General features: G+C 37.4%; 4 protein-coding genes and 1 long non-coding RNA gene across 9 annotated transcripts; 3 read left to right on the top strand and 2 right to left on the bottom strand.

The window, feature by feature from the left end:
* Positions 1–28,017: 28,017 nt before the first annotated feature.
* Positions 28,018–29,796, top strand: LOC116192653. 3 transcript variants are annotated; one of them, XR_004154123.1, is made up of 3 exons: positions 28,018–28,444; positions 28,681–28,825; positions 29,331–29,784. XR_004154123.1 is itself a non-coding variant. In XM_031521253.1 (2 exons), the coding sequence occupies exons 1-2, from the start codon at positions 28,817–28,819 to the stop codon at positions 29,662–29,664; spliced, it is 339 nt and encodes a 112-aa protein (XP_031377113.1). In that variant the 5' UTR covers positions 28,451–28,816; the 3' UTR covers positions 29,665–29,796. The 3 variants fall into 3 exon arrangements, 1 of the variants encoding a protein (XP_031377113.1); XR_004154122.1 differs by having other exon boundaries at positions 28,019–28,825; XM_031521253.1 differs by lacking the exon at positions 28,018–28,444 and having other exon boundaries at positions 28,451–28,825; positions 29,335–29,796.
* A 4,250-nt stretch (positions 29,797–34,046) lies between these two features.
* Positions 34,047–36,319, bottom strand: LOC116192239. Its single transcript, XR_004154031.1, has 3 exons — positions 35,335–36,319; positions 35,122–35,265; positions 34,047–35,041 (listed from the first exon to the last, which is right to left on the bottom strand). It is a non-coding gene; the product is annotated as an uncharacterized LOC116192239 (long non-coding RNA).
* Positions 36,320–40,338: 4,019 nt separating this feature from the next.
* LOC116215165 (26S proteasome non-ATPase regulatory subunit 13 homolog B-like) lies at positions 40,339–45,984 on the top strand. The gene is made up of 6 exons (XM_031550774.1): positions 40,339–40,554; positions 41,998–42,441; positions 42,709–42,789; positions 44,681–44,877; positions 44,978–45,077; positions 45,386–45,984. The coding sequence occupies exons 1-6, from the start codon at positions 40,351–40,353 to the stop codon at positions 45,569–45,571; spliced, it is 1,212 nt and encodes a 403-aa protein (XP_031406634.1). The 5' UTR covers positions 40,339–40,350; the 3' UTR covers positions 45,572–45,984.
* Positions 45,985–46,482: 498 nt separating this feature from the next.
* LOC116193243 (protein AE7) lies at positions 46,483–49,998 on the bottom strand. Of its 2 annotated transcripts, none has more exons than XM_031522051.1 (6): positions 49,641–49,998; positions 49,282–49,447; positions 48,310–48,415; positions 48,132–48,231; positions 47,357–47,402; positions 46,483–46,894 (listed from the first exon to the last, which is right to left on the bottom strand). In XM_031522051.1, the coding sequence occupies exons 2-6, from the start codon at positions 49,403–49,405 to the stop codon at positions 46,785–46,787; spliced, it is 486 nt and encodes a 161-aa protein (XP_031377911.1). In that variant the 5' UTR covers positions 49,406–49,447; positions 49,641–49,998; the 3' UTR covers positions 46,483–46,784. The 2 variants fall into 2 exon arrangements, with proteins under 2 accessions (XP_031377911.1, XP_031377910.1); XM_031522050.1 differs by having other exon boundaries at positions 49,542–49,650.
* A 9,480-nt stretch (positions 49,999–59,478) lies between these two features.
* Positions 59,479–61,809, top strand: LOC116193300 (anaphase-promoting complex subunit 10). 2 transcript variants are annotated; one of them, XM_031522117.1, is made up of 6 exons: positions 59,479–59,781; positions 59,898–59,958; positions 60,296–60,388; positions 60,496–60,566; positions 61,134–61,238; positions 61,377–61,809. In XM_031522117.1, exons 1-6 carry the CDS (start codon positions 59,603–59,605, stop codon positions 61,456–61,458), a joined length of 591 nt encoding a protein of 196 aa, XP_031377977.1. In that variant the 5' UTR covers positions 59,479–59,602; the 3' UTR covers positions 61,459–61,809. The 2 variants fall into 2 exon arrangements, with proteins under 2 accessions (XP_031377977.1, XP_031377978.1); XM_031522118.1 differs by having other exon boundaries at positions 59,482–59,781; positions 61,389–61,809.
* The last annotated feature ends 10,280 nt before the right edge of the window (positions 61,810–72,089 follow it).

The raw sequence follows: 72,089 nt of genomic DNA, 5'->3' as shown, positions 1-72,089 counted from the left end.
AAAATTACTATTTTAACGTTATTTATTTTGTGGGTTACAACTTTATATATATATATATATATATGCATAGATGAATTAATTCAATGTGATTTTCTAGTCAAAAAGCAGTTCGGTTAATGAATAATTATATTTAATTTGGTTAGCTATGGTTCATTCAAATCGAACTACCTTAATTAAAATAATTAAGATAACCTAACCTTTTAATTTATAGCTCAACTCGTAAGGATTGTGCCTAATTTACGGTTCTTCCAATGGAGCCCAACGCACGGGATTCACTAAACCCATTAGTCGTTATCGTAAATTTCTTTATTGTACTTTTACTATCCATAATTACATCCGCGTGACTTTTTCGTAATAAAAAAAATTAATAAGTATTGCAGTAAAATATGGTAAAAATATAATATAATTTTTTAGTAAAATAGGTGTTGCCCGTTATATATGGGAAGGTGAGAGAGAGAGAGAGAAAAGTGAGAGAGAGGAGAGGGTGGAGAGTGAAAATTGGAAAAGTGGGCAGTTATTTGTCATTCATTTATAATTATGCCGTTAAAGTAGTGATCTATATTAATTAGAGATATAATTCTAAAGGTAATTTGGTAAAAGCGAGACGGAAGGTAGTTTATCCTCTAACAAAAACTTATCGACCATTTTAACAGAACGAGTTCGGTTGGTTTCCCCACTCAAAGAACCCCCCTTCTATTTGTTTTCTAATTTTCCTCCAATAACTTAACCCCATTAAACTTTTTTTCCCGTGTGCATCACTTGGTATTTGGAAAGTTCAGTCCGATTAATCTAAGCTCAGATGAAGTCAGAGCACTAAGTCTGTTGAGCATGACTTGGTATTCGGAATTTCAACGGTACGATTGATCTAGGTTCGAGCGACGTCAACCCACTAAGGAATAAAACTCTCACAATCATATATTTTTTCACAAGACTTGCATATGAGACCTTGCTTTAGGGATGGCGAATCACCTAAAACCAACCTGCATTGTCGAAAAATGCCCATTTCAATTTATCACCAATTTAAGTAGTTTCATTTTATTTGTTACAATAAAAAAAAGTTCTTGTTTTCAGTGAAACGCAAAATTAAGCCAGTATGTTCACTAAGACAATGTTCACTTAAAAATTCAAATTAAGATTATTGGGGAGAAAAAATTAGACTTTTTACTATCAATTAAGATCTCATAAGTTTTAAATATAAGTACTTTTATGATTAGTTTCAATTATATACATTAATTATTGTACATATTACTATAATAAACCAAAAATTAATGAAAAGTTTTTTCCCCTGCGGCGACGCACGAGTTTTCTCTCGTAGTTTATATGAAACGACCAACATGCTCAAAAAAAAATTCTTTAATTTCAGAAAAATATAGATTTTGGAAATTATTAAAAATTAAAAACAAAGAAGCCCGACAAAGGCCCTAACGGAGGGAGGGTGGGAGAGGGCCGCGTCTGATTGCTTACTTCTACCAGCCCATTTGACTAAGAATTGGTGACTAAGGGGAATTCCAATTACCGAGACGATTTGCTTTCTAGATGTGATTTTATGAGTAGGTTTTGCTTCCACTCACTTAGTAGAGTACTCCATCGCTACAATTAAAAATTTAGGGAAAAATACAAAAATTCCTTGTGATTTGGAATCATGACAAACTATACCATATTATTTTATTTGAGATAATTAATCCCCTGTGATTTACTCCGTAAGATATAGGGGATTACGGCGTTAATTTTTTCTTCATTTTCAGTCCTTAATCTTTAGTCTTTTAATCATTTTGGTTCTAAATCTTTTTCTTTTATCATTTCTATCCTCAACCTTTTATTTTGTTTCATTTTAGTCCTATAAAGAAAATCGAAAGGGAATGAGGGGTCGGGATTGTCAATCGGCGACCTTGACTCCTCCACTGAGATCGCCGATACCCACAGAGGACACCAGCGACCTCAGTGAAGGGGTAGGGGTCACCGATTGGTTGCCTCAACCCCGAATCTACCGAGGACTCTGAGTCAGAGGTCCCTGGTCGATTTAGGGTCGGGGCCGCCAATCGGCGACCCCGACCCCTCCACCGAGATCTCTGGCGTCTTCTGTGGGTACCGGCGACCTCGGTGGAGGGGTCGGGGTTGCCGATTGGCGGCCCCAACCCCCCATTCCATTTCGATTTTTTTATAAGACTAAAATGAAACAAAATGAAAAGTTGAGGATAATAATGATAAAAAAAGATTTAGAACCAAAATGCTTAAAATGTTAAAGATTGTGGACAGAAAATGAAAAAAAATTAACGCCGTAACCCCCTATGTCTAACAAAGCAAACCACATAAGGGCTAATTGTCCCAAATAAAAGAACATGATTCGATTTATCCCGACCCTGAACCACAATGGGGTTTTTTTCTTTTTTCCAAAAATTTATCTAGCCCTTTGCCTTGTGGAAATGGACCTCAACAAATTGATCCCGTTGTTCGAAACTCTGAGGTCTTGATATTTATTTTCGTTCGGTAGGAGCAAGTAGGGGAGATATTTGCATGTTTCACTATTGAAGCTGCATTTGTTCAGACAATCGGCTAATATAACCTCGTCGCATGGTCTCAGTCGCGGGAGTGCTTTGGATGCTTTCATGTGCCATGGAAATGCCTTCATGAATCGCTCTCAAGATATACTCGTCTTCTTCTTCATCCAGGCATCTTAGCAGGGGGAGGAAATACTCTTTTTTACAAAAGCCCAATATATAATCAGTGTATAACGTGCACTTCGGAGAAACTATCTGCTATTCTGCTTTGCATCCAGTCGAACCCGTAGACAATGATGACCCTCAAATAGCTGATCAACGGCGTCATCCAGTTTTCAGAGTTATTCACTCGCCATACTTCCCGAGGTGTGAAAACCCTGACTTCCAAATGGGACCATCCTCGCTCGTTCATTTTCTTTATGCAAGGTCAGAAATTGGAAGCATCACATATCATTCGTTTTGTCCAATCTGCTAGAGAGAAAGGCATGGAGAGAGAGGCGATAGTAGACGCGACAGCTGCACCATGACCAACGGAAATGGTTTGGCTCGTCGTGCAGGGATTTCTCGACCTAAGGAGCACTGTATTCGTTCATCATGGTGAGTTTTAGCACTGTATACGTTCATCATGTCGTTTTCTGCCCTATTTTGTCGGTTTTGTATTGTTGACATGGGTGGTTTACTTAGAAAGAGAAAGCTCGACTCTTCGTTAATGGCAGCTTGTTGCTGAGAGGATTTCTGGTCTAATTACTTACATGGATAGACTCCTCAGATCACAAGGAACCCATGGGATTTTACGGAATCGGATTTCATTACATAGTTTGAAAGTTATTGCGATTTGAAATTTCTGAAAATCATGACAAACTTGCAAATTCGACCTGCATTTTCGGACTGATTTTCTCATCTTTTGACGTCCCTTTTATTTCTAGGATATTGTCCTCAATATGAGGTTTTCGTAGATATCAAGAACACCGCATTTGGAGGTCTGTAGAGAGAGAACTGAACTCCCGAAGTTGGACTGCCGATTGCTGTTGAAAAGTAATTTGCAATTGGAATACAATTACTTCATGGTCTTCATCTATAAGTTTTGCCACCTCCATTGAGAAAAGTAGTTCAAGTTGAACTCTATCATATCAAGTTGTTATCCAAGTGGATTGAAAAGAAATCTAACTTGAACTCTAAGATGCTTAGTTGGCATCCAAGTTAATAAAAAGAGAAATTCAATTTGAACGCTTAAATTGCAAGTTGTCATATCAGAGAAATGAAGATAAATCCAAATTGAACTAGTTATGCAAGTTGTCATTTTATGCTAGACAACTAAGATCTTATCTGTTTCACGTCCATAGGATATATATATATATAGGAATGTCATTTGCTTGTTAAGGATATGCTAGAAATGCCAGAGAATCCTAGAGAATACTAGAGGGTACGTGTGTAACACCTCCGTAAATGCATATATGTGAATGTTCTTTTAAGAGCATGCATTACTACTTCTTCTATCCTCCAAATAATTTCTTATTGCCTCAATCAATTCAATAAATACACACCATCTACTGGCACCCAAATTTCCAACATCTTGGTATCAGAGCAATGTTCCCCCTTTGAAGGCTCCAACAAAGGCCATGTTTTTTTATGTCATTAATCCCAGATTATTTTAGAATTAATCTAAAATAATTATTTTGGAGATTAGACAGAAATCATGCTATAGGCATGGAAGTTTTAATTTTGGATTTGTCTCAGTAAAAAAAAAATATGAGTAGCAATTGATAGGCTTTGTTTTCTGTTTGACTCGGTCTAGCACTTAGCGGCTGGTCGCGCCTGAAAAATATATGTCTGAAATTGGGGCGAGACAGTTGCTATTTTGGATAGGGTACCGACTGCTACATTTTCTTCTGTAGGCACCAATATCACTTTACAATTGGAGAACTCAAATAAAAATTGTTTTGCTCTTCCCATTTATACCTGCATCTTTTGCTTCTTAGCCCAATACTCTCCGCTAACTTGCCCTACTGCCAATTGTGAATCACATTTAACTTGCAGATATTCAACTCTGGCAGCTTTTTCAATCGCGAGTTCTTGCTAGAAATGTAAGGACCATCGCATACTTCAATTTGACCCTATAGAGAAATGAGTAAACGTCTTGCGCCGCGGCACCTTTCCCCATAGAACCACCATATATCATGAGAGTCATTGTTCGCTTTCAAGTTCACAGCAAGGTTCGTTCCTCTTCTAGAGTGATAATAGGGATTCTTCTATCTGTGTATGGGTCAATTTCTTGTACAAAGGATAATAGGAGCTGTTACATTACAGGTGCATACTTGGAGTTAGTGCGAGCTCTCGTGTTTGAGTATGTGACATATGATTATGTTCCGCTACATGCAAATCCTTATTTGTGTGAGAACCTCGACTATCGATCATTGTGCTTGATTGAGGGCGTGACACGGCTCAAAGCCATCACAGGAGCTAAAAATTCCGCTGCAATCAAAATTTAGATTTCAACCTCTTGATAGTAACGACAATATTAACATATTGGCCTTCCTAGTCGAGTAAATTGCCTGAAACATGCAGACCCTATTACCCAAATATAGGAATAAAGAGTCGACCTGATAAAATATCCTTATTCTTATCTATGTCTCGATGTATTTTTTTTTTTCTAGTTTTGGATCTGCAGATCCAACATTGATGGACCCTCTCGAGGAAAGAGTTCTAAAACATGGATTGCGGACATTTGTGAGCATAAGGGCAATATAGACATTTCAGGCCATCTCGGTTAACTACTTGAACAAATTGATCTTTTTTTCTTTCGGTATGAACCTTGGTATCTAGACTAATCTAGTAGAGCCGGATCAGCCCACGAAGGAGTAAACCTCTCCCGGCGTGAATTTTCTCAATTCACAAGACTCAAACTCAAGACCTTGATTAAGGAAATAAGCGTCGAACCACTCAAACCAACTAATATTGATCCTTTACCTTTGGCTACTTTTCTATTTTCATCCTTTTTCTTTTTCTTTATTATTTCGTTATGTATCTTATATTCCTTTTCTGCTTTCATCATACCGGTAATTTTTCCGTTAAGTGGATTGAGTGGGATCCCCATAGACGGTCTATGTTAGGAAAAATTGCCATACCTACATCTTCCTCTTCGTTGGGTTTACTATAACTAGACGAAAAATCCGCACGTATATGCCTAGGCTAGAATTATTAAGATAACAAAACAATGACTATTATTGTAAATGACGATTACTATCGTAAACGATGCGTACGCAGCTTAATCTGACTACGTTATGTAAAAACAAATTGAAATTTTCATCACACCAGTTGATCTGCTTAGTAGGTTGTTCAACCTATAGAATATTATATTTTATTTAAGTATATGATTAATAATTAGAAATTAACTAAACTACAAATGAAGTGGGAATAAACATATGATAATATAACTATGCATAGGGTATATATAACAATTTCTTCAATCACATAATTATTATTTGGTAAACTAGTAAAGTATTTTAACTCAATAAGACTATCAATACCCCATACTAAATCGCATCAAAATAGCATAAACTCAAAAACAAAAATTTAAAAACAATAACAACAAAATCCACTGTCATTTAAACATATACCAGCAATAGAGGTTGACAAGCAATGAAATTAGGAAAATATATCACAACCTTGTTAATTTAAAATTCAAGAAAGAATACTAGGTTATGCTCGAAAATATAATATAAAGCTTGATTAACAACTAAGTTGTTTGGTATCAAAAGTAGTAGAAATTTTAGAAAATAAATCCCCGGCAACGACGCCAAAAACTTGTTTGAGGTTTTTAAACCCTACAGGTGCACGGGCTGTGACAAGTAATAAAGTGAAAAGTAGAGTATCGTTCCCACGAGGACTTGACCTCTACTAGCAATCAAAATTCACAACTTAATCGAAGTCAAGCAAATCAAATATCGATTGATTAAAATAAAATAAAATAAAATAGAACAAATTAAGAACAATCAACGATCAATTGGTAGAGATGGCCTAGAATTACAATTTCCCCCAACAAATAGCTTATTCGAGCTATTCCCTTTATCCCTAATTCGTTTAAAATCCTATCCACTAACCTACTGTTCTTAACTTTTTTTAAAGGTTATTTCAAATCACTTAAGAAAATACTTACAATAACCAATCCCCTATATTTCTATGGTTACCGAATTAATGCAAGTTCATTATGTACCAACCATGCGGCTACCTAAGGTGAATAAGTATTGATGTGGTAGAAGACATGACAAATCAGTACCTTGAGAACAACAGGTTCTGACGACCCTGTTTCGAGGGAAACGGTCTCCGGAGCACAACTCACTCTTTTAGTAGTGAAAATGTGAGATTTAGACCGAATTCTATCGTTTAAGGCCTCAAACGGACATTTTTATGTTATTTGGACATTTTTACAATTTTAGAAAAAATTTATGTCTTTCGTGTAATTTAAGCTTTTTAATTCATATTTAAGCTTTGTAAAACCCTAGGGCTGAACGTTTTGTCCTTTGATCAATTAATAAAATTTGAAGCTTTCGTGCTCTTTGCCCATTCTCGGATTCGATTCGAATTGGATGCCAATTTCCTAGGAATTCGAAAAATCAATAGGGATTGAAAGTCATAGTTCCGGTATTCTACGGAATCAACGGATCTGTGACGGGTTCTTTGCTTGTACGCTGCGTCAGTTGGTATAAGAGCTGCGTTCGTTCTTGAATCAACGATGCCGCCTCGAAAAGTAGTTAATCAACGTCGTGCTGCAGAGGAGGACGAGTTAGATCGGAGGATCGAGTAGATCATGGATACTCGGCTGGGGGTGGTGTTGGAGCGTAGACTGGACGTGGTTGTGGATCGCTTAGCCGAAAGGATGGGAGCGCTGATGGAGGCTCGGCAGGCGGTCGACCTGAGTTGCGGCCGAGTCCCTAATCCGACTGCAGACTTGGAGGATGATGATGATGATTCCTATTCTGAAGGGAACGAAACTGAGTATGATAGAGGGAATCGTAGGAGAGGTTGATTGCTGACTGCTAAAATATACCAGAGGCGATGGGAGACAGGCTTAAGGACCGATATCCCTGAATTCCAAGGGGGCTTGCAGCCAGAGAAGTTTCTAGATTGGCTAGCAACGGTGGAAGAGGTCCTGGAGTTCAAGGGGGTTCCTAATGATAAGCGAGTACAGCTTGTGGTGACTCGACTGCATGGTAGGGCGACGGCTTGGTGGCAGCGGGTGAAGCTTACCCGTAGCAGAATAGGAAAACCTAAGATAACGTTGTGGGAGAAGATGAAGAAAAATTTGAGGGCTGCCTTTCTACTTTATAATTTTCAACAGATCATGTACCAACGCTTGCAGAACTTGAGGCAGGCAGTAGGTCAGTGGACAAATACACCAGCAAGTTTTACCAATTGATTGCTCGTAACGAGCTTCAGGAGACCGAGGATCAACTGGTGGCAAGATATATTGGCGAACTGAGAGTGCAACTACAGGACACGATCAACTTGTTCGACCCTGTTAGTGTGTCTTCCGCTCATCAGAGAGCCTTGATTATCGAGAGGCAACTGAAGCGAGCGGGCAGCGGGGTGACTAATGGAGGTGTCGCCGTTGCAGGAACTGGTAGGGTCATCCGAGCTGGCAGTGGTAGTACTATTCTTGTGCATCCATCGAAACCTGCTAACATTGGGCCAAGCAGTAGCGGAGCGAAGTGCTTCAAGTGTGAAGAACCCAGACATAAGCAGTCTGAGTGCAGAAAAGGGGAAAAGGGGGCGATGTTTATCGAAGAGGATCAGTCTGATGAAGCAGCTTTTGTAGCGAGAGGCGATGGAGATCCCGAATTCGACGAGGAGGAAGAGATCGTGATAGGAGATGGGGTGCCCAATCTGATGGTAAGGAGGTCTTGTATGACCCCGAGAGCTGCGGACGAAGACTGGCTGCGTAACAACATCTTCCAAATCACCTGCACCATCGAGAATAAGGTTTGTCGTTTCATGATAGACTCAGGCAGCTGCGAGAACATTGTATCTGCTAAGGCCGTGCAGAAGTTGGGCCTACATACAGAACAACATCCCAAATCGTATAAGCTGGCGTGGCTGAAGAAATGAGGTGAAGTAAGTGTGTCGAAGCGTGCTCCGGTTACGTTCTCTATCGGCTCTCGATATAAGGATTTTGTTTGGTGTGATGTTGTTATTATGGATGCGTGTCATTTGCTGTTGGGGAGACCCTGACAGTTTGATAGGAGTGTGAGCCATGATGGGAGGACCAACAAATATAACTTCATGTATAAGGGGTTGAAGATTGTACTAGTGCCAAATAGGGACAGGGACGCCATCGAGCCCCGACTTGCGGATCCGGTTACCAGAATCAACATGCTGTTGTTAGAAAACCGAGCACATGCGCAGCAGAAAAGTTAATTACGATAAAAATCAAATTTTTATCGCGTGCTCGTTTAATCGAAAACTTCAAGATCATATCTTGACATAAGAATCGTCTTCTAACCGAATAGACAACATCACATATCGAATCTACAAGAAAAGTTTAGACTTTTATACTAACCTTGTTGATTCGAATCAATCGAACTAACCGTTCAAGTGTCCGGTCTCTAGTTCGACCACATGAGCACATCTCCATCGAGATTAGACTCATCTCGACCCGTACACTCCGATCTAGGTCACCGATCTCGAACGGAATCGTCACGGAATGAAATGATATCTTCAAGGACGTCAAGGACAATACCGAAACGCCGAGCCAGAGCCAAAAAGAACTTCGATTGGCCTTGGGATTTGTGCGGCTGAGTTGTTGTTATTGCCTCAGTCGAAACCTTCTCTCTTTATCTTTAATATTGGTTGATGATCGATTGTGTTGTGTGATTATCTGTAAGAACATATCTATATATATCTTTACCATAGGGACTAAAATGCAATTATTAATTAATCCACATTAATTAGTAAATCACAAATGAGTCCTCATACTTAAGTCATTCAATGACTTGTCCTTGTTATAAGAAAGAAATATCAAACAAGTCCTTGACACAAGTTTCCATCAATAGACAATCTATTTATAGAAACTCTCCAAATAAGAAAACTATCGTATTTCCTTAATTAGATTTATCTTTGGTATTGAACTCGGCTTCAGGATGTGCTAGTACCCTTGCAACCACATTGCAAGCCTCATTCGATAATTAATTCATAATTAACTTTCTTAATTAGAATTAATTCTTTTCTTCGTTTAAACACGTTCATTGTGTGTGACTAACTACGTTAATCATCAAATGGCAATGGGATTATAGTATCAACTCATTTGACACTACCAGAAACTCTTTTTGTAACCAAAAGCATAATTCCCAAAATGCCATTGGTTCCCAAAATTCACGAGTGACACCTAGCAGCATATCGTGACAATCCAAATGATGACGAATGTATAATTGAAACATTCTGATGAACCTTTGATTGTATATGACATGCATTGAATCCCTTCACTACAAGATCCCGATCTAGCCAGAGCCATTTCATTAAATGGACCACATACATCGCTATGTATGAGTTCTAAAACTTCTTCAGCCCTCTTCATTTGTCCTACAAATGGAGTCCTAGTCATTTTGCCTTGAAGACAAGACTCGTAAGTCGGATTGGGTTCTGAACCCAATGGAACTATAAGTCTCATCTTCTCCAACTTACTTATCCTATCATCTGCAACATGCCCTAGTCTAAGGTGCCAAAGTTGCTTTAGACTTGGAGTAGATTCGAACACGGTATTAATCTCAATCGTATTCGAAAGCATTTCATTTCTAGCTCTAAGATAATAAAGGTCATCGTTTAAATAACCAACACCAATAAGTTTATTACCATAATAAATGTCGTAAACATCATGCTTGAAATCAAACAAATAACCACTCCTAGTCAAACTAGAAATACAAATAATGTTCCGATAGGCGTTTGGTAAAACTAAAACACGATCTAGAAATAAAACATATCCATCCAGATGTAATGAAGTCAACCCCACAGCTTTGGCCGCAACACTTGCTCCATTGTCGATCTTTAGGCAGACCTCATTCCTTTCGAGGACCCTACTGCTTGCTAGTTCATGTATAAAAGTACCAATTTCTCAAACTTGCACTTATATCAAAAACCCATATAGTAGATGAGCTAAACGGACTATTACAACAGGCAAGAGATGGATTTACCTTCCAAAAGCTTGTCCTTTTTCCCTTGGTTCGCTTTCAATCACTCCAAGTATTGAGAGCATTTCCTATTCTAATATCCATACTTGCTACAACCGGAAACAATTTCCTTTGTTTACAACTACCTCTATCCTTTGTCTTTCTCTTGAATACAAGACACTTATCTTCCATGATGTCTTCACTAAGAGCCATGGATGAAAGAGTCAATTAAACATATCCTATACGCTCTAAGTTTCAGACAATATCAAGGTGCTGTAACTAGTCCTTTTAGGCCCAGTAGAGCTATTCGTGTTAAGTATGCTAACGAACGGATTAGAGATATCATATCAAGTAATGCAGAAAGTAACAAGATTCCAATTAGTGAATTTATGTATATTGACCATAATGATCATGGACTTTCAATCAAAATGGTCTTCCACTATCTTTTCAAATCCTACACTTCCAAAATAGGAAACGAAAATCCTAATCGGGAAAGACTCCTAGCGGGCGATTGAATTCCCATGAAATGCTCATTCCTCAGGTGCTTGCCATTATTGGAAACAAGCAATCTACAAGCGAACAACTCCTTGTTCAATACATCTCTATGTACTGCTCAATCAATTCGGCTCCTAGTACTATGGACCTCAGGTGTCTGCCGTTATTGGTCCATCAGACATAGTTAAGTCTGACCCACCAAACCCTAGATGTCAGCTGCCTCAGGTGCCTGCCGTTATTGGCAACCGAAAATCTAAAACATCACATGTTTAACATTCATTCAAAAAGATCTCTTAGTCTGTCTTGTGCCCCCGTGTGTCCACGACCGACAGCGAAACAAACTAAAACTCTTTGGAGAATGCTTTGGTGGAGAGCCATGACAGAGGTTCGCAACCTCATGCCATTCTTGACTTAATTATTTTAATTTGGAAGATTTTCTTTTAGGTGACCTAATTACTATTTGGTTTCACTTTGCACATTATCCGTATTCACACATCACATGCATAAATATGTACTCGGAATCGATAAAAGCGTGATCATGGACTTACTATTAGCCTAATCCTAGAGCCACAAGAAATAAGCAAAATTTCCTAAAGTCCATAATCACACACCATGCTCGAAATTTATAGAAGGAAATAAATTTCGTGCCAATTTTGTAACTCTTTACAAAATATTCAAATATCTCATATTAAGAAATTTCCAATTTTGAAAAATATACAAGATATCATATATCTAGTGTATTTTCAAAATTCCTTTTTGATATCAAATATCAAATCTCTAATCTCATTAGAATAGGATATCAAATATCCAATTTCATAAAATCAAATTTTTTGAAAAAAAAATTTGGTAATTAATTGTTTCGAAAATCTTATTTCCGAAAATATCGAAATTTACTCGTTACGCGACGAGCGCCGGTTCTGGACAGCCATGTCCAGTCTCGCACTTCACAGTCTCGCCCAGTCGCGAATAGTCGCGTCCCTTAGCGAACAGTCGCGTCCCTTTGCGAGTAGTCGCGCCCAGTCGCGAACAGTCGTGTCCCTTCACGAACAGTCGCGAACAGGACATCAGCGATTACTGCAACCTTTTCAGCCTCTGTGGCCATCTAGCAGCCACTTGTTGTGGCTGTTCCTGGCCACGTAAAGGCCATCTCACGACTGACCTTTTACCCAAGAGTGATCACCGGTTCAGTGATCTAAACCCGGTTACAAGAAACGGTTTCTCGTACCTTGTTCGATACCGATTTATCAAACACTTTAATAAATCATAATCAACCACCAAATTAGGCACAAAACATGTATCTAATCGATTAGAAGGGTGGCTCTGATACCACTGTTAGAAAACCGAGCACGTGCGCAGCGGAAAAGTTAATTACGGTAAAAATCAAAATTTATCGCATGCTCGTTTAATCGAAAACTTCAAGATCATATCTTGACATAAGAATCACATTCTAAACGAATAGACAACATCACATATCAAATCTACAAGAAAGTTTAGACTTTTATACTAACCTTGTTGATTCGAGTCAATCGAACTAACCGTTCAAGTGTTCGGTCTCTAATTCGTCCACACGAGCATGTTTCCATCGAGATTAGACTCCTTTCGACCCATACACTCTGATCTAGGTTACTGATCTCGAACGGAATCGTCACGGAATGAAAGGATATCTTCAAGGACGTCAAGAACAATACCGAAACACCGAACCGGAGCCAAAAAGAACTCCGACGGGCCTTGGGATTTGTGCGGCTGAGTTGCTGTTATTGCCTCAGTCGAAACCTTCTCTCTTTCTCTCTAATATTGGTTGATGATCGATTGTGTTGTGTGGTTATCTGTAAGAACATATCTATATATATCTTTACCATAGGGACTAAAATGCAATTATTAATTAATCCACATTAATTAATAAATCACAAATGAGTCCTCACACTTAAGTCATCCAATGACTTGCCCTTGTTATAAGAAAGAAATATCAAACAAGTCCTTGACACGAGTTTCCATCAATAAACAATCTATTTATAGAAACTCTCCAAATAAGGAAACTATCGTAATTAAATTTATCCTTGATATTGAACTCGGCTTCAAGATGTGCTAGCACCCTTGCAACCACATTGCAAGCCTCGTTCGATAATTAATTCCTAATTAACTTTCTTAATTAGAATTAATTCTTTTCTCGGTTTAAATACGCTCATCGTGTGTGACTAACTAGGTTCATCATCAAATGGCAATGAGATTATAGTATGAACTCATTTGACACTACTAGAAACTCTTTCTGTAACCAAAAACATAATTCCCAAAATGCCATTGGTTCCCAAAATTCACGAGTGACACCTAGCAGCATATCGTGATAATCCAAATGATGACGAATGTATAATTGAAACATTCTGATGAACCTCTGATCGTATATGCCATGCATTGAATCCCTTCACTACAAGATCCCGATCTAGCCAGAGCTACGGTAAATGCCAAACTCTATAGCCGATTATATGGACTCTCTAATTTCATTCTTAGATTTGTAGTACTTGAACAGAAACTCTTTTCTATTCGAGTCTATCTACCCCGGCCAAGGATTTCTCGATTGAACAGAACTCATATCCATAGGCCCTTTTCCCTGTTTACTCAGGTTAGTGAATTTTGTCTTGATCGGACACCTAACTCCAAGTATAACTAACTATGACCACTATCTGCCGAATACTCATGCTAAGCACAAATATATTAGCAGTAGCAAATCCTAATTACCTATACTTGAGATAGCGTTCCATCTTAGGTCTAAGGACTATATGCACTAATACGATCCAGATAACATTCATTGACATTAGTAAATTACCGTATGAATATTATCTGCACGTTACGTTCGACTACTTATCATATAAGTATCCACATATCTGTCATAATAACAGTTATCATATAGCATGAGACTCACTATTCCATCTTCATTAGTATCTGTATACTAATTATGGAAACAGATAGAGGTGACGATCTATCTGGAGAAATAATGTCCAATTAAGTCTCCTACGATCGTGCACAGTTTAAAGATATTCTTACCGAATTACTTCGTCACTCATATTCTTAACTCTTAAGAATGAAGCATTCAAAATATTTTAAGGACTTTATTTTAATAAACATAAACAATATACGAATAATAGAATAAACTTTATTGCCATAAAAGGAATTATCCAAATACATAAATCAGGCTCTAGGACATATCGCTAACAGCTGTCCCTTACTCGATTTCAGGAAGAGTTGCATGATGCGGAGTATATGTTTTCTCTCGTGGGCATGGAGGTTGTGGAGGAGGACATTGCACCTGTCGAGTCCTTGCTGATTTTGAAAGAATTCCAGAATGTCTTTCTTGAGGAGTTGCCAAATGGACTACCACCTTTGCAGGACATCCAACACCATATTGGCCTTCAGCCTGGTGCATCCCTTCCGAACAAGCCACACTACAGGATGAGCCCGACTGAGCATGAGGAGTTGAGAAGACAGGTGGAGGAGCTGGTATCGAAGAGGTTCATTCGGGAAAGTATGAGCCCGTGTGCCGTTCCAGCACTTCTAGTACCCAAAAAAGATAGATCCTGGCGTATGTGTGTAGACAGTCGAGCCATCAATAAGATAACGGTCAGGTATCGTTTCCCCATTCCTCGTTTGGATGATTTGCTTGACCAGCTGAGTGGTGTCAGGATTTTTACTAATCTGGACTTGAAGAGCGGATATCACTAGATTCGGATTCGGGTTTGTGATGAGTGGAAGACTGCGTTCAAGACTAGAGAAGGGTTATATGAGTGGCTGGTAATGTCGTTTGGGTTGTCAAATGCATCGAGTACGTTCATGAGAGTGATGAATTAGGTTCTGCGGCCTTTCATTGGCAAGTGCGTGGTTGTGTATTTTGATGACATCTTGATCTACAGCGTCGACCCCGAGCAACATCTGATCCACTTGCGCGAAGTAATTTCTGTCCTTCGACACGAGAAACTCTATGCTACATTGAAGAAGTGTGTTTTTATGAGGTCGGAAGTTCTTTTCCTTAGTTATATTGTTTCTGCTGATGGTTTGAGGGTTGACTTGTCCAAGGTCGAGGCAATCAAACAGTGGCCTAGACCTACGAATATTACCGAAGTTAGGAGCTTCCATAGTTTAGCTTCCTTCTACAGGCTATTTATTCACCACTTCAGCAGTATTATGGCTCCCTTAACTGACTGCATGAAGGGCGGCGGATTCGAGTGGATTGAGGGGGTAGAAGCGGCATTCCAGGAGATCAAGGAGCGTTTGACAATCGCCCCGATCATTGTCCTACCTGATTTTCAATAACCCTTTGAGCTGCATTCTGATGCATCGAAGGTAGGGATTGGAGCAGCCTTGAACCAGAACAGTAGGTCAATTGCCCTTTTCAGCAAGAAGCTAAAAGGAGCGAAGGTGAGGTACAGCACTTACGACGTGGAGTTTTATGCTGTAATGCAGGCAGTGAAACACTGGCGGCATTATCTTTTCCACAAGGAGTTCATTTTGTATACCGACCATGAGGCCCTGAAACACCTTCATAGCCAGGATAAGGTGTCAGCCCGTCATGCATCGTGGGTGGCTTACTTGGAACATTTCACTTTCGTGGTGAAGCACAAGAGCGGAGTCACTAATCACGTTACTGATGCTCTTAGTCGGAGGCATAGCGTTCTGAGAAGGATGAAGGTTTAGATACCTGGTTTTAGTTCTTTTACTAAGTTGCTTAAAGTCGACCCCTATTTTTGTGTGGCACTTGCTAGAGTTCGGGCTGAAGAGAGAACGGAGTATGTGTTGCAGGATGGTTTTCTTTTCAGGGATAATCAGCTCTGTATCCCAGAATGTAGTTTGAGGACCCACATTATTGAGCAGCTACACGACGAGGGTCATGTGGGGAGAGATAAGACCTTGCATCTAGTACAAACACCCTATTTTTGGCCTACAATTCGTAAAGAGGTGGAGAAGTACATGTACCGCTGTAAGGTTTGTGAAGTGTCCAAGGGCATTGCAACTAACGCAGGGTTGTACATGCCCCTGCCGATTCCCTCGCAGCCATGGGTGGATATCAGTATGGATTTTGTCCTCGGCTTGCCCTGTACCCAGCGAGGCAATGATTCTATATATGTGGTCATTGATAAATTTTCCAAGATGACACACTTTATTCCGTGCAAGAAGACCACTGATGTCGTGCGGATCGCTCAGCTGTATTTTCGGGAGGTTTACCGTTTGCATGGTCTACCCATCTCTATTGTGTCTGACAGGGACACCCGTTTCCTAAACCATTTCTGGCAGAGCCTATGGAAGATGGTGAACACCTAGCTGAACTTCAGTACGGCTTATCGCCCGCAGACAGATGAACAGACAGAGGTGGTTAACAGGTCCTTCAGTAATCTGTTGAGGGGTCTAGTAGGGGAGCACGTGAAGAGCTGGGACCAGAAGTTGAGCTAGGCAGAGTTTGCGCACAATCATGCTATTAATCGCAGCACCGGTTTCAGTCCTTTCCAGATGGTGTACTCCGTTACTCCCAGAGGTCCTCTTGATCTGTTACCCATGCCGGATAAAACTAGAGTCCATGGAAAGGCAGCTGACTTCATTCACGAGCTGCAAGAGATTCATGAAGAAGTGCAGAATAATTTGAAGGCTGCCAGGAAATACAAGATCGCTGCTGATAAAAGGAGAAGGCACGTGGAGTTTTAAGTTGGCGATTTTGTCTGGGTTGTCCTTACAAAGGATCGTTTTTCTACTGGTGACTACCACAAGCTCGCTGCCAGAAAGATTGGTCCTGTGGAGGTCATTGAGAAGATCAATTCGAACGTCTATCCGCTTAAGCTTCCCAGCCACATTCGTACTGCCAATGTGTTTAATGAGAAGCACTTGATTCCTTATGCAGGTGATAGCTCGGACGATGACGATTCGATGGCGAATTCTCTCCACCCAGGAGAGAATGATGCGACATAAGACGTGGCAAATCGGTATCTTGAGAAAAACAGGTTCTGATGACCCTGTTTCGAGAAAAACGGTCTCTGAAGCACAACTCACTCTTTTGGCCGTGAAAAGACAAGATTTAGACCGAATTCCATCGTTTAGGGCCTCAAATGAGCATTTTTATGTTATTTGGGCATTTTTGCAATTTTAGGAAAAGTTTATGTCTTTCGAGTAATTTTCCAATTTCTTAGGAATTCGAAGAATCAATAAGAATTGAAGGTCATAGTTCCAGTATTATGCGAAATCAACGGATCTGTGACAGGTTCTTTGCGTGTACGCTGCATCAAGTATATTTATGTCATACCCACAAATCAACCGTAGACTCGAATCTACCCTTAAAACAATCTATCAAAGCTGATTTTAGGTTATTCTACCCCTAATTTATATATAGAATACCACTTTCGAGAATTCAACATAGACGTTGAAATTAAAAGGAAATTGACAAGAGTTTAAGATAAATAAGACACGACTGTACCACAAGAACCCTAAAATCCAAGAAAATACTCCCTCTTGAATGTATGCTTTCCCTTACTGCCGCCCACACTTTGAGGCTCACGGCCATTTGGGCTTTTATATGAAAAAAATATGAAAAGCTCCCAAAATCTAGTTTCCTATCTATTAGAGTTCAAATTCCTAAAATCAAGCCCAAGAGATATCTACGTAATCTTCTTTTCCAAACTTGATTTTTGAAATATTCCATCCTTGATATCTGATTTCCTCAAGTTCACATGCTTCCTGAAACTTCTCGAAATAACTTGGGGGCAAGTCGAGAGAGTTTCTTCAGCTCTTGATGAATAATGGGCCAAAGCCTGGATCGTCTAAATAATCCTCACGCTCTCTTAAATATGTCCATTCATCGATCTCGAACTCTCGAGCACTTGTAGGTCCGTAAATATCTATCCACAAATAGAACTCAATCAATAGCACGAAATTCATAGGACTAATCGAATTAATCATATAGAAGAGAGATAAAATACTTGACAACATAGAAAATAGAAATAAACTAAAAACTGACCTATAAACTACTAAAACTCAACTAATTCAACGACCTAGCGTCCATTTATAGCCCAAAAATATATAAATTAACTCATATCTATCGAGTTATCACACCCCTAAACCTGATTTTTTTGCTAGTCCTCGAGCAAAACAAAATAAAAGAAAACAATCAAACATCCCTCAGCTAACTAGACATGGAAAGACCTCTTTAATGTATCAGCAAAACAATCAAACATCCCTCAGCTAACTAGACATGGAAAGACCACCTTAATGTATCAGCCGTGATGGCATCTACCCTGATAGTCCAATTCATGCCTTCACTTAACCCTCAATCAAGAGAAATCATATGAACCATCCTCCACTAAAACAAAACATTTTATTCATGAAAAGCATCTCATGTCATGATACGAAACCGATATCAATAAATCAAAAGCTTAAGTAAAACATGTTTCGTAATGATTCATAGAAAATTACCTATCATACCCTATCCATTACATCTAAGGTTCAGAATGTTTTTGGCAAAACCACAAAAGCAAGATTTTTTTTTCCTCGACGGCAACCCATGTAACGAGCATTTGATCAATGGCTCTCGGTCTAGTTGGCCTAAGGCATTCGGTGACGAAGCACCCCTCAGATCAAATATTCGAGTTAACCAATCGAATTTTGCTTTTCAAAATTCTTTTTCCATTTTTTTCTTTTTCTATCAATTTCTTTACCCCAATGGAGACCCATAGCTTTCAATCGATGACTCCCGCAATAGTTGGTTCAAGGCATTGGGTGGTAAGGCACCCCGAGGATCTAATTGCTCGAGTCACCCATTGAGTTTTTTTTTTATTCACCCTAGTTTTTACCTAAATGGAATCCTTTGACGCGAATACTGACATGATCAATGAAGGTACCCGGTTACTCAACCCTCCCAAGTACTTTTCATGGTATTTATTTATATTTATTTAATATGTAACATAAACAACTTCCTTTTGATGCCCCTAGATAAATATCCCCTTAGGTTTCACTTCAAGAAAGAATCCAGAATAAGTCTTATTGCCCATACGCATATTTTATGAAAAATAAAGACTTGTTTCGACCGGAGACACATCAAGACAAGAGACCATATTTTTTTAAAAACCAAATATTTAATAGTTTTAGCTTTGGACAGTTGAAAATGACAAATCTTAATAATGAAATAATATCCAAAAATCCTTTTTCCATAAAAAAATAAATGCAAATTACTATTCGTCCTAATTGAAAATCAATCCAAACCAATCTCATCCAGTCAAGCTGAGGAATAACAATCCTAGACACAAGTCTAACCTAAAAAAAATGAAAACCTAATAAAAAAATAAAACCTAAAAACAGACCTATAAAAATTCGTAGCGATTATTGAATTTAACAATATTAGCACAACTACCATAAGTTTAACAGACAAAACAAGGCAAAGCAACCCCAATCCTAAACTAAACATTTAGCTTATCGACATTCCCTTCCCCCCAATCTATATATATAAATTACTAATTTTAATTACAAATTACAATTTGAGTATTTTTTAATTTATAAGTTAAATTTGAATTTTTTTAATATTTTGCTTAATTAATATTTTTAAAAAATAAATTAATTAATTAATTACATAACAAATATTGTAATTAGAATGTGAGATAGAAATTAGAATGTAAATATATTTTACTTGATGAAAATAAAGTTCTTGCATAAGAAATTGTAATTAGAATATTGTAATTGATGAAAATTAATGAGTTATTAATTTTGTGAAAATTAGAATAATATAAGTAAAAATCAATAAAAATTTAGCATATAATTAATTAATTGAATATATATATAAATATAATGTAGGATGAAAATTAGAAATAATTAACTTAATTAATAAATTAATTTGATGAAAATTAGAATTTAATTAATATGAATATATATTTGCCTAAGGTGTGAAATTGCCTAATTATAATGTTTTATGTTGTATAGGTTCGTGGATTGTCCTGAGTGCCCCTTAGAGTTTTCGCTAAGTCGCATTGAACATATAGTCGAGTAATTACGCTTATATATATAATTAATGTTAATCAATAGTTGAAACTTTAATGTTTAGTTAGATTGATTGTATATGACCCTAGGTCAGTCGCCATTTTAGAAGCGTGGAGAAGGAGGATGGGATTTGGGAAAGTGGTCGAGCCTTCCCACTATGGATTTGGTTATGTTATATTATTTGATGCGGCATAATAAGGAGAAATGGATATTAGTTATTGTTTGTGCCTAGGTGATTGATATATTAATTGATGTGTTGTCTACTCTTTGTATTTTTTAATCAATGTGTTTAGATGAATGTCCCTCCACATCGGAAATGGATGTACAATAGAAATAATCCGAATCATAAAGATATTAGGTAAGAGTTTATTGATAGGGTGAAGACATTCTTGGAACACGCTTCCAGTTTACCGAATTGCGTAAGGGGAAAAATTCAATGTCCATACTTCAAGTGCTGGAACAAAGGGTGTGTTCCACTTGCTATGGTTAAAGAGTATTTGTATCGAGATGGTTTCAAGCCTAACTATTGGTATTGGACTAATCATGGGGAAGTCGATCCTTACACGGCTTCTAATTCTGCTGTAGTAGTAGCGGATTCGAATGCAATTTGGATTGAGGAGAATCCACTGGATAGGTATAGAGACATGGTCTATGATGCAATGAGGTAGGATTATGGGCATGAAATGCATTTAGGATCTCCGATGTCTGTTGTTTATGAGCCAAATCCGGAGGCCCGACACTTTGCATTGAGTTTTGCCGCAAGATTAGTGAGCGTCAAAAGTGATTATAATGTGGCCCAATGTGCGGTTAATGAGCTTCTAGCCATGATATACAGTCTCTTTCCGATGGACGATGATATTCCTAAAAACTTTTACTACGTAGAGAAGTTAGTGTCAAGTCTTGCATTGAGCATAGTCACTTTTGATTGTTGTCCAAAAGGCTGCATGATGTCTACTTGTAATAGGTGCAAATTCGGTGATGATGAGAGGTATAAACGTCGTTATGATACTAAAGGCAAAATTAAGGTAGTGGCGAGGAAAAAAATTCACCACTTGCCTATCATCCTGAGATTGAAAAGGCTTTATGCGTGTCCGATCTCAACAAACAACATGAAATGGCATTACAAGAATTGTCACCCTGAAAATGTAATGTTTCATCCATCCAATGGGAGATCTCGGAAGCACTAAGACAAGGTACACTCATACTTCAATTCTAACCCTCGTAATATTCATCTCGGATAATGTTCAAATGGGTTCACTCCATTCGAAAAAGGGAAGAAGTCTTACTCACATTGGCCTGTTGTTATTGTTCTCTACAACTTGCCTCCAAAATTGTGTATAACATCGAAGTATGTGTTTATGACATGTATCATACATGGGCAGCCAAAAAATCCAAAGTCAATGATAGATGTGTACTTGCAGCCACTTATTGATGACCTGAAGGAGCTGTGGCACATTGGGAATTACTACTTATGATGCTTCGATAAGACAAAACTTTAACATGATGGCTGCTTTGATGTGGATATGAATGATTTATCAACTCATGCTATGCTGTCGGGTTGGATGACTGTAGGGAAATTGGCATGTTAGCATTGTTTAAGTTATAGTAATGCTTTCACACTTAACCATGGCCATAAAACAGTTGGTTCGATTGCCACACAATGTTCTTACAAAAAAACCATTCATATAGAAAGGACAAAAGGAACTTCAAGACAGGGATGATTGAGCGAGAAGAACCACTGCCAGTGTTAGATGGTCAATAGAATATTCGAATGGGTTAGCTGTAACGTGAAGAAAGTGACAGAAGAAAGACATGTCTAGGATGACGATTATGGGAAGAATCACAATTTCATCAAGTAGAGCATCTTTTGGAAGTTGCCGTACTAGAAGGATCGCCTCATCCGGCATAAATTAGACGTCATGCATATTTAGAAGAACATCTTTGACAACATTTTCAATACCATCATGGACATCAAGGTTACAACAAAAAACAACATCAATACTTGAATGGACTTGAAAATGGTGTAATCGTCCTGAGCTATATCTGGTGTAAGAAAGTGGCGGAGGCTTTCAAATGCCTAAGGTCCAGTATGCGTTCTCACACCATCAGAAACGCAAGATTTGTGAATGGGTGAGCAAGCTCCAGAAGCCGGATGGATATTCGTCCAATATAGTAAGATCAGTTGATCTCAATCAATGTACCTTTAAAGGGTGGAAGAGCCACGATTGTTACGTCTTCATGGAGAAATTATTGCCTATCGCATTCATGGACTTGCCCTATCAATACCCTTGATAGAGCTCAGCAAGTTTTTTAAAGATTTGTGTTCCACGACCTTAAGGCACGAAGACTTGGACGTGATGGAGCAGAGTATTCGCATAATATTGTGCAAGTTGGAGAGGATCTTTCCTCCCATGTTTTTTGATTGTATGAAGCATTTGCCGATACATTTGGTAGATAAGGCACAAAATGGAAGGCCCATTCAATTCAAGTGGATGTACTGATTCGAGAGGTATCTTGCAAACTGAAGCGGACCATTAAGTAAAAAAGCTCGTGTTGAAGGATCAATTTGCACAACATATTTGAGCTTGGAGATAGTAAATTTCTACTCGTATTATTTATAAACTGATGCACATACTCCAAGGACACGAGTTCCTCGTAATGATGATGGTGGGACATCCAGTACTTCGCCTCTAATATATGGGGTTTTTAATCAACTGGGACGTCATGCGGGAATTAGTGATAAGAGATACTTGAATGATGTTGAGTTTCAATCTGCACGCTTGACGATGTTACTTAATTGCCCCGAGATTAAGCCATACTCTTAGTAAGTACCCATTAAATAATTATATATATGGAAAAAAAAAAACCTTCTGAATGTAATCCATATGATGTATGGATTTAATCTAACCACTTTGCCCCTATTTGATAATGTAGTATATTTACTACTAGTTTGAACGTTCCTCAAAATCAAGTATGGCAAAAGACTAAGGATGACTTCGTCAAATGGTTCGAGCAAGTGGTATGTACATGGTTAATAAATCAAACTCGAACACTCAATGTTGCATATTCCCAAGACTATGTATACCTAACTCATGGAATGTCGTCCTTCCGTAGATACTTAATCCGATTAATGAAATTGCCAATGAAACACTATGTGCTCTTGCATTGGGTCCCGACATACGCATGAAGACATATTAAATATATTTCGTCAATGGTTACGAGCTTCAAATGATCAACTCGACCAACATAGGACGACTATGAATTATAGAGTATCGGCGAGGGGGTTGGAGGACATGATTATTACGGCATATTAAAGGAGGTGATAGAGTTGGAATATTCTTGATTACCTGTCAAGATGGTAGTCCTATCTTTTATGAATGGTTCGATCCTACTTTTGGTACGGTAACGAGAATGAATCCTCGAGATAGTTTACCAAGATGGTAGTCCTATTTTTTGTGAATGTTAAGGCCCGTTTGGTTTCAAAATATTTTTTAACTCTGCTCCACTTAACTCCACTTATCTTCAATTCAACAACACAATTATTACTTTTCTTCTTTCTTTAATTTTTTTAACAATTCAATTCAATTTTTAATACTAAATTTCGTCAACTATTTATTACTTTTTTCACAATTTAACAACACAATAATTACTTTCTCTCAACTATTTTTCACTATTTTTCACAATTCAACAACACAATCATTACTTTCTCTCAACTATTTTTCACTATTTTTCACAATTCAACAACACAATCATTACTTTCTCACAATTATTCATTACTTTTTCATATTTTTTCTCATAATTTAACAATACAATTATTATAAACCAATTATAACCAAAACTCAACTCTACTCGATTCTAATACCAAACACAATCTTAACTTTTCAGACGAGTTTTAATGAAACTAGACCTAGAACCAGATTTATTTCGGCCAGGTTTATCTTGAGCTTTTTGATGCAAATTGCGCAGATTTTTTCTTTTAATATCAATGAACTAAATGTAATGGGCCTCAGTTGCCTTAATTCATGCCTAGGCCGCTTATTCTCTGTAAAGTAATGAAAGTGCACTCCTCAATAACACGTCCTTAGTCATTGTTTATTATAAACTTCTATAGCCTACAAAATAAAAATGAAAAATGAAAAAACTGAAAACAGTGAAATAATTCCTACTTCTAAATTTAGCACAGTATATAAATACCTACATAAAGTGAGAAAAATTAAAATAATCATAGAATACTCCCTTGAATCGATGTAGGTGTTCCTCTTGAATTGCATGATACCACCACTTGCTCGATTGCCACTTTAGCTCATTCCTTTGTCTTTGAACCCTTTCTTTCAATTCTTGATAAAGTGCCTGCAATACGAATTTATACAATCATTAAATTGTTGAGACATAAAATTTTTGATCAATTTCAGTAATTGGAAGAAAATTAAAATTTCATCTCGATTTGTCGCTCTTGGTAGGGTCTAGCCACTTCAAGATTTCAAGAAAATCCACATCTTCAAATTCTTTTCCATTAAGCGGTAAATCCTTAGGTGGATCTTTTGGATCACTTGTATTGTCAGGTGGCATGGTATCGAGTCCCTCTCGAACTTCTTCCTCCGTTGATGTGGTGCCATCCTCGAGTTTAGTGGTATTGACGCTTGTGATCTTGTGCTCCTCAAATTGTTGCTCGCACCGCGTCATGGTCATCGTGGCTTCTTCAATACTTCCTTCCTTCCGAAATCGGTGTCATCTAGAAAATTCTTCATAGGATTGGTTGCGAAGGAAGCTCTCCCTGTCTCTCGATTCTCTGTCCTGTAGCTTCTGTTTCTTCTGCTAGAGCCGCTTGTGACTGTAAAGAGTACATGAAACGTTCCTCCATCATACTTGGCTTTTCTTCTTGCACTGGAAATCATTGTTGTGGTTTAAAACCAAACAGATTCGGCCATGCCGCCGGTTGATCTTGCCACGAGAAGTTGGGTGGATTCCACCAATCTGCGTAACCCTCAGCTATATGTCTCGCCATCGAGCTCTCCATCGACGATTCATCATCATCGGACCACATCTTGTAAATATACCTACAAAAATTCAAGAAAGAAAACTAGATTATGCTTGAAAATATAAAATAAAACTTGATTGACAACTAAGTTGCTTAGTATCAGAGGTAGTAGAAAATTTTAATAAAGAAATTCTCGGCAATGGAGTCAAAAACTTGTTTGATGGTTTTATAATCCCGCAAGTGCACGGGCCGTAACAAATAATATAGAGTGAGTGAAATATCATTCCCACGGGGACTTGACCTAAAGCTCTACTAGCAATCGAAATTCACAACTTAATCAAAGTCAAGCAAGGCGAAAAATCGATTTTAAGGATATTAAAGCAAATTAAAAATAACCAAAAATCAATTGGTGAGACAACCTAGGAAAATAATTTCCCCCACACTTCACTAATCCAATCTACTCCATCTTTCACTAATTCGATTAAGACCCAATCTATTAATCTCAATTTCATAAGTATTTCCTAAGTATCTTCCGAACTTCCTAGGAAAAAACCTAACTCAACCAATCCCGTGTATTCTTATAGGAATTGCAACTAAGTTAAACTCATTAAGTTCTAACTTGAACTGGCTACCTAAGGTGTGTAAGTATTTTCTTATCTTACCCACTAATCAACTCGATTCCTCGAGATTGAACTTAAGCTATTCTATCCATGTTCTAACCCTAAAATTCACTTTCCAAGTTCATTCAGATTAATAGATTATAACAATTGTTGATTAGGCAATTGCAAGCATTAAGCATTAGATAGAATAAATAGAATAAGATAAAATAAAATAAAAACTCATTAGATCAAGAGAAAATAAACAAACTAGTTACATGTGTATTCAATTATAATCCTAGCATATGAAATTACCCCATAGGAATTAAAGTACACATGAAAAAATTCAACATAGACATCAAATCAAAGGTTTAAATGAAATAAGCAAAGATACTGTTGTCAATCTTCGAGCCTTCGACTTCTTCCTCAAGTTGATCTTTGCTTCCTAATGCCGTCCACACCTTAATCTCTCGGCTACTCTGCTTTTATAGGAGAAAGATATAAAAACCTACATATATCTCACTATATCTAATTTCCCATGAAATCAAATTTCAATTTCGTATGTTATGCAACAAGGAATATCTTTCATAGAGCCCAAGAATAAGATCCCAAATAAATCAAAATAAGTCCCTTTTAATTTTCTTTTCCAATTATGCTCGGGACCCACACAAAATATTATAAAACTAAAAATTGGGCAAGTGGATTGATCTGGGTGACTTAGGCTTCCATATCCATGGCTGGGCCCTCTTGGATCAGTAAAACAACTCGTGCATTAAAATTAAGCTTGTCATATCTTTTCATTCGAACTCCAAATCACGAATCGTCTGAATCATTGTGTTCCTAACTCAATAAGCTTTCCATTCATATACAATTTGAATAAAAAAGCTCGAGATAAACCTTTCCAAAAACATGAAGAACTTAGAGGCTGCAAAAGACCATTCAACTAAATGACTCCAAAAATCATCTAAAAACAAACCAAAAACTAATAAAAACTCCTAAAAAACTCTTTAAGAATGCAAATGAATGAAAAATAAACTAAAAACCTATTCAAACTAAGCTAATCTCGATAAACTAGCTCCCATTAGACCAGTAAAAAAGTACTAATAACTCTATTTTCATATAGTTATCACTTTGTACTAGATATTTTTCTTTTTTCTTTTTTTTACAGAGAAAAAAAATCAAGTGTATATGTATTATTTTTCACTTACAATCAATGGGTTAATGAGGATCGACCTTTTTAAATGGATGTGTCTCATATTCTTGGCTACTTAATTATTTTGATTAAGTTATCTATATGGACAGTTTTCATTCACTAGGTTAGTATGTACATAAGGTAGAATATTTGAATTGAAATTTTGCCCGTCAAAGTCACTTGCGAGATTTGAAGCGATTTGAACGGAATGCAATTAAATGATTTATTCGGTTTTTTCAAACCTTGCACTCATGTAGGCCTAGTCGAGGAATACAAGAGGATTTTTTCCAGCACCACGGGTGCATAATCGAGATGTGTTGCCCTACAGAATTGCTTGAAGAGGCCTTAGAAATAGATCAAAACTAATGCCTTAATATAGCGTATGTTGCTGACCGCTTGTAGAAGATATCCGTTTATTACCATAGAGACGGAAAAGGTGACGGAAAACTCCGTTTCTTTCACTCACAAGGGGTGAACGGGAATCTTCTTTTTCAGATGGATCCTTGCATTAGGATAACAAGTTCAATGTCTCATAAAAGATTTGATTTGGAGTTTTTACCCGTCAAGTCTATGGTGAGATTCAAGGCGATGTGCACGAAATGGAGTTAAAAGATCTGATCGGGTTTGTTGATCAATTATGCACCAAAAATAAGTGATTGGAATATCTTAGAGACCAATATAGGCCAATTAATCGGTCTTGAAATTTTGGATGCTGGCAATGAAAAGGTGCTAATGGACGCCATAATTCCGAGAAGTTATATATGTTGAGAAATTGGTGTATATAATTAGGAATAATATTGTAGACCGGCTTTAGGTTATAGCCCAAGAGATGGTTGGTATGATGAAGACCACTTAATTATCATCGACCCATAGGAAAGGCCCATCCATTGATTAATAATTCGGGCCAGTGTTATCAGAATCGGACCGGACCGGGTTGTTCGACCGGTCGAACCGGAAACCGGACCTATATCCGGTCCGGTTCTCTTAAAAACCGAAAATGCAAAAAAAAAAAATCGATGGACCCAAAAAACCGGCCGATTTTTAAATAAACCCATCGAACCTATTCAAATCGGGCGGTTTCATGGGTTCATAAATTTTAAAGGAAATCAGATCTGAATCTTCCAGACCCGAAATCGAAAATGTGCAGGAAATCGCAAAATTGAATCGAAACCCTAGTTTTCTTCCTTCTGTTCTTCATCTTCGCTCAAGTGAGCATCAATTCATCAGTGATTGTTCGTCGTTCCTCTACTTCGATCTTGAGCATCGCAAGTTCTCCATCCAACGGCAGAGTCCAGAGTCTCCTTCTTCTTCTCCTTCGAGCAACAGAGTCCAGAGACTCAGAAGCTTCCTTTTCAGTATTCTCCTTCGAGTTGCAGCTTTTGCAAGGCAGAGTCTCCAGACTCCATCGTTCAGGCTCCAGACAATGGCGGGGCAGCTCCCCAAATGGCAGGAGGCACATCCTGAAACAAGTAAGCCACGGTTCGAGGCCACCCGGGACGGAGGAAATCTGAACTTCAGTAGTTGATCAGGTAGGTCGATCTCTAAGATTTGATTTCGAGGTTAACTTATTCCCGTAGGAAAACAGGGGTCTTTGTGTAGTAAAAGTAAAAGACAAGATTTATCTTGGTTGAATTTTCGTTTTTCCTTATTGACCTGCTGGCTGCTGCCTGTTTGTTTGTTTGGTGGGTTCTTGCAACTGGGTTTGTGCTGTGCGTGGATGGATGGGATGAATGTGTCCGTGTGTTGGTCTTCTATTCTTTGAAAGCATGGTCTTCCGAGATCTCGTCGAGATGATTTTATCAGGCAAGGAGGGTTTTGGAGACTTGTGGCATGCTGTGCGAGAAAAATTGCTTTGGATGTACAGATAAGCTCTTTCATCTGATTCCACGCGGGTCGTCCAAATGATTGAGGTGACATCCTCCTTTGCTTAGCAATGGTTTTCTTTCCTTGGCAAAGACCAATAAACATTAGCCTTGAAATATTCTACATTTACTGCATCAAGACTTGCCCAAACTAGGTTCTCGTTTCAATTGATACTACGTTTTGTCACATTTTGATGCCTTCCAGAATGATTTCGAGTAGGAAGGCCAAAATATGTACTTATGCTGATTAGGCTGGTGGACTGAGTTAATAGCGAGACTTGGATAATGTTAGTGTTGGAATTAGTTCAGAAAATAGTTATCTCGTAAGCTAATGGCTTGGATAATGGCTTTGACTTTATCTGATCCAGACTTAAAATCTTCTGACGAGCCAGATCTAGTAATTCATTTCCAAAAAAGGAATGGAAATAATGCCAATAAAACAATCTTCTCTTACTTGTAATCATATGGAAATCGCTAGCTCTCTTAACGCCGCCTTCATATAAATTGGATTCTACCAGTCTTGTGATGTTGTGCTTCACTTCTTATGCACCAGGCAGCTTTTTCAGGATGAACTGCTCTTGGAGGACATTGAGAAGTGCAGAGCTCTCGATAATGAGGAGATTCCACCACCGCTTGATGCTTTCCAGAAACTTCTTTTTGAATCAGAGCCAGAGACTGAGTCGACTTCAAAGATGTTGCTCACAAAGACGGCAGTTAATGCTTGCACGAGGGACATGTACCATTATGCTCGAGTTTGTAGATTTCATGTGCTGGAATGTATCATGGATGCAGCATTGTCGACTGTAAAGAAGCAAGACATTGAAGAAGCTAGAAATGTGAGTGCTGAAATAATAGCTTTTGCTCTAGTCAACCAAATCCTTTACTAAATTCTTTGTATCTTACTCAACTCACTTTCCTTTACATATGAGTCATTTGCAATTAGATGCAAATAATTTTTTTCTTGTATTTTTTTAGACACATATTAATTATTATCTAATATTTATTACTATTTTCTTGTATTTTATATTATTTAAAAAATAATAATAAATATTTATTTATTTTATAATTAAACAAGCGGTCCGACCCATCGAATCCCCGGTTGAACCCATGAACCCATGTCTCGGCCGGTTCGATGTCCGGTCCGGTTCTGATAACACTGATTCGGGCCATATTTGAAGCCCGGTTGTTTCGAGGATCACAGCCCGATGATAGCCTGATATAATGATCGTATGGGGGGTGAGAATTAGAGAATTGAAAAGCTTGGGTTACAAAGAGGAAAGAAGAAAGTTTGGGGACTTAATCGAAGAAATGGAGAATGATCTCCATGAATGGCAGAAGAGAACGGGAAAAGAAGAGGCGGCATTTGAAGTGCATTGAAGGACGTGCATCAATGGAAGATTAATTTTGGCTTTCATTTGAGCACTTAAGTGCGGCATTGAATCACATTCTTGGTTATCAAGGCTTATTTTCCTATAAATAGGGTCCTAGGCTTTGCTTTAGAAAACCACACACACCTCTCTTTACACAAGCCATGCTTGTTTATCTTTTTATCTTGTACTCTTCCTTTGGATGAATAAAGTTTGCGGTTCCAAGTTTGAGTAGGTGAAATCCTTTTACATCAAGCAAGGCATCGAGCCCTATAGGAGTTCCCAGCTCCTACAATTGTCTTGATTGTCGGATTACTTGGCGCATTCACTTCAATTCTACAACTCGAGGGGTTGTTGAATTTATTCGTTTGGAGATCATACACTCCGTGGCACGCCCTCCGAAGCACCAACGAGCGGCCGAGGAAATAATTCAACAATTATTTTGGGCACGCCCGGTGGGACCGGCCAATTTGATGTTGGAGAATGCTGCCACAAAGACAGAACATCGCGAACGCTGTGAGCGCCGATGAGATTGCTGAGAATGCAATGGCTGTACAGGTCGCGAATGCTCAACCTGGCGAGAATGCCAATAATGTCGAATTACCACCCGCTATCGCGGTGGAAATTCGTGATGCTATAATTGCACTCACGCAGCTCTTTACCCGTGAAAGGGGGGAGGCTCAAGCCGTGGGGAGTGACCATCTACTGCGTGTAGGCAACGGGGGGGCAAGCTCCTCTCATTATCGCACCACAACCGCAGCAGGCAATTGAGCCGCTCAGGCGTGCTCCTGTCCAATAAGAGGTCGGTGGCCAAAATGTCCCGCAAGACCGATATCAAGTTCCACCTCCGAGGAACAATCTTGTGTTGCCACAAAATAACGGCGCAAGACTCGGGGGGCAAGGTGTCGCACGGTTTACCACTCAGTGTGGAGAAGCGTCATCGAATGATTTTGGAAAGCTGAGACCGTTCGCAAATTCATTAACAGGTACGGCGTTTCAGCCGTATATTACTTTGCCTCCGAGTTCGGTTAATTCATGGCAAGAGATGGAAGCAGCGTTCTATACTTAGTTTTATTGTACCGAACCAAAGGTATCTATGGCAGATTTATCACGGCTCACTCAAGAGCTGGGAGAAACTGCTGAAGCTTTCATTGCTCGATTCAAGCGAGCACGCCACCAGTGCTTAGTGGCGTTATCCGAACCAGAATTTGTGAAATTGGCTTAAAATGGCCTGGATTTTGAACTTCAGAAAAAGTTCGAGGGAATGGAGTTTCGTGATTTTTTTGATTTGTCTACTAAAGTCGCGTGATATGGAAGTTTATGACATGAAGAGGCCAATCGTAAAAAGAACAGATCATCTCCGAAAAGCCTTCATCCTCATGCTTCAACATGGTCTAAAGATGAATCCCTTAAAGTGCGCATTTGGGGTGTCCGCGGGAAATTTTTCTTGGATTTCTTGTGCATCAGCGAGGAAGTGAAATCGACAAGAATAAAGCACGTGCCATAATTGAAGCAAAGCCCCCAAGTAACAAAAAAGAACTGCAGCGATTTCTCGGTCAGGTTAACTTTCTACGGCAGTTTATTTCAAACACTACTGGGAAAGTTAAAGCATTTTCACCTTTACTGAAATTAAAACAGCGCCAAGAATTTCAGTGGATGGAAGATGTAAAAAATTCACTGTGTTTATAAATTATCGGGCCCATCTTTAAATAGGTTCCGGTACCTAATCACTTATAAACTCGTCGTGTGGGACAATGTCTCAACAGAAGAACATCATCAAGCTTTTCAGCTTTTGAAAGAAAACTTCCCCACCTGTGATGGTTCCACCGCGAAGAAGCAGGCAGTCTATTATTTAATTCGAATGTTGAATGGCGCTGAATGTAACTATTCCGCTATTGAAAAATTATGCCTTACTTTTTACTTTGCGGTTAATAAATTGAGGCATTATTAGCTTTATGGTCTTGTCTATGTCGTTTCTAAAACTAACTTAATTAAATTCATACTTACGAGGCCATATCTTAGTGGAAGAATGGGTAAATGGAGTTTGGCCTTGTGTGAATTTAATTTGGTTTACTTTCCCCAAAAATTTGTGAAAGGACAAGTCTTGGCAGATTTCTTGGCCGATCATCCGCGTGTAAATGTTACGTTGGAGATGGGTGATTCTGTTGAGGTTATGTCAATAAGGATGACACCCTGGAAATTACATTTCGATGGATCCAGTACGGATAAATCTGTGAGGATTGATATCCTGCAGGATTAAAAACCCAGTTATCATTCCAACTGATGGAAGAGGTAACAAATAGTCAAGTCAAATATGAGGCATTGATAATCGGCTTGGAAATGTTGGTTGAACTTGGGGCACGGGATGTTGAAATAATTGGAGATTCTCAACTTGTGCTCAAGCAGTTACTTGGCATGTATAAGTGCACGAGCTATGCGTGCACCTTACTATGCTATTTCGGTGCAACTTTTAGATGAATTTGATGATATAACTATAAGACGTGCCGTGTGAGGAAAATCAAGAGGCTAATGAGCTAGTTCAATTGGCCTCTGGTTTGAACTCCTTGAGGGAATTTCCTCAAGAACAGTCGTGGTAGAGAAGCAGTCACTTCCAACGCTTCATAAGCGGGGGATGGCGGTGCATATTTTTAATGTGGGAATAACCCCGACAGATTGGCATCACCCTATTACTGCGTACCTACAAAATCCAGACGGTAGCCACGAACATAAGTCTCGTGAACTGGCTCGCCATTTCATTTTATATGAAGGTGATCTATACCGGAAAAGTGCAGATGGTTTATTGCTTCGATGCTTGGGACCGAAGGAATATCTTAAAGTACTAACTGAAGTCCATGAAGGAATTTGTGGAGCACTCCAAGCTGGTGTAAAAATGCATTGGCTGATTCGTCGTCATGGACATTATTGGCCAACCATCTTAAAAGATTGTATGAGGTACGTGAAAGGATGTCGGGTTTGTCAAAGACATGGAACTGTGCAGAGAGTTCCGGCAAGTAATTTGCATCCTATTATCAAACCATGGCCTTTCCGAGGATGGGCCATAGATGTAATAGGAAAATTTATCCAAGTTCATCCAAGGGACATAATTTCATTATTGTTGCGACTGATTACTTCATCAAGTGGGTGGAGGCACAACCTTTGAAAAAGGTAGAACAAAGTGATGTAATTGAATTTTCTCATGAGAACATAATTCATCGCTTTGGATTGCCTGAATCGGTCACATGTGACCAGGGGGCGATTTTCACAGGAAATCAGGTGGCCGAATTTGCTAGGGAGCATGGATTCAACATTTTGTATTCTACTCCTTATTATGCAAAAGCAAACGGCCAGGCAGAAGCATCTAATAAAGCTATCATTAACATAATTGAGAGAATGATTGAAAATAATCCTCGTCAATTGCACTCTTTATTATCTGAGGCATTATGGGCATATCGTGTCGCTCCTAAGTCTAGTACGAGAGTTAGTCCATTTGAGTTGACTTACGGCCATGAAGCCGTCATTCCGATGGAAGTCACGGTTCAATCATTACGTGTGGATAAACAGTCAAAATTAAGTGCCGAGGAATATTCTGAATTAATGATGCAGGGTTAGAGGATTTAGATCAAGTTCGTATGGATGCATTGAATAAAATGAAAATCCATAAAAAAGAGTGGCTCAATATTATGATAAACGGGTTTGGCATAAGTCGTTTGCCGAAGGTCACTTAGTTTGGAAAGTTATATATTCCTCGTGGGTGCAAAGGATACTCGATTCGGAAAGTGATCGTCAAACTGGGAAGGGCCCAAATGGGCCATATTGTCTAGAAAGTCTTGAAGGTATCGTGCATGCAAAGTATATAGATGGCCAATATCTCAAGCCTTATTTTCCTACCATGTGGGAAACAATTGAGGAAGAAAAGACCGCGTAGTTTTATTCATTTATTTAGCAATAATCCTATTGACATCTAAAAATAAAATGCATGTGCAGGGAGACATTCCTTCTAACTTTATTTTCTTAAGTACATAAAAGCTTCTATGGGAGTACTTCTTCCATGTGTTCCATTCATCTTCCAACTTTTTAATCTGAGCAAGTGAGGCTGCTCAATTCGCTTCGGCATTCTTGGCATTGGGACCGAGTTTAGATAAGTCTGATGATCGAACTTGGAGAAACTTGATAAGATCGCGGCATTGGGTCAATAAATTTTCCAAATGCTGTGCATCGGATTCATTTTGCTCTTTAATTGTTGTCGCTTCAGCTAGTAGCTTTTCTCTAACAGCTTCCCTTTCTTTGACTTGATCCATGATGGCCTTTCTCTCATTGTTTAGCTTCTCAAGAGTCCCTGTCTCCATCTTGATTTAGTCAGCTTCAGAATCTCGTGTCTCCATTGTCTTTTCAGCTTCATTCAGGGTGGAGAAGCCAGCTTCATAAGACGATGACAAACCAAGGAACTCCATCTTGAAGTGCTTCCAGAATTCTTTCTGTTCCTTGGAAAGGGAATCTGCAAATGAGAGAGTATAGGCTGCATTCATGATGTCCATGTGATTTGGAACCTCATCGGTAAAAAAATGTCGAAAAAGGAACTCTTTGATAGTCTCCTTGGCCACGTCGATTGTATCATCAGTCGGACGGATCATATCGGTGGCTTTAGGAGTTCCATCTAGGAAATCTTTGAGCTGTGAAAGCACTTGAAATTCTGCAGCATCCAAATCAGGATCGTCATCTAAATTAATCTTATTGGTAACTGTGGATTTGGAGTTCAAGGAAGACGTATCCTGCAAAGACGCAAAGTTCAAAAGTAAATGGTTCGTGGAAAATTGGTGTAAGTAAGAAAAATTTGTATTGCCTTCACAGCAGTTGTTTCAGCCACGCCGGTTTCTCCGACCGGAGTTATGCAATCATCCTGCAAAAACGAAAATCGGAATTAGTTATAATGCCGATTCTAAAAAATATAAAATAAAGGTGAAGATATGCAATACTTACAGTAATGTCCCATGGGGGAGAATCGATTTCGATGACACGTTTATCGTGGAAAAGTTGCTTCTGGCTTCCAGATGCGGTACTCTTGACTACTTGCTAGCGGACGCTTTTTCCCTAGCAACAATTGCAAATCTGATCTTGTGCGGGCTGCAAAGAGCATTCATGTCAATAAGGAAATAAGTACATAAATGCATAAAATATGAAATGCATTTTTACCTCGTGGAAAAGCCGAACGCTCCACAGATGATGACACAAGCTTCATTGGAGATGGATGCTTCGTTCGCCGCACGGCATAGGGGCCCCTTGCATTCAGCTTCAAAGCTTCGAGAGTAGCAATAAAGCGGGTTACCAACAGTTCAGCTGGGGGCCAAATTCGTGAGAGGATCTCTTCCTTGAGATAGTTGAAACGGTTCATGAAGAACAAGTTCCGCCAACTGCAGGCTGAAGGTGAATAACCTGGTTGATTACAGCAAATACCCGCTGGCTTGAAATTGGAAAATCTACGGTGGGTCTCGAGCATCAATTCTTGGACATCAGCGCAGTCTCTGAATAAGATTTGATCGGGGAGATCGTCGTTCCAAGTAAAGAAACCTGGCGCCGGAATTTCTTGTCAAAGACCGAATTGACATGCGCACTGGTAAGGATAGTATGCTTCAACACCACATTAGTTGTTCATCCTGGGGTGGCACTCGAAGGAGAAAAAGAGATCGCGGTACATTAGGTAGCTCGCCCAAATCTCCACTTGTCCAGGATTCTCGGGATCATAAGGAGCGTGGAACCAGTTGGGTACATAGTCGCGTGCCATAAAAGGAATGACGAATTCTTTCGTGGTCCTAGTCCAGAAATGATTGAAGTAGTCATCAAAGGACAAGGACGAAACTTGAATGGCGTGATACCTTAAGCCATAAGAGGTAGCATCTGCATTGAGAGAATGAGCCAGCGCGATATCTGGAAAGTACGCGTAGATCCAAAGCTGGAGCATCCAAAGTGGACCTGCGGAGCGATTAAATGGTTCTTGCAGCATGTGATAGAGACTGCGACCAAGGCATGCGAGCATAAATAAAGCCAACGTAAGTTTCCTGCCTGCGGCCAACGCCTTCACGATTGGAATGAACTCCGGGACTATTAAGTGCCGCATTGAATCACATCCTTGGTGATCGAGGCTTATTTTCCTATGAATAGGGTCCTAGGCTCCATGCTTGTTTATCTTTTTATCTTGTACTTTTCCTTTCGATGAATAAAGTTTGTTGTTCCAAATTCGAGTTGGTGAAGTCCTTTTACTTCAAGAAAGACATCAAGCCCTATAGGAGTTCCCCACTCCTACAATCGTCTCGATTGTCGGATTACTTGGTGCTCTCAGTTCAATCCTACAATCCAAGGGGTTGTTGAATTTAATCCATTCGGAGATAGTACGCTCCGTGGCACGCCCTCCTGAGCACCAGTGCGGCGGCCAAGGAAATAATTCAACTGTAACTTTAGTCTACAACTTGTCAAACAAGATTATAAGCTCATACAATTGGATACTGTGTTTAAATGTTTCACGTTTACTAGTGTCGTGGACTCCATCCACTGAAATTATACGAGCTTGGAAAAAGCTTTTAATATGTCAAATGGATCCCTACAAGGAGTAGTAATTTTAAGCGTATGCATATGATGTTAAGTCGAATGACGAAAGGGCATATCTCGTTTCGTACGCTAAATGGGATATGAGAGTATAAAATCGGATTGGGTAAGTTTCGTGTGCATTCTCAAAGTTTGCAGTCATGGAGGTCTAGTCGAGGAAGGTCAGAGGATATTCTCTAACATGAAGATGGACTACAATATTTTCCCAAGGATCCCGCACCATGGGTGCATAGTCGATATGTACTATCAAACATGATTGCTTGAAAAGGCCTTCAGAGGGATCAGAAGCATGGACTTCGAGCCTAATGCCTTATTACAGGGCACGTTGCTAACCGATTGTAGAAGGTTTCCGTCTTTTACCATAGTGATGAAAAAGAAGATGAAAAATTTCGTCTCTTTTTTTTCAAATGAAAACGACGAAAAAATTCATCTCTACACTCATGAATTTCTGTCTTATTATATTTAAGTATTTTCATGTTTGCTGGTTTTGTGAAACCCATACAACAGAAATTTGCAAAAGCTCGCAGTAGGTTGAGAGGAACCTCATAAGGAGTACGAATTGTAATGATTTGCATATGATGCAAAAGTTGAATGCAGATAGTGCCCATCAATTCATGTACACTAAAGGGCACCAATAAAAGGATTCGAGAAGACTATGGTTTCTTGAGGATGAAAATATGAGATATTATACTTAGCTAGTGCATGGTAGAGTGGATGAGCAGTGGACCATAATTTGTAATAAAAATTTTCTCTCAGAGAAGAAATATATATTGAACATGGATTATTAATCACTTATCATTAATGGGTCGAGGGGATCGGCTTTTCTGAAGATCCTTCCATTGGATGACCACAGTTGCTTAATAATTTTGAGCTAGCCATCTCTGTGAAAAACTTGCTTTTGTTGTCTTAGTTAGTAAGAAGTGAAGAAAGATTTGAGTTGGAATTTTTTGTCGATTAAGTCTCTTGAGAGATTTTAAGGTGACGTGCACGAAAAGAAATTGCATGATTTCTTTCGATTTGTTGATTAATATGCAGCTGAAATAAGGAATGAGAGCTGATTGCAATTAGATAATCTTAAAGACCAAGCCAAGCCAATTAATTGGTCTCGACGTTCTTAATAAGAATACATAAATTTTCTTAATCTAAATGATTATGTGTCAATGTGAGAGAATTCCGTTTTATGTTCTTGAACATGTGATAGCGTGAAAATTCGGGTCGAAACTTTGTTATTATATATACTAATTGATTACCAAGAATCTTACATGGCCATGTTCAATATTTCAATCAACATTGATGGCAATCTTATTTTACAATATGTAATGTTATATAATAAATTAACAATAATAAAAGTACATTTCCAAAAATGTCCTCTATTACATCAATTTACCCTTTCTTCCTCGTGCTCCTCCTCCCAAAAGAAGCCTAGCTGCCACCGCAATCAGATCATGCTTCTCATCCCCGCCATTCCTCCGCCATGCCAAAGCCAGCTTGCCTGCACCATGCCATTGCGGTTTTTTTTCATATTTTTTTTCAGATCAAAGGAACAAAGGGCTTCAATCGGGTTCGTGCAAAGACTAAGAGGCTCTAATCAAAGCCTTGTTGCTTCAATTTGAGGCACAAAGGGCCTCCATTGAAGCTCTTGTGATTTGAACCGAAGCCTCTTTGATTTAGATAATTGAAAAAAAAAAGAAAAAGAAAAAAGAAAGAGTAGAATATTGGTGTTAAAAGCGGCTCTACGACGGACTGTGGTAGTGCGAGTGGTGACGACAGCAGGGGAGGCGCTGACGGAAAAAGGTGATGGTGCAGCACAGGGAGGGGATATTGGTAGAAGATGATGACAGTATTGGAAAAACATTTTTTTAAACATTACCAGTTGAGTGGTAATGTTGTTGGGTCACCGATAATGGAAAGGTGTAAGGTGCAATCTTTTTTTTTTTTTTGCTGAATTAAGGTGCAATACTGCAATCTCTTTAAAAATAGTTGTATATTGCATGTAAGTAAATTACTCCAATTTATAGTAAAATATCTTAATTTTAAGTAAATTATACGTATTTCAGGTATACCAGTTTTGAAAAAATTTATTAAAGTAAATTACTTTATTTTCTTAATAAAATAAATTAATTTGAAGTAAATTAAATAGATTTCGAATATTCTTTACTTACATTGTCCACACGAAATTTTGTAAGAACTTAAACTTTTAGTAAAATAGTGCACTATACCTAGGGGCGGAGCCATTAAGAATGCATTTGGATTTAGAGTTGAGTTTTGGTTTTAATTAGTTTGTAATGATTGTATTGTTGAATTATGAGAAAAAGTGTGAAAAAGTAATAAATAATTGAGAGAAAGTAATGATTGTGTTTTGAATTGTGAAAAAGTAATGAATAGTTGAGAGAATTTAATATTAAAAATTGAATTGAATGGTTAAAAAATTTAAAAAATGAAAAAAAGTAATTATTGTGATGTTGAATTGAAAATAAATAGAGTTGAGTTGAGTTGAGTTGGAATTTTTTCAAAAAACAAACACACCCTAAAGGTTCCAGGGGGCAATTCCCCCCTGACTTTTTCATTTGTTGAAAATTTAACATACAAATTTGTAAAAATTTCAACTTTTATCCCAAAAAAAATCAATGCCCCCCTGAATTATTTTATTGTTTGACTTTTGCCCCCCCTAAACATTATTCCTGGCTCCGTCCCTGACTATACCACCACTTTTAGTAATTGCAACATAGAATTTTCCACCCCAACATAACTAAATATGGTAATTCTCTATACTTTAGAATTTTAAAGATAGCAATTTTTTTTTGTTAATTCGGGGTGTACAGGTTTCGTCCAACTTATCTCAGGACTCTGTGAACTCCTGACGATACACGGAGCATGTAATTACACCAAAGGAATTCAGATGGCTCCAAGAGATTTCGAACTCGAGATCCGGTGATTACTTGACATTCTCCTTAATCACTAAGCTAAATCCCTTTGAGTTTAACAAACGTAGTCTTATGCCCCGTTTGGATTCGGAGTTATTGATTTTAACTTTAACTCAATACACTACACAACAAAAATATACATTTTCCAATTCAAAAATTTTAACTTTAACTTTAACTCAACACACTACATAACAAAAACACACGTTTCCCAAGTCAAATTTATAATCACATCTCATTTGTCATTTTCCACAATAAAAATTAAAATCAAAATCAAAGTAACTTTAACTCTGAATCCAAACGGCCCCTTAATGTTTTTGGACCCCCGGACCGCCCGTCCGAATAGAAAGACTATGATTAGGACTCAGGCAAACAGGAAATTAAAATTCAGTCCGGCGTAACCCGGCCCACGATGTATGCCCAAACCCGACCCGGAACCGGAAAAACCAGCGTCCATCTGTCCTTCTTTCTACCAAATTCTCGATCCGTTTCGTTTATATCAAGGAAAGAAATGCCTCAAAAGAAAAAGGAAAAAAAAAAAAAAAAAAAGAAGGAAAAATAGAGAGAAGAGAGAGAGGGAAGAGAGAGAGAGAGAGAGAGAGAGAGAGAGAGAGAGAGAGAGAGAGGATTTTAGTTTTTCTCTCTCCTCGAAAAAATTGATTAAAAAATTATATATTGAACGGAACAGATGACTCTCTCTCTCTCTCATTCACACTTCCCTCTCTCCTCTCTCGAGTCGGCCATGGCTGCTCTGCAATACTTGGACTCCCTGCGCAATGCGCACCCGGAGATGGCAGAGTGGTCCAACGCCCTCGCCGATCTGTACCAGAAGAAGCTCTGGCACCAGCTTACTCTCAAGCTCGAGCAGTTCGTCGCCCACGCCGTCTCTCAGGTCTCCCACTTTAATCTCTTGCGCCTCCCCCTCTTCTGCGCCTGGGTATTCCGTTTGTTCCGTGTACATGTGCTGCTGCTGCTTTTTCTTTAGCTTAATTTTCGGTCATGGATCTCATGGAGGCGACTGTTTGTTGATTGTCTGTGACCTTATGGTTGCGTGCGGAGGGTGTTTTAGCTCGATGGCGTTTACTAATTTAGGGTTACTGCCGCGAACGCTGTTTTAGCTCTTGTAAGGATCTTATTGCAGCCTCTGCTTAGCTCTAAAAATGCGACGATACTCGCGTTTCCTTGTTTTCTGGCATTTCTAGGTTAGTAACTAGTAGAGGAGCTCTGCTAGTTTCAGTTCCTGCCACCTACTTCGGCGCAGTTAGTATGGCTCTGAAGATCTTGAATTCGGTGAATTTGGGATTTTAGGGCCTGTTTGGTTGTACAAGACATGCCACTTTTTCTGTTCTTGAAAAGATGCACACACTGACGTATTAAGTGCCGGGCCTTACTTGCAAATTCTGTTGGTCGACAGCAGTGTGGAGGCATATATTTGTTACCTGAAAACTGGCAGAGGAAAGATACTTCAAAGATGTTTCTGTGGCCAAGAAATTAGTGGGGAAGTTGGATCAACTTAATTATCAAGTTGAAGAGGGGAAGTTGTATCCTAATGTACAGTTTTAGCAGTTGCCTTTATTTGCTCCTGCTATGAACAATTGTTCCGCAGGAGAGGCATTTCGTTCAGAGTCGTTTATCATCAAGTTTTAAATGCCAAAAAGAGTGATGATGATTAGATGTATCTATAAACTCGCAGAACAGCATCTTCGAGTCTTTCGGGCTTCTCTGGATTGCATCTTAACAAAGTAGGGTTTAATAATGTCTGAATTTTAGGACACAGTCAATGAAATTATGCACTTCCTTTTCTTAACTTGGGTATCCAGATAATGAAATCCGGTGTTGCGTAGCACTTCCTTTTCTTTTTTCCCCTTGAATAGTTGTATTGAAGATCACTTTCTTGTAATACATATTTCGCATGTGATTTATTGCATGTTTGTGTGAGTCTGTCATATTTTTCCTTTGTTCGACATCCATCTATGCATTATTGAGAACATATGGATATTGGTGTTGGACTTCTTAGCAGATATTGAAAGATTCTATAAACTAGGCATGAAACTTGGTGACATCAATTTGGGTAGTTTCTTCCAGAAATTGAAAACTATAAGGCCTTTGCAAATATCTTTTTTATTATCTTGGCATTAGGGCAGATTATATCTGGTTGTTTCCCTGTCCATGGACCAGATATTATTTTGGAGGTCATCTTGTGATGCAATATCTGGATTTGACCTTGCTTTGGGGTTTCTTAGAGATATTCCTACCTCGGCAAATGTGAACTTCGTATATATATTCATTACGAAATCTAAGTTTAAATCATCATTCTGCTGATATTTTTTTTCAGGCTGGAGATTTGTTGATTCAGTTGTATCACAATTTCATCACCGACTTTGAGACCAAAATTAATCTCCTCAAGCTAGCACATTTTGCTGTTATAGTCTCACGGCAGTATGCAGAGAGAGAAGCTGCCATCAGCTATCTGGAAGGGGTTATGGAAAAGCTTCAAGCTACTAGAGAGCAGCGTATAGAGGAGCCTATCCTCTATATTAAGATGCAGATAGCTCTGTTCAAGCTTGATTATGACCAGAAAGAGTGCAAAAAACTCCTTGAAGAAGGGAAAAGCACCCTGGACAGTATGACTGACATAGATCCATCTGTTTATGCCAGCTATTACTGGGTTTCTTGTCAGTATCATAAAGTTCGGAGGGAGTATGCTGAATTCTACAGAAATGCACTTCTTTATTTGGCATATACATCTGTGGAGTCTATGTCAGATTCATTTAAGCAGGTATATATCTGTTCTGGTGGTACCTTGTTCGTGCTTTCTCTTACCAAAAGATATATAATTAGATGGACGATAGGGATTCAGCTCTTGGCATCTGTAGTTATAAACCGTGTTTCTTGTTGTGCCACCTAGGTCCAGCAGCTAGAGATATCTAATTTCATTTTGGATTTGCATTCTTTGTACTGTTTTGAGTTATTTCTCTTTTTTGGAAACTGTTTCGAGTCTTAAATATTTCATTACAGTTTTAACAATTTAATCGTCCCCTTGTAGGATTTGGCTTTTGATTTGTCCCTCTCCGCGTTGCTGGGAGACAATGTTTACAACTTTGGAGAATTATTAGCTCATCCCATTGTAAGTTTCTCGCATCCCTGAAATGTTATATTTTACAAATAATCATTTCTAATGCATTTTAGTTTGGGTAGTTAGATGGTCTGAGAATGCAAGCTTTCTTTGACATTTGCAAAATCTCCGCTTATTTCACTTGTTTCGTTGGAGGAATAGTTTTGTTGTCTTTGTTGATGGTTTCATCCTGTTTAATGCTTTATTGCTGATATATAGGCATGTGATTTGCCTAGCAAAATAGTGGAAAAAATGGCAGTTGAGAGGTCAACCTAATCCTTTGCTGTTCTTGATTTTAGCTCTGTTGGTGTAGCTGGGCTTGTAATAATTTTCCTTGAAATGCAGAATCAATAGAATTAATTATGATCAGCAGTTTGTATACGTCTATACTCACATATATTTGGTTCATGCTTTAGTATTTATATATACTTTACAGCATAAAATTCTGAAGGGACATTATGACGGTTTACAAGGAAACTGAAGATAATTACTTGGATGTTTGTGTAAAAGATTGTAATTTGATTGTACCTGTTAGAAGATTGTTTCTCATTTGAGAACTGCTGCCTCATTATAGTTTGTGTCAAAAGGTGAAATGGTAGCAGTTCTAGACTTGTGTTAGTTGCATTTGCTTGCTATGAAAGTCAGCAAGTGTCTAACATTATTTACTTTGTTGAAGTCCATATCTTGCTGATTGTTTAGCATTTAGTTTCATTATTATACATACTTAACTCGAGCAATTTAGTAGGCATGTTTCTGCAAGAGATGGCATATTGACTCGTAAAGAAACTCACCTTGGTCTACAATGTATTAAGCTTTGTTTTCCTTTCAAGCTTTTACTACCACTTGATGTTGATGGACATTTTTATGTCTATCTATAGAAGTGTGGATTTCTGGTTGAAGTTGTAAATGAAGTTATAATAATAAGGGGTGTTGGGATGGAAAATAATGGTGTACGGTGAATAAGTATTTTCTCCAGTTCCACAATTGTGGGAATGGATCAACTTCGCTGCTCCTCTTCCTATTGTTTAATGAAATCTTTGTCATGTTAGCTCTCGTGCATCAATGAATTGATGCTGATGCTCATTTGCTTTGCATGCCTAACTATGCTAACCTTTAATTCAATTGGTAATGATGATTCGGAATATCACACATTGATCATCTTAGAGAGATTCAACAATAAAAAAAAGATTGGTTCACTGTTGGTCACGGGATTTGAATATAATAACTTTTGATCATGTATCAGATGTGTTTTTTGTTCCTTTCACTTTGGACATACCAAAAACTTAAAGTCATGCTTCTAGCTACTCTGTTCCCTAAGTTATTGCTGAGGATGCCACACCAAGACTGCAACCCCTATAGTAACGCAGCTGTGGTGGGTACCCAAACAAAGCTGAGCAGGTGGTGCCTTCTGAAATTGTTGTTTCGTTTCTAATTGAGCACGTGTTAATTTTGGGGCTGTTTCATTTTGGAACTGGCCGTTAGATTCACATTTCCTTTGTAAACTCTTTCAGAGAAGCACTGTGTCACTTTGGGAGCTGTCAGCTTAGATTCACGTTTCCTTTATAAACTCTTTCAGAGAAGCACTGTGTCACTTTGGGAGCTGTCAGCTTAGATTCACGTTTCCTTTACAAACTCTATTGGAGAAGCATGAGCTTGACGCTCCAGAAATTGATTGCTTCTTTCTTTTATCCTAACTATACTAATGTAGGTTACATACAGATATCTCTTTCTGGCATTGCAATGCTCACTAATGAATTTATTCTTAAACTTAATTTCTAAAGTGTGATAGTCTTTAACTGGTAGCTTTTGTTTCATTTAATTTCCTTTTGATGTTCAAGCACGGAGTTTATCATGTAATTTGTGCCTCCGTTGATCTGGACATTACATTTTGTAATTGTGACAGATAAAGAGTCTTGTTGGTACAAAAGTGGAATGGCTCTACTATATTCTCCAAGCATTCAACAGTGGTGACTTAGCACGATATCAGGAGTTATGCCGTGTGCATAATGCTGCTCTTACGGCGCAACCAGGTTTGGTTGAAAATGAGAAGAAGCTATTGGAAAAGATTAACATACTTTGCCTGATGGAGATCATCTTCAGGTAACATATTTACTTCTGTGATCATTTGAGAATCTGTGGTTATTTGGCTTGAACAGGAAGTTACTGTGTTTGCTGTTGCTGTGTTGAACATTTGTTGCAGTCGGCCATCTGAGGATCGAACAATTCCCTTGAGTATAATTGCGGAGCGCACGAAGCTCTCCGTAGAGGACGTTGAGCATCTTCTCATGAAGAGCCTCTCTGTAAGTTAATAAAGCTTTGGGATTTGTAATTAGTTAGTGAAACGTAGAGCTATTTCTAGTAACAAACGAATTATAAATAGGCAGTTCTCTTTCTCCGCCTCCCTGCATCTGGGACAACTTTTTTTTTTTGATGGAGGTTTTGGATCTTGTTAGTTTGTATGATGCCTTTTATTGTCCTCCTCAGCCTTGTTCCACAGTGCTGGGTTCACTTGCAGTATATTCGTAGGACTAAATATCGTTGATTGTATAGGTCTTGTCTTAAACATATCTGCTTGTTAAAGACTTTCTTATGCTGGCATTCAATTCAGGTTCACCTTATCGAGGGTATAATTGACCAAGTGGAGGGAACAGTGCATGTCTCTTGGGTGCAACCAAGAGTTTTGGGAATCCAACAGATCAAATCACTCCGAGACCGCCTGGATGGCTGGATGGATAAAGTACATTCAGCATTATTGTCCATCGAAGCAGAAACACCTGATCTCGTAGCTTCGTGATTATGTTCTCTCATCTGCCGCTGTTGTAACAACCTTATTTCTAAGCTTGGAGGGGAAAGGAGGAGACAGACAGGCGCAGGAAGAGCATCCATGTCGTCCCTATATTGCTTTCATGTCCCTTGTTTTCTAAACTGTGTTTCCCCGGAAGTGGCACCGCTGCGTTGAACTCGAGTTGAGAGTTTTGATCCTTTTTCCAATGAACTTTTAGATGACACGGAGATCTAGTTTTTGGGTAATTGGTTTTTACTCATTGCAGAGTCATCAGAAAACGGACAATGGTAATCTGTGATTTTTCATTTAAATCAGAAGTTTGATCCACTGTTTCTGTGGATAATGTTGGAAACTTTTAATTCTGGAGAATCTCATGCAGATCAATGGGTAATTATTCAATTGCAATGAAGCCACTTTATTCATCTTATGGATTCCTCATTTTTACTCTGGTCGATAGCAAGTTTGCATTGCACATGATTATGATATAACTGCTCTAAATCAGATTAGGATTGAGGTTCGATTTGCAATCGGATTCGAAGCGTCTACAATTTGCGGAGTGTCGGGTGGGTGTAGTCTGTGCGCTGTAGTGATAGCTAAGAAGTACTGCCTTACCCAGGGCCAAGCCTGGTTTCATGGACTGGGGATAGCCATGGCAATGTCAATCCAGCGATAGCCGAGAATACTCACCAGGCAGGTGTTATTTCTTTCGGTGTCTCTTGATGTTGAATCCAAATTATTTATCCTGTCCGGTGACTATCGTGTCAAAATTGATCGTATCCTAACCTCTATCCTGACTGCCAAAAGGCAGCATTAGGGCGTTTTCTGGTTAATACAAGCACATGGGAGAGGAAAAGATTTTCCGGAAAAAGCAACGCATAGATCCTGCTTGGTAGAACAATCCTCTGTAAAAGTATCGAGGCTATATTTAAACGAAATTCACGTAATCCATTTATAAATAACTCGGTACAAACATCTTTACTCCTGTGCACTGCATGCATATGAAATCAAAACTCAATTGACTGTAGGAAACTCAAAAGAAATGGCCGAAATTCAGCTAAACTCACAAACACAAATAACGCTACTCTTTCAAACTTATGTGCAGCTATGTCACTGAAATTGCATGGGAGATTTGTGCCCAAAGAGGATTAAAACTATGACTGTGAGAGCGGGAGGGAAGAGGCTTTGTAGAGCTACCAAGCTACATTAAATTCGGCATAAGAGTTTAATTGGAAAAGCCATACGTGGGGGCGAGACATTCGTCAACCATTTCCACAAGGTTTGGGTTCTCCAGAGCTGCTGCGACCCTCTCTTTGTCGTTTAGCTGTTTATTCACTGCATTTTCCCAAAACAAGAGAAACTTCATCATGAGAATACTCAAAGAACATATGAAGCCATCACCGGGATGACTGAGTTAGATAATTGTGTCATAAATCACGTTCAAATCATGATGAGTTATCATTTTACCAGTTCAAATCACAATAAGTTAAATCATATTTTTCAGAGTAGTAGTTATGTTGCTTGTGTAATGTATAAGACTTCCTATCACGTCTATAGATATACTGATAATGTAAATGCAGAACTTGGTGTCAAATGGTGTAGATAGCGCATAGATGCACTCCTCACTTCTAGCCTATCCGGACGACACATTGGTAAAAAATTAGTAATTTCTTTTTCCAAACTCTTTTCACTCAGCAACTGTAGCTCCTTCCACATTATCCTCATTTAATAAATAAAAATGCATTATTCTAAGGTGCATTTTCACACAAATGAAAACGGGGAAACTCAGTGACAGACCTGCAGCTTCAGTTGCATGACTTCCTGGTGCTATCCTTATATCCACCTGCACAAAAGGTGTACAGATTATCAAAGAGCTCAAAATTCGAAGAAAATTACCACAATTTCTTGGGATTCAAAAGATGCAATGACTCTTTACCGAAAAAGAAAAAAAAAAGATGCAATGACTGGCTTCCTTGAAACACCGAAATGAAAGTAATTGGAGCAAGTAAATTATCAGAAAAGGATTCCTCTATCTGGGAGCACAAGATACATGGCATCTTCTTTAAGTGTGACAGCAAGTGTGCCCACAAAAACAGCCATGTACTGATGTATGGTAGGTGGAACCAGTGATTCAAAAACAAAATACTAACAAATGTAAAGATCCACGCTATCCAAGCAAGGTTCAACAAACTCCAGCCCCAAAAGTAGTATTGTTAGCAGTTCCAATCATTTATTGTCACTGATATATGTCAATGTTAAAATGGAAATATTCAGTGTAAGAACTAATTGACTACTCACTAGGAAACTTATCAGCATGCTGTCACCAACAGAAACATGCCACCAGCAATTATGTGAACAAATTTTCCATTACCCAAAGAGGAATGTGCTCTCAATGAGAGAAGGAATTTTTTCTTTATATCATCTCTGTTCAGTTCTATATAGCCTAGTTCTTCGCGTGAACTATGAAAGACTATGCATTAGAAAAACAGTGTCCATCCCTCAATGAGTTAAGGCAAGTGATTAAAAGTGAGTTTTGCATCAAGATCATCAAACCCCGAGGAAGAAGACATACCTTGTATCGAGAAGGCAAGCTCCTCATAAGTTTTACCCTCAAGCACAAGCCTATTATTGTCGCCATGCTACAATGCTCCACTGTGGGAGTAAAAGTGATCCTAAAAGGAGCATTCTGTCAGAAGCCGGACTTTGGGCAGATAGTACACAGAAAGGAGAATCAAGGAAATAGCATTCACCTGACGTAGCTATTTGAATCATCTACTTCGATTGCATCTTCAGATATGACTTTGAGCTCTTCTAATGAGTATGGATGCTCTGGATCCTTTATATCTCTGAGATGGTGTATGAAAATTAAGGAAAGCAGCTGTTACACGGCTCAAGCCTCTCCAGAAAACTTCAATACATATATTTTCTTCCTCAAGTTTGCGGACGTTCACTGAAAACAGAAGTTTCGTGCCGACTCCAAATCCAGGAACGAGTCTAACTGAAGCAAGAACAAAAGTCACCACAAGAAATCATGCGAGCCACTGTCTCGGGTCTCCCCTCAACCCACACATACTATTCAAATAGTCAATTACAGGAGATTAACTATCCCAATAAATTATGCACTTCCATCCCCTTTCCTGTTCCTTAGAGATATCTTTCTTTTCCTATCGTTCATGTCATTCTGCAACCCCAACCTTGTGAATAAATTCTATAGCTAGCATTTCCTCACAAAAGAATCACTTGAAATTAGCAACTCTCTCTATTAAGGGCTATTACTGACTGAACATTTAACTTCATACACAATAACCATAAGTCCATAGTCTGGTTCTTAGGATTAGCTCAGCACAAAATGCATCCCCTACCTACAATCCTAAGAAACAATGACAGCAAGCTGAAGACTAGGTGCATATATAACCATACAATCTCTCCATAAGCATATTTAACCAAACTAACAACCACCACTTATAATCCAGGAAGCAGATGTATGCAAGTAACCTGATTAAAACTTCAAAAAAGATGAGCATCATAGGATTCGTAAACTGTGGAAGAAAGAAGTTCTGTCCGCGAGCAGATTGCTACCACTGGTTGCAGATAATTGTATATCCGCCACCGGCCGGAGCACGCCTCCTAATGCAAGACCTCTATGCATTTTTTCATCAACTCGTGAGCATATGAATTAAAAATTCCCACATAACAATCTTGAACTAAACAATGAAGGATATCAAATATCTCTAGCTGATCGATCGGTTCCACCGCATACTCATCGACATTAGCGGGCGCACTCCGAACCCTTCGCTCCTTTTTCTCATACACAACCGGGTTCGCATTTATAAGCCCGGAAACCATCTTTATGGACAAAGCCAATGCCTGTTTTCCCTTCCCTTCTCTCTGTCCAGTAGAAAACAAACTTCATCAGACAGGTTAAGAACCGTCGAAACACGAGAAGCTGCAACACTGATTAACATCAAACAAAGAACTCAACCATGAAGTGATTATAAGGACATATAGCAGAGCAGGGTTCAGATTAAGCGCACAAAAAGCGGAATTTCCAATAGCAGCCTACATATGAAAGGGTACTGACCTTCAACAGTGCTCTCGGATCGAAATTTCTCTACCGACAAGATGCAAAATTTTTAGATGGGTTCGTGGGGCATGATGCAAATTTCGAATCTTTGAGGCTAAATCTGGTGATTGGAGATTTTGGAGGTGAAGAACAAGGCGAGACGTCGGTCGGGCCCTGAGGAGAAGAAGACAGGGTTTGATGGGTCCGGGGAAATGGGAACGACTCGGTGGGCTCTTCTTTTATTTCCAAATTCGCCCCTTAACTATCTGCAATTTACGAATTACCCCTCAAACTATTTTTAGTTGATGCTTCGCCACGAAATGCCGGCGGCCGGCTTAGGATCTATATTCAGTGGTGGATGTAGGATCCACGAGTTTGTGGGTGCGAACACCGGATTATTCTTATCTCATAAGATGTTATATTGAAATTTCTAATATCGTAATAATACTATAAGCTATAAAAAAATTTGTGTTCTTCATATGAACAAATGAATATTCCATTAGAAAACTACTTAAAAGTTTTTCAACAATTTTCTCGACAAATCGATAATTATATTTTTTGTAATAAAAACAATGTTTGCCTAATAAAATTGAGATGAGAGTGGTTTTAGACTCTTGACCTCTCACTACAATACCTGCACCTATTGCGTGTTCCATCAAAACTTCTTATCTAAACTTGCAATTTTTATTATTTAGTAATGTAATATTATACCCTTTCTATTTTTAATTCATTTTTTCAATTTTTATTATTTAGTAATGTAATATTATACCCTTTCTATTTTTAATTCATTTTTTACTTTTAAAATTTTATTTCTTTTAAAAATATTTTTCTAAAGTTTTTCGTGAAAATTTTATAGAACAAATTCATATAACTTTTTTGAAAAAAATTCGCTATTTGTTTTATGAAATAATACAAATAAGAAGGTAAAAAAAAAAACTTAATCACTAAAATATGGATATGGACACAATGAAATAACTTACATTTATCTTCTCCGTGGAAAATATTTAGGGTTGTCTTTATTTCCTTTACTATCTTTTCGTATTATATTTTATCCATTAGATTTAGGAATATCTAGTTATTTCCTATACTACTTTAAGAATCTTAGTGTTAACGAGTTTCTTGTATTATAAGGAATCTCATAGATATAGGAAGATTGCTTGTTTTCTAGTATATTCAGGTCTTGAGTCTATAAATAACAATTTATTCTCATTGTAAGAGTGAAATTTTGGTTGATTAATAATACTCGATTTTGTGTCACTCGCCCACTTCGTCAGCTGGCTGATATTGCCCAGTGTCTCTGGTGGTCCTGAAATTTCAAGAAAAAAAAAATCTCCCAGAACTGCTAAAAATTATGAAAAGACCCCGATCCTCCTTTGATTTACAGCACCACTAAGGTGGTAACTCAATTGATAACGGATTTCGTCTTCCAAAGAGGAGGTCAAAGAGTCGAAACTCGACTTAATCACGAAAGCGCTTGCGTTAGTAGACTCTTGTCTTCTACCCTATATGAGCTGTTATGATCCACTGTGAGCTTTGATGAGGTCATGGTGACCTAGGTGGGCCATGTCTCATCGAGTTCTTTACCCATTCAGGTGAATGGAATATTTCATGGCGACTGTGGAGTCCTTCTAGTCTCCAGAGGGGGGTTGCTACGCTGGTCTCACCCCTCTCGGCCTTTTATTCAGCCCAAAAAAAAAAGAGGTGATTTACAACAAGAAGTATCTGTTGGATGTTCGGGGAAATTTGATTAATTAGCCACTAGAGCTCACGGGTACTGGGGATGATTTGAGGAATCGGGCATGAATGAGTCTGGGGTCTAGCGCGTCTAAGAGTCGAATTGGAGTCCCTTTGCATGTTTAGTTGTATAATTAATGTCCTAACTGCTTAACACGTAAACATGACCTTTAACCAACCCACTCAGATGAGTCTAGAACTTAATCAGAAGGGGTCTTAGGTTTCTCTAGTCTCTTGGGTGTCAAACAGGGTAATGAATTCATCCACTTGACCCAATAAAATTGAAAAATGAAATAAAATTGAATTGATTTAGAGAAATGAACTTAGAATTTCCTTAAACTAAGGGCACTGGCCCACTTTCCATTTTTGGGTTCTATGCCCATTTTTTGTTATAAATCCGTTGGCCTTTGGACCCCTTGGTTTCTTAAAGTATTGGGCCAAGCCCGGTCCACTTGGCCTATTTCGTTTATTTTATACCATTTTGCTTATATATTCGTTATATATATACACGTTACAAAAATATATACCATTTAAGATTACAATGGCTACCGATCTGGGCAAGACCATGGTGCGAGCCATAAAATCATAATAGGGTTCCCAAATTTGGATTTCTAGTTCAAGACCGATCATTTTAATCCATAGGATGCTAGTGGCGTGACCTTATAGTGAATTGATAGGTGACTTACCAACCTATTAAAACGGTATAGTTGCGACTCCTTCCAACTCCCGAGTATCACAAAGTAATCTAACTATTCACATTTTGTCAATCGGGTTCGACCCCAGACAAACTAAGTTATCACACATTATACTGGGATTATCACGAAAATCTCATTTTGTAATAAATTCAGTTCAACCGGTGATAACTAGAACTTACTTAAACTAATTTGAACTAAGTTATCACATTTTGTACTATGGTTATAACGAAAATGAATCTCATTTTGTGGTAAGCTCAATTCAACAAGTGATAACTAAGCCAATTTAAACTAAATGTGCGTTTGTTTGGACTTAAAATTATATGCTAAAAATTAAGTGTTGAAATTTTAAGCATTTAATAGATTAAAAGCTTAATAAAATAAGTGAATTCTATTTGAGGTAATTCTATGATGGAAAGCTAACTTGCGTTCCATGGTAGCATATTAATTTTAGCCATGAAATCTCATGGTAGAATATTAATTTCATCCGTTCATTATTTACATATTTTGCCCTCCCCCAGTATTTGTGATTCTTCATATTTAAATAACAATTTCCAGCCACAACGTCTAGATACATCCCGACACATGTACTAATCACAGTATGACACGTCAGTGGTGACTAAACCGATATAGCAAAGCGGTTTATTAAACCGATTCAGAGAAAAAATCGAGCGGGTGGTGGCACCGACACTAGCCACCAACTCCCAGACATGGTCATCGATGACCTCTGATGTCTTTGACGAATAGGTATGAGGGGGTGGTTGCTGGCGTCAGGGGGGCCACCACCACACCCTCCTTTCCTCAACAGTGGCAGATGTGCAACCCTTTTAAAAAAAAATCAGTTTTTTTTTTAATTTTATGTAATTAATAGATATTTTCTATATTAATTATATTATAATTTATACCTTTCTACCAAAGAAAAAAATTTATTATACCATACTGTAAAGAAAGTGGCTTGTCAGTCTTTTTTTTTTTTAACTAAGTATATATTTGATAAGTATTTTATTGAGTAGACTACCACTGTCGCCCTCCACTTATTCATTAGCAACCGTTTTTGCCCCTGACATATTTTTGTCATCAATTAGCCACGAACGTTGGCATTCCGTCTAACATTTATACCTTTCCGTAATGAAAAAGTGATGGAAAAGGTAACGCCGTTTATGAATTTTCTATCACAGAAGTTAACAAAATGGTATAAATAGTAGACAAAATGCCAACGTTTAGGGCTAATTGGTGGTAAAAATATGTCAGAGGCAAAAACGGTTGCTAATGAATAAGTGGAGGGCGACAGTGGTATTTTACTCTATTTTATTTTTTAAAACTCGATCCGACGCATGGAACCTCGAACTTTGTTTTTACTATTATGTTATAGAAATTTATTTATCATATTTAGAATCATTTATCGAAAATTATTTTAAAAATATTTTACAGATATTTTTAAGTACTTATTTAATTTATTTAGGGATTTTTATTTTGCTTTATTTTTTATTTCATAGTTTTAAAAATTGATCTTTTAATCATATTATAATTTTTATTTTGTAAGATAACTTTATCTTGGATTTTTATTTTAAATAATTATTTTAGTTTTAAAAAATAACTTTATTTTCACTTTTATTTTATCATAATTTATAATTAATTATTTCATTTTAAATTTATTAACAATTATTTATTTAAACTTTAGTTTAAATATTTATTTTCAATTATGAATTATTAAATCAATGAAGTCAATTATATAAATATCTTGTTTGTTAAAATGAAGCATAACGATATGACTTTATACAAAAACACATTAGTTAGAATGAGTATCACAGTTGGCCCATATTAACTTATAATTGGCGTATTATTTTTCTACTGAGCATATTAGTTGAAGCGAATAACATTTCAGAGTGGAGCCAATGTTTAAAGCGTAAGAATTGATCATGTAATGATCATAACAGTTTGAACCAACTTAACATCTAGTTCGGACCATATAATGATATAAGAATAACAACACACGGAAAATAATGATGTGTACGTAATGATTAAATATAAATTCTTTTTGTTTGGAGAACAAGTATTGAATGGAGAAGGTGCCTCACTAATGGACACGACGGCCGCGTAAGTGGGGTCGGAGTCGCCGGTTTAATGCCCCCAAACCTCGAATCAACCTAGATCTCTTACCTCTCTCTTTCTTTCTGCTGGAAGTCCAACTCCTGTGCAATACAGGCTATTTTTTTTCCAAAAAAATTATTTTCATATTGTAACACCATAATCTATTACAATACTAATTAATCTATTACATTGCTTTCTGAATAACATAAAATTTTAGGTTTAAAAATTAGTTCTACCTGGAATTATAATTTGCTCAAACTAAAATATTTCACCAAAAAAATATATATCTAAGATAAGTATTATTTATTGTTTATTTATTAATTAAAAATTTGAAATGAAGTTTAAAAAAAAGGTTTTTTTAATTTAAAAAAACAGTTGGGCTGGCGCTAGGGCCACCACCGCTTTTGATCTCCTACTCTCACCAAGGAGAGAGACAGTGAGAAGATCTGCAGCGGTCGTGGCCCCAATGCCGCTTACCATCGCCTAGTCGAGGTTGCTCGCAATATCCAATGGCAACGACGACCTCGTCTGTGGGGATGGTGGTCAGTACTGAGGCCAACCACCCCTCCCCCCAGGTTCTTCTTTTCCTTCGAATTTGTGTTTTTTTCCCCTTTTGGCTAGGTCAAAATGTTGAACCGATCTATTAACTAGTCAATAGTTAGGGGCATGTCATCGACACATGAGCTGCCCTCCATTTTTTTTCCCTTTACATGTGGTCCGATAAATTTGTGATGTCATTGAAAGATTTATAAATCAAAATGTTATCTTTAATATTGAAAGGACTACAAACTTGCATTCTACCGTAGAACATAATTTAGCGTTCCATGCTTCTGTTTGATTGAAAAAGGTTAAACTACTTTTAGCTTATTTTATATTATCTGCTCTTAGAGCCCCATAACTTTTGTATTTGCAACATTTGACCTAAACATACATATAAATTATAAAAATTAAAGAAAAAGAAAATACATTTTTTTTTAAAAAAGCACAGATCTGCGATCAAAGATGGGGACGAGGACAGGGATGATGGTTGCCATGACATCGGCCACAACCGTCTTAGCAACATTGTCGAGGTTGTGGTGGCGGGATACGAGCCATTGCAGCCTAGATCTACTCCCCCTCTCTTTTCGAGAGAGAGAGAGGGGGAGAAGATTTGCATTATCGGCGCGGTGCTATCGCTGCGGCACTTTTTCCCAGCCAGTGCCGATGCAAAAGAGGTCGGTGGCAACCTCGCCTGCATCGGTGCTTGCCGGCGATGGGCGGTTGTAGTGTAGATCTCATCCCTCCTCTCTCTTTTTGAAGCGAGAGACAGAGAGGAGATATGGGTGCCTGTGTTGATAGTCTAAGGTCTTTGGCGACCTTGCCCACACTAGTGCTTGCCGACGACAGAGCTCTGATGCCTCTTTCAGCCCTGTCGCGCAACACCCCTCCTTTTCTCTCTCTTCCTTCTCTATGCAAACAATGCAAATGGGACCGTTTGCAAATATGAAAAAGTTTAAGGGTATCAATGCAAATATTTTAAAAAGGAATTTTTACGCCATATTGCCAGGTTTTACCTTTTTTCAAATCTATTACATGCTTTAAAAATTTACCCAAAATGGCTTATGATTTACATCTTGTTTCGAATATAACACGACGTCAATTTGTCCATCAATGAAACATAAGTGGGCTCCAAACTTATCACATGATTTTTTAGTTTTTTTTTTCAAATCTATTTTATGGTTTTAATTTTTTTCTCAAATCTATCCCAAGTAAAGAGCCGCAGTAGCAAGAATGGCCCACTTACATTCCACACCAGTAACACCGTTAAATGTTGACGGAGAAATTAACGTCATGATATATTTGGAACTATATGTAAACCATGAGCCTTTTTGGGTAATTTTTAAACCATGAGATATATTTGAGACACGGTTGATACCATGGGATACTTGACGTAATAATCCATTTGAAAAATGGCCTATTACTAAGCAAGTCAACACAAATAACGATTAAGCTGTTGGATTATTTAATGATTTAGCACTTTTTTGACTTGCTTATTGTATTAAGTCAGTTTTCATTTTGTATTATCAAACAAACTTAATTCTATTTAAGTGCTAAAAATTTAATTTCAACACTTAATTGGAGTAATCAAACATGACCTATGTTATCACATATTGTAATGGGATAATCGAGAAAATATGATTTTGTGATAATACCAGGGTGATTGCGAAAAACTCATTTTGTGATGTGGTCAATTCAACAAATGATAACTAAACCAATTTGAACAAAATCTGATTTTGTGATAACCCCAGTTCAGCGAGCGATAAGCCATATTTGGACTAAATTCTCACACATTATATCGGGGTTATTGTGAAAATCTCATTTTGTGATAATCTCTTCTTTTCACTATTATTTCGCTCTTGTCAAATTATATTGTTAATGTTAAAAAAAAAATTAGATACTGTTATTTTTATTTATGTAATCACTTTTTTGTTTGTTTTCATTTAATGATTTTGTGTTTTTTTTACATAAATGTTTTTTTTCACATTATCATTTTTTCCGGTGATATATTGGAACCGATCAACCAATAATCCCCGTCAGTGTTATTGTACCACTAGGAGTTGCTTAAAAGCTCCAACTCCAATGCCTGTTGTGGAGTTCTGGACCTAGATTTTGGGTTCTTTTGTACTTTTATTTCGATAAGTTATTTATATTAATATATAAAGTCAGAAATAGGCTCTCTCACTCATTTCATCTTCCCAAAATACCCTCAATATACATGTTTCAATTTTTATAAGCCATTAAATTAAGGATGAAATTGTAAATTCAGCAATATAACTATCTACTTCCCCCTTTTACTCTCTCTCTCTCTTCCTCACCCAAAATCCAACATCTAACACTACTTTTTTTTAAAAAAAAGTTTATTAATATTTCTCATAATTTATTATAATAGTTTAAATATTTATCACAAAAAGGTCATATAACTTTAATTGTGTGTAAGATATAATAAGATAATAGAAATTTACCCCCAGACTAGTATGACAAAAAGGTCATATGATTGGATAGTACCACCAGCGTGATGCCTCAAGTTAAAAGTTACGTTCATTAATTAGCTTTAAAAATATAAAGTTAAAATGATTAATTTTTGGCTTGGGCTATTTCCACCCCTAATTGACTAATACACTCTATTTATTTTTTATTATCCCAAATTACCCTCAATTGCATCTTTATGATGACTTTCATAAATAAAAATACAAATCACACTTCCAAGTTTAACATTGCCTTTCTTGAGTTATTATCACTTGGTAGTTAGACTGCATGTAATTCTATATATATATATATATATAACACGTATTATTCCCGATTATTTTATTGCTTTACAATATGTCAGAAAATTGAAACAAATTATAGAATTATAAAATAAAAAAACTTTTTGTATTAAGTTGAACTCATTTTAGTTGCAATAATATATTAAATTTTTATACAATTTGACTAATTGTACACTCATAATAGAAGTTGAAAAATCATGAGTATTATTTAGACTAATAATCCATAAATTAAAAGAATATGAAACCAAATGAAAAAAAAGAGTTTAAATTAGAATCATGACCAAATGGCGCAAATATTTAAGTTTATTATTAGAATAGAAGCAACTCATATCTAATATAGAATTAATGAAAAATTCAGCATAAAATTACTATGAACATAGATATTAAAATAAAAACGAATAACAAAATATTTGTAAAACGTAATAAATAACTAAAATAGCGCATAATAAACTTCATATTGCCATCCCACGAGCTTCCAAAATCTTATCATTTTAAAATTGCATATATTGGCTAGATTAAAATTTTTTTGGTAATTTATATTGATATATTATTGCCTTTAAGTGCCAAATATTTTATATAAGTATAAAGATTTGGCTCCTTTTTAATATTTTGATATTGAGATTTTCAAAAGAGTATTCAAACTCAAGATATAGGAGATTTGATTTCTTCTTTAAATAAGGTTTTTTTACTATAATATTTACTCCGGTACACATTTATTGCTTAAATCTTGACTGATTATTAATCATGTTGATAGGGAAGCAAACAATGTTAAATTTTTTCTACTTGTATTGAAAATACCTATATGAAAATTTAAAAAATTTACAACGATAATCCTAAAAGTTTTTTATTTTTTAAACTTGAGTCCTATGAGTTCAATTTTAAAAAAGGCAATCCTAAATTGTTTCAAAAAATGATAGTCTTGGTCCATTTTATAACCGATCGTTAACTGACGACGACATAGACTTAGCGTAGTAAAAAAGCTTACAGCTGGCAGTTAATATGACACACGTAGACTAATTATCGCACGTTACTTTAGAAAATTCTAAAAGATTTTTAAAAAAACATAAAAATTAATCAATAAAATTTAAAAATTGAATAAGATTAATCATAACTAAATAAAAATAGAAAAAAATGAAAAAATTAATTTTTTAAATTTTTTAAAAACATTGAAAATAATTTAAATTAAAAATTAAAAATTTTAGAAAATAGAGGAAAAACTCAAAATAATTACATAAAATGAAATTTACAGAAATTTTTTTAAAAAAATTTAAGAATAATAAAATTCAAAAAATTCAAAAAATCATAAAATGTTCAAAAAAATTTAAAAGATTCGGAAAAATTAAAAGTTAGGAAAATAATAAATAAGAAAAATTAATATTAAAAAAATAATTATATAAAATTTAAAAAAAGTCGAAGATAAACTCGTTGAAGAATGAGAAGGGGTTAGGTAATTACTAAGATATCGAATAAAGCAAGGACAGTAGAGGCTCTGGCTAGGAGGGCTCCCCTTTCTAATCCTCCCAATCTCCCCTCCTTTTTATTTTTAGATTTTTTTGTAAATTTATTTAATGTTAATATTTTTGAATTTATTGTACTTTTTCTTCTATTTTTATAATAAATTTTTGAAACATTTTATTTTTTTAAAATTTTTCCAAAAAGTATTTTTTACTTGATTTCTTTAAATTAAAAATTTAAATCAAAAAAGGAATTTTAAAAAATTTTCACAGGGTTAAGTCCACATCATCGTCCACTAATAGCCGGTACATAATGAATTAAAACTGTCACTTTTTGAAACGATTTAAAATTATTTTTCCTAAATTGAATTTATAGGACTCAAGTTTAAAAAATGAAAAATTTCTAGGACTATGGTTGTTATTCTTTTAATCTCCAATTATTTTAAATATATGTGAAAAAGATTTAAAGCCGTTTATGTCCACTTCAACACCGATTAACAGTCAATCACGATTTGGAATTGAAAAAAAGTCAAAATAAAACGTACAGGACTCAGACGTTAAAATAGGGTAAATTCATAGGAACATTTCTTTTAATCCCCCAGCCGCGACACAGCCGGCCCCTCTGCTCCTCACTGTGCGGCCTGTCAAGCAGGTCGGGCCAGTAGCAGATTTCCACCGAAGGTGATCGTCGGGGGACCGCTCTAATGGCGACTGAGTCGTCGGAGGGAGAGGAAGAAGGGAAGCTGACAGGTGGCAGTCCCGTGCTCTCGGTGGATGAGGACCTGAGGGAGATGGGGAATAAAGCGGCGTGGAGTGTGAGCTCCTGCAAGTCCGGCAACGGCGTCTCTTCTCTTCGTGACGACAACCTCGAGACCTATTGGCAGTAAATTCCACATCTTTCCGGCAACTCTTCCTCTCTCTGACTCCCTCAACTCGAAAGTTGAAAGTCGAAAACTTTACTTTCTGATATGCTTTCATATTATTCTGGGTGATTCGTAGATCCGACGGTGCTCAACCACATTTGGTGAATGTTCAGTTTCAGAAGAAAGTGAAGCTCCAAGTAATTCATTACACCTTCCTCTCCAACAATTTCATCGAAGTTTGTTTTCAGTTAAGGTTCTTTTTTTTTTTTTTGTCTTTTTGTTTTTGGGTGAGACAGTCTAATGTATTAGTCTGCATCTTTATTGAATTGATTGATGGATTGAGGATCGTAGATTCGTAGCTGTATCAATAATATGCGATTTTCGTGCAGATTGGAGCATTTTACGATATGGATATATGATACATCACTTGCTTGCCCATAAAAAGTTAACATACAGTCGAGGGTTGCTTACATCGTTTGCCTTTTGTGATATGCCATAGTTTTTCAAATTGATGGATTTTGCTGTCACTTGCAGCTGGTTGTCCTGTACGTGGATTATAAGCTCGACGAGAGCTATACGCCGAGTAAGGTCTCCATTCGAGCTGGAGATGGCTTCCACAATTTGAAGGTTTGGTTTTACAGTTGGCTAAGCTGTGAAGACTGAAACTGATTAGTGTCTTCTTGAGATTTTTTCTGACGTAGTTTCTTTTTTGTTTTTCTCGAAATGGTTTTTAGGAGATAAGGAGCGTGGAACTGGTAAAGCCAACTGGATGGGTTTATATATCCCTTTCAGGAAATGATCCTCGGTACGCTCTCACATTATGCTTTTTTTGCCTGCACATAGACATCATTAACTTCTTCAACAAGATTACATGAAGCAATGATTGTTGTGTTGTGGAAACCTAGAGCTGTTTGAGTTTTTCTTTTCACTGTTTTTTGTTTTTATTTCTAAATTTAAGGTGATTTTCTGTCAAAGATGTCCACTGTTAGGTATCCTTTGAGGCCAATTGGTTGGTCGTTGATGCTTCTGTCCTCCAGTTAATGCGGCTAGTTATCAGAAAGTCTTACAGAATTGAGTTTTCAAAAAAATCCAACTTCTCGAACATATGAAATCAGAACACTTGATGGTTAGAATTAGCTGCTCAGAAGATAGGGTGGATCTTTAAGAAAAATAGGTTGAGCTTTATACCCTTCTGCATCAGAACTAACATAGGATTCAACAGTGTGATAGTATTTAATAGATGAATTGATGAGACTAGAAACTTTTCTCGTTTGTTGTTTCTTATCATGTGTTGTGTTGCTGTTTTCCAAATGTTCTAAGTGGGCATGCATTTTCAGTCTATGATAGGTGACAGTTACCTTTTCTTTGGCAGGGAAACCTTTGTGAACACTTTTATGTTGCAAATAGCTGTCCTTTCAAATCATCTAAATGGAAGAGATACCCACGTGCGCCAGATCAAAGTTTACGGCCCTAGACCGTGAGTATCATTTATCAGCAAATCAGTTCTAGCACTTTACCTTTATTTATTTCTTCTTTTGTTTTTTGACTATTCACATGACCACCTTATTGTTTTGCACTCCACCATTCTTTGAACTTGTCTTTTCATATTTTGGAGATCTTCCTACAGGAATCCAATACCCCACCAGCGATTTCAATTCACCTCAACAGAACTCAATACGTATGCTTTTGTGAGATAACTTAAGTGTAACCCTGCTGAACCTCCAAGGGTTGGTGAAGATGGGTGGGACGTGCGTGTGCTTCACGGGAAGTGTGGGTCTTAGTCTCAAAATTCGCCACTAAAGTTATGTGTGAGCCAAAATGGTACCCAAGTAAGTTCGCAGTATGTCGTGAACATATTTCTCCAATTCTGAGAAGTTTCGAAGTTTCGAAGTTTCTGCTTGTCCTCGTGTTTTAACTGTTCTGCTTGTGTAAGTGGAAGTTATATATGTGTGTGTGCTTGTAGAATCTTGGACGGTTCAACATCTGATTTTATACATTGGAAAATTTTAACCTGCTAAATTATATAAAATAACAGATTTTGCTGTTTATGGTCGGTGAAAAAGTTCCGTGTTCTTTTTTCTTTTTTTTTTTTCCTTGCTGCATCTCCAAGCCACCTTTGCACTTATATTTGAGAAAATTTCCCCTTATATCCATCTTTTATGTCAATGATATGTTTGGTTTACCTTGAAGATATTATGCTGATGTCTTTAATAATCAGATAAAAAAGAAATGCCATTGAGGAGCTAGAAGTTTCCATAGTATTGTCTTCCTTGAAGTAGTCAGCTTCTTTTTTCTTTTTCTTTTTTTTCCCTTGTTTTTTGGTTAAAAGGGAGGCTTGAAAGTAGTCAGCTTTAATGTGTCACAAAACACAGTTTTCATGCACAAATTGTAATAATTTTGATATTAGTAATGTGTTTAGTTTAACTTAATTTGTTCCGATGCGAAGAACAAGCTAGCTGGCAGATTGTATTTTATTTTATTTTTTTTTGGGGGGAAAAATTACCTTTCCGCCTTCTAAAGGATGGGCTTGGATCCTGTTTACTCTCAGAACTATTTTTTGAGACCCCTCTATCCCATCAACTACGGTGAAGGGAAAATATGTCCGCCATATTTTTTTTCTTTTTTAAGACTGATATTTTTTTTTAATAGAAAAAGGATAAAGCTACATAGAGATAATAGGGGGTGGGGCACCGCTGCTGCTGGCGACTTCATGGGTGTGGGTGGTGGCCGGTGGTGACCACCCGAAACCCCGTAAGGGGGAAAGAGATAGAGAATAGTTAGAGAGTGCGTGGAAAAGAGAGTGTTTTGGGGGTTGGGGGGTCGCTTCAGGCCACCATTGACCTCACGAGGTCACCGGCTGCCTCTATAGTCTCCGGCGACTTCGTCTGTGCGGGTGTGGTTGCTAACGGCAAGGATTTTAAAAATTTTGATATAAAGTCGAGGGTAAATTAGTAATTTGAGATCCTATTAAATATGAGTAATTCGGTTTACGTATATGATTGTAATAATGGCAGTTTGTTATTCTATAATGTATATCAGGCCCACCCCATATTTATAAAAGTGGTTACGAATAAAAATTAAATAAAAAAAAGTAACCATATTTCAATTACAACGAACCAAATATGGCGTAAGGGTCGTCCAATGACGATGCTGTTCAAGGGTGTCGAGCAGCACGGGGACTGAGGTTCATCAACGAATTTGAGAGAAACTCGGGATTTTGAAATAATTTTTAATTCTTATTTTTCTAATTTTATTTTTACTATTGTTTTTTTTATTATTGTATTTTTCTAGTGTTTCTTTTGCCGCTCTATTTTTATTTACTTTTATGTCTTTTGTTTCTACTTTTTAAAATTTATTGAGTCCCACGTCAGCAGGAAGTCTCCTATCTTAGCAAAAAATAATGATAAAATTACTGAAGATTAAATTTGGCGATAAAGTGATAGTTCGTAATTTTATAGGTGATAAAAAATAGCCCGTGATAGATTTAGAAAAAAAGTGGAAATGAGGCTTTTCTGTTCATTTACTCTCAAAGAAATTAGTTGAAGTAAATATTCTTTGTTGCAACTAATATCAATGAATTACAACATTTCATAAAAAAAAATCGGATGAATTATGATTTAAATATCAATGAATTGCAACATTTCATTCATATCGAATACATGCACATTATTCCCATAAATTAATTAATTGCATCTAACAAAATATGGAGTAAACATTTATGGATAAAATAGAATAATCTCTAATGAATTTAAAAAATCAAAGAAAAAAAAGGAGGGGAAATATACAGATATATGAGTGAAGAGGAAGAAAAAATTAAATATGTTGGAAACGGATGACATAAAAAGTCGTGATGTCAAAAATTTCAAGATAGGAACTTGTATAAGAATTTCATATGTCAATTAAAATATTCATGACTTCATTTAAATATTGCAAATATGTTGCACGTTAAATATTTGATATTTTTAATAGTAAGTAATAAAAAATTAAATACTTTAAGTAGAAAATTAAAAATATTAAACATCTATCATTAAACATATATTTTTAAAGAAAATAAACATTAAAATATTTTTTTTGGGTTCTCAGTATCAAAGTAAATAATAGTGCAACAATTTTATAGAAAAATAATTATTTAGGTTAAGATATATATAAAAATAATTAATATCTTAAAGACCAACTAGACCTAATTAGGCCGAACCATTTTGTTGTTCTAAAAGACCTTGAACAATAAGAGGCAAAGATGGGAAGTGCGTATCGCATAGGTCATTACTTTAACATTGGGTCTATGTCTGTTCCCAACTTTCAAATGACGTATAAGCTACGGGATAAGTTTAGAGAAATGCTCATCAATGGAGATACTAGATGCTTATCAAAAGAGGGGAATTGCTATCAACTCAAAACCTCTAACAAAATATTGGAAGAAAGTTCGATATTCTGTTGTATAAGTTAATCTTATGTAAATAAGTCATCTCACTGTGAGCTAGCATCTACAGGTCAATCACATCCTTTGCTACTTAAATCTCAAGTGGACCTAGGGAGATCCAAACATAGTAGAGAAAAGAAATATGAGAAACAACATTCATTTGAGAATATGTGAGTTATTCCATGTCATAAAATTTGAGCGACATTAAACATATATGTATAATCGATCCAAAATATCTAAATTTAACATAAGAAAATATAATATTTAATATTCTATAAAATATATATATATATACATAATACAATAAAATATATATGCATAAACGTTGTATTTTTTTGTCATATATATATATATATATGTATGGACGACTTAAAGCATAAGAATCATAGATATATGTAGATATAAATTGATATGTTAAACGTCATATATATATATATGTATATATATTTTGAGATTTCACTGTATCCAAAACGGATATATATATATATATATATTGTTAAGATAAAAATATATTAAATATAAAACTTTACTATAATTAAGCCATATTCAAATATTTTTTGATCTGTTTTTCTCAATATAATATTTACATAATTAAACTGATGTTGTGATTTTGCAAGAGAGGTTGTAAGCGATTACGTGGAGGTAGTTGTGCTAGAGATAGGCAGATAGTTTATTATTATATATATATATATATTGATTAGAGAAATTGGTCCTATAGCAACAAATCTCACCAAATATAAAATTTAAAGATACATCTGGAAAAAAAAAATAAGAAGAAAGGAAGAGGTTATTAACTTGCCCTATTCTCCGTAGTAAGTGGGTTCTCTTGAATTTTTATATATTGGTTTGAAATGAATTATTATCAAAAAATAAGATATGAAATGTTTTAATGGAACATATATACTAAAGTAATCGAAAGATTAAGATTTGGACTTGATTATTTATTTGTGGCTCTAAGATATCCCCAAAATGAAAGTATTGCTTTAAATAACAAAGTTGTTTTTGATCTAATGGATATAAAGATTAAAATGATAGTAGATATAAAGAGGAGACATGAGGAAAATAGGCAATCAACAAGTACATACATTTGTTAAAATTCATTATATATATATATATATATCATATCATATCATGAATGGTTTTCAGATTTCAATGAATAGAGTAGTTATAAAGTTATAAAATTGGTATGAAAGATATAATAAGTTTATGCAATTTCTTATAGATTCTTCGATATTTTATATACAATGAAACATTTAATGAATCACTTAAATGTAGATATGTATGAACTAAACTAATGGATAAAATATTGAAAGAAAGAATAAATACTTTAGAAAGTCTATCAAAAATTTATCAAACACTATTATTTGAAAGAGGACAAGAGTTAAATACTTAGAAAGAACAATTAAAGGAAGAATTATTTTACGTATTTACATTAATTGAAAATAAATGAAAATTAATAGGTAATGAAAGGAAATGAATTTCTTCATTCTATGCTAATAATTTCTAATTGGGATTTTTACCTAAAATGGCCAATGGTTTGTCAGTTTTGTCAAATCTATCCTATGTTTTTTTTATCAAATCTATCCCATGGTTTACTTTTTGCATCAAATATATCCCGGCGTTATCTTGTCCGTCGACATCTAACGGCCGTGCTGACGTGGCAAGTGGAAAGATAGTGGGCCACACTTGCCACGTAAGCGTCACGTCAGCACGGCCGTTAGATGTTGACGGAAAAGATAACGCCGGGATAGATTTGATGCAAAAAGTAAACCATGAAATAGATTTGACAAAAAAAAAATATGATAAATTTGACAAAACGAACAAATCATGAGATATTTTAGGTAAATACCCCTTTCTAATTTTCATACTTAATTCCATACTTTACACCTGGACACACTCGTAATGGTATCAAAGCCCAAAAATGATATCAAATGATGATGATGATGAAGAAGAATTAGAAAAACTCCTAAAAATTATAGTTATTATGAGACACCCCATGAAGAGGCATTTCAATTATAATAATTATAGTTACTAAGAGAAATCCCGTGAAGAGGCATTTTAGTTATAATAATTTAGAAGCAACAAAAAATAAAATTTATCTAGATACATTGAATGGACAAAATAGACATTTTAAAATATATTCATGTATATTTAAGGGCAAAACTTGAATTTTAAAAAATCGAAATACAATTTTTTGAGCTTCACACTTTTATATATGTTATAGATTATAGATAAAAAAAGGGAAAATGATACTGTTGGTCCTAAATGTTTGTCAATTTTTGACATCGAGTCCTAAATGTTTCACTTCGGAAAAACAAGTCCTAAAAGGTTTAGAAAAGTGTTAGCATTGGTCTTAAATCTGACTGACCGTTACCGTTACGTCTACGTGAACCTAATGCCGTCAAAGTCATCCTGTTGGCCGTTACTGCTATGACGTGGCACGTTCCTATTGGTCCGATTTGAAATTCGTGATGACGTGGCACATTTCTCTGTTCGACCCGACTTGCTTGCTCTCGGTAATACCGTTTCAACCCGACTTGACTTCCATTGTTGTTTTCTGTCCTGTTGCTCTACTTTGACTGCTTTACTTCGGTCGGAATTTCTGGTACATGAGGGGATTTTCTCAGTTGGATCTAAGATGGGAGACTTTCATGGACAATGCCCTTTGCCTCCCTCAGTCTTTGTCTTCTCGTACTGTGGTTTTCGGTTTCTACAAGAATGTGGCTTTAGTTGCTTGAGTTGAAGTTCAGATTTTGGGTTCTTCAAGCTCGCTCAGAAGTGGGAGAAAATCAAGTCCCGTTGCTCTGCTTTTAGTGCTTAACTCGGGTTGGAGTTTCTGGTACATTCAACGGACCCAGTCATTGAAGGAGGCGAACAAAGATCTTGGCTATCCCGATTTTAGGGTTTCGTCAAATTTAAATATGAGGTGAAATTTGATTTGATTTCTTGCACGAGGTTCGTCAAATCGAAATCTGATACTCACCGTGACTCGAGAACTATTACCATGAGTTGTAATTGGCTTGTCGTGGGTGGGACGGCCATGGAAGTGAACTGATCAGTTAGAGAGGAGAGAAGAAGGGCATGAAGAGGAAGAAGACGATGAACAGTGCTCCGACCCTAACAGAACTTTTAAGGTTCCAACCCGACCCGACGATGAACGGTGCCTGATCCAAGCCTGACGATTGCATTAAGGTGGCATGTCTTACTCCGGGCCAGCAGTGAACGAAGTGTTAAAGTAGAGAGAGCTAGCCTTCCGTACTCAGCCGACCAAGCAAAACTCCAGCTAAGCTAATAGCTCTAATTGTGGGTATATCTAAAAAATATGCTCTTTTTTCTGGCATTCCTTTCGGGGTAGCTAGATTAATCACAATAGTCCTTATTAGTAAACTACAGCCTCGTTGTTAATTGACTCCCTACTTCAATTAAAGCTCGCCCCCGGCTTTTATCACTAAGAGAAGACATGATCTCCTGTTCAGGCTAATCAATTAACTCAATCGATTAGCGTAGATGAAGAGATTGGCTCGTTGATCTTTGATTCGAGAGTCTTCCCGGCAGGCCTAACTAGTTGAACCTGTCTTTCTGGCATATCTCTCTTTTTGTGCCTAGACATCTGATAATGGATGCCAATTCCCGGGATTTCTGCCATGATATTGAATAGAATAGCGGGCTTTCTTTCTGAGGTGTGGTACTAGTCCATAACGATCAAAGTCGAACCGTGAGCCTATTAATGAAGCAAATTCAATGAAGCAACAACTGGTACCATAAAGAAGCGGCCATAAACTTGAGAGCCTTGACCAATTTGAAAGATCATTTGATGTAGTTGAAATAACTGAATTTTGGGTTGTTCGAGCAAGTAAAGGAAATTATTCAATAAGAGCTCGGATCGAATCGATATTGATATACCGATTCGATCCGAGCTCTTGGAATTGGAATAAGTTCGGCAGCGGATCACGAAATCTTGGCGATCTTCTCTATCTAATGAATGGAGAGTCCGCTTTGAAATCACATCATCATTTAACGGACATGTAGAAGGAGTTGACGGCGTTAAATTCACGGTGGCGGGTCGGTAACGGAAGCAGACGGATAGGACCACCGCTGACATTTTTTCAAACTTTTTAGAACCAATTTTGACTCATTTTCAAACATTTTAGGACTTGATTTTTCGAAGTGAAACTTTTAGGACTCAATGTCAAAAATTGGCAAACATTTAGGACTAACAATGTCATTTTCCCGATAAAAAATATGACTATTATTGTGGTGAGTTCTATCGTGGACTTACGCTACATTGGATATAACATACAATGTAGCCTTTTAATTTATTGAATTTGAATCTTAATATAACATACATCTCTTTTGACCAAGGGGTGTATTGACTGAGGCCAAAGAAGTTACAAATTAATAGACATATCCAGTCTCCAAAGATGTTTGTTTGACTGAGGGATATAAATAAGAGAGCATTCGATCAAAAATTCATTATTACAAAATTTTTAGTTTGTGCAAATACAGAGTTTCCTGGGGAGTTTGCATGAGATTTTTCAAAGTTGTTTGTAAGTCTTAGCGATTATTATATCCTGGAGAGATTTGTCATCTTATCTCTTCAGTGAACTCAACAATGAGTGAGTACAAATTTCACTTAAGAAAATTGTCCTGAAACAAGTCTTAATCACATCGAGTTTCTTTTCCCACCATAATTTCATCAACAATCTTAAGTGAAATTCTTCACGCAATAGAGAGTACGTAAGATGCTGTGTTCAAGGTGATGAATCGAGATTTGTGAAGTTAGGCAAGTTTGATGGCACCAAGTTCACCCGTTGGTAAGTCAAGATGAAATTCCTATTAACGACATTAAAATATTTTTATGTGTTGAACTTGAAATCGCTACCGATTCTAGACTCGAAGGATGATGACACCGAGGAGATCAAGGATAATATTTTCAACACTCTCTCTGATAGATTGTTTGACTTATTCAGTTTTATTAAGTCGCCCATGGGATTGAATGTGGAGACGTTTGGGACAGTGCGTTCTCAGATCTTGACCTATGATCCCTTACCATCAATGGGAAAGGCCTACAACATGGTGATTATAGAAAAAAGCCAGAAGATGGTTGCGAGGGGTTGGGATGTTAACATGGAGGGTCTTGTTCTTGCAGAAATGGCCAGTGACCGAACGGGAATGAAGACTTGCAGCTATTGCGGGAAGGTTGGTCATGAACGGGCTGAATGCTATCGCTTGATGACCTGCAGCTATTACGAAAAGACTGGACACGAGCGAGCCGATTGTTATCACTTGAACTGGTATCCAATAGATTGGGAAGTAAGGAGGAATGGCTATGGGAGAAAGGACAAGGCTCAACAATCCACTGGCAGGAATGGAGGTTGGATCAAAGGGGAGTCAAGCAGCAATGGCAAGGGATAGTCTAAGCCTGGAGGTTCGAACTGGAGAGCACAGCCAGGACCTCAAAAGAATGGACAGTGGAAAACAGTTTATCTGGTCAATAATAATCCCTTTGAAGGATCGTGGAAAGGAATTGGAGCAGCTGCTCTTACAGACGATCAAGTCCAACAGGTTCAGGAATTGTTGACTCTGTTAGGGTCGAGTAGCAAAACTAATTCCGAGCAATTGGCTGGTATGTCTTCCAACTTGATAGCAGGAAGATCGAAGTGGATACTCGATACTGGGGCTACACGGCATATAACAGGAAATATAAATTACTTGATCGATTCCGTGTCAGTAAGAAAGCCCTTTCCGATTTGGATACCTGATGGAAGATCGGTTCTTGCTAAGAGGGTTGGCCGGGCTCTATTAGGACCCCATTTCATCTTGAACAATGTTCTTTATATACCTGAATTTGATTGCAATCTTGTTTCCGTGTGGCACTTGGCCAAGGATATGAATTGTGTGGTCTCATTTTGCTTGGATTTTCGTGTGATGCAGGACCGAGCCGAGAGGATGGTGATTAGAGTAGCTAGGCTGCAAGGGTGTCTATATTGATTCGGGTGTGTGGCATCTCATTCGACATTGGCAACTTTCGAGAAGCAGGATTTTGAGAGATGGCATATGCGACTGGGGCACCCGTCACGAAAAGCTATGCCTATATTTTGTGAAATTAAGCTGCTTGGTAGTGAGAATAAGGCTTGTGATGTTTGTTTTAGAGCCAAACAGACACTTGTTGTATTTACATCAAGTTCGAATAAAGCCAAGCATATTTTTGATCTCATTCATTGCAATATATTATGTCCGTACAATACTACTTCTTTGTCGGGTGCACATTACTTTATACAATAGTGGACGACTATAGTCGTGCTCCATGGGTGTATTTGATGCGAGAAAAGTCTGAAACATGGAAAATGCTTTTTGAATTTTATTGTATGGTGCAAACGCAATTTAATAAGTCAATCGAGGCCATAAGGACAAACAATGGAATTGAGTTTCTTTCGAGAACAATGCAGGAATTTTATGCGAACCATGGGATATTTCATCAGACAAGCTGTGTTGAAACACCGCGGCAAAGCGACGGAGTAGAGTGGAAATATCGACACATGCTAAATGTAGCGAGAGCACTGCGATTTCAAGCACAACTTCCTCTAAAGTTCTGGGGAGAGTGCGTGTTAACTGCCACTTATTTAATTAACTACACGCGGACTCCAATGCTGTTTGGGAAAAGCTCGTATGAAGTCTTGTTTAATCGCTGCCCCAACATCGATCATTCGCGAGTATTTGGCTCACTATGTTATGCAGTATTAGCTAAAGAGTAAAGACAAGTTTGCCAACAAATCGAGGAAATGTATGTTCCTCGGATATCCTTATGGGAAAAAAGGATGGAAGGTGTATGATCTCGACACCGAAGAAGTATTTTTTTAGTGGGATGTGATTTTCTATGAATATGTGTTTCCCTTCGCAGAAAAGGAATCCGGTACATCAAATTCCACGGAGATTATAGAGCAGCAAATTACTGGCACTGGAGTACATATCCATTCGCAGGATGATGGTGTGCAGCATGGGAGCTCGATTGATCAGTCTGACTCGGAGTCTGCAGAAAGGGCGAATAGCACCATCTCACCCGAGGAGTCTAGTGGGTCAGGAAACCCGAAAACTGATGAGAACAATTCAGTTGAACGGCATGATGAACATCTGAATGCGGAGGAGACTCAGAAGTTGAGCCTAGCATGTACAATCATGTGGTACGTGACCAGTGGTGGAGAACAACAATGCACGAGGAGATTCGTGCCTTGGAGGCCAATCAAACTTGGAAGGTTGAGTCACTTCCACCAGGAAAGAAACTAATAGGATGCAAATGGGTGTTTTAGATAAAACGCAAGGTGGATGGGAGCATTGAACAATTCAAAGCAAGGCTGGTAGCTAAAGGCTTTACGCAAATTGAAGAGATAGATTATAATGGGACGTTTGCCCTGGTAGCCAAATTGGTCACTATATGGTGTTTATTAACAGTGGCCTTATTCTGTGGATGGGATCTTCACTAGCTCGACAATGACAATGCGTTCTTTCATGGGGATCTCACGGATGAAGTATATATGTAAATGCCCCTGGGGTTCAATTCGACCGATCGTAGCAAGGTGTGTTGGCCTTGGAAGTCGCTGTATGGCTTACGTCAAGCCTCACGCAACTAGTTTTGCAAATTTGCCACAGCGCTACGGCAGTATGGTTTTGAGCAATCCTCAGTCGATTGCTCCCTCTTTACATGGTCCAAGGACGGTGATTTTCTTGTCATTTTGGTCTACCACCTCATTCTAACAAGGAATAGTTCGGCTAGATGTGCAGCTTTGAAGGAGTATCTTAATCGATGTTTTTGTATCAAAGATCTTGGCCGCCTAAAGTTTTTTCTTGTTATAGAGGTTGCAAGGAGGGGAGGAGAAATGTTTCTTTGTCAACGTTAATACACTTTAGACA

Source organism: Punica granatum, chromosome 1, assembly GCF_007655135.1.
Source record: "Punica granatum isolate Tunisia-2019 chromosome 1, ASM765513v2, whole genome shotgun sequence".
NCBI lineage: Eukaryota > Viridiplantae > Streptophyta > Magnoliopsida > Myrtales > Lythraceae > Punica > Punica granatum.
This window is presented reverse-complemented; position numbering and strand designations above follow the sequence as displayed.

What these genes read in the sequence shown, in the direction of transcription:
- LOC116193300 (XM_031522117.1), top strand. Translation starts at nt 59,603, where the DNA reads ATGGCGACTGAGTCGTCGGAGGGAGAGGAAGAAGGGAAGCTGACAGGT. An exon ending in ATGGCTTCCACAATTTGAAG is followed by an intron (nt 60,389 to 60,495) that starts GTTTGGTTTTAC and finishes AATGGTTTTTAG; the next exon opens with GAGATAAGGAGCGTGGAACT. An exon ending in CTTTCAGGAAATGATCCTCG is followed by an intron (nt 60,567 to 61,133) that starts GTACGCTCTCAC and finishes TTTCTTTGGCAG; the next exon opens with GGAAACCTTTGTGAACACTT.
- LOC116215165 (XM_031550774.1), top strand. Translation starts at nt 40,351, where the DNA reads ATGACTCTCTCTCTCTCTCATTCACACTTCCCTCTCTCCTCTCTCGAG. An exon ending in AATTATTAGCTCATCCCATT is followed by an intron (nt 42,790 to 44,680) that starts GTAAGTTTCTCG and finishes TAATTGTGACAG; the next exon opens with ATAAAGAGTCTTGTTGGTAC. An exon ending in CTGATGGAGATCATCTTCAG is followed by an intron (nt 44,878 to 44,977) that starts GTAACATATTTA and finishes CATTTGTTGCAG; the next exon opens with TCGGCCATCTGAGGATCGAA.
- LOC116193243 (XM_031522050.1), bottom strand. An exon ending in CGATCAGCTAGAGATATTTG is followed by an intron (nt 48,416 to 49,281) that starts ATATCCTTCATT and finishes TAATTTTCATAC; the next exon opens with ACCATCTCAGAGATATAAAG. An exon ending in GCTTGCCTTCTCGATACAAG is followed by an intron (nt 47,403 to 48,131) that starts GTATGTCTTCTT and finishes CCTTTTGTGCAG; the next exon opens with GTGGATATAAGGATAGCACC.